This window comes from Amblyraja radiata, chromosome 1, assembly GCF_010909765.2.
Source record: "Amblyraja radiata isolate CabotCenter1 chromosome 1, sAmbRad1.1.pri, whole genome shotgun sequence".
Taxonomy (NCBI): domain Eukaryota; kingdom Metazoa; phylum Chordata; class Chondrichthyes; order Rajiformes; family Rajidae; genus Amblyraja; species Amblyraja radiata.
The window spans coordinates 179,716,739-179,788,827 of NC_045956.1; the positions used below are offsets into that span (position 1 = coordinate 179,716,739).

The 72,089-nt window shown below is 47.2% G+C and overlaps 1 protein-coding gene and 1 long non-coding RNA gene across 2 annotated transcripts; both read left to right on the plus strand.

The window, feature by feature from the left end:
* Positions 1-14,679: 14,679 nt before the first annotated feature.
* Positions 14,680-21,621, plus strand: LOC116977418. The gene is made up of 3 exons (XR_004413219.1): positions 14,680-14,854; positions 18,607-18,692; positions 21,517-21,621. It is a non-coding gene; the product is annotated as an uncharacterized LOC116977418 (long non-coding RNA).
* A 1,593-nt stretch (positions 21,622-23,214) lies between these two features.
* On the plus strand, positions 23,215-43,394 carry LOC116986354 (snake venom metalloproteinase fibrolase-like). Its single transcript, XM_033041847.1, has 10 exons — positions 23,215-23,220; positions 24,566-24,642; positions 25,245-25,377; positions 26,277-26,330; positions 26,970-27,041; positions 29,506-29,678; positions 30,787-30,868; positions 39,203-39,339; positions 42,609-42,730; positions 43,390-43,394. Exons 1-10 carry the CDS (start codon positions 23,215-23,217, stop codon positions 43,392-43,394), a joined length of 861 nt encoding a protein of 286 aa, XP_032897738.1.
* Positions 43,395-72,089: the final 28,695 nt, after the last annotated feature.

Sequence of the window (72,089 nt, forward strand, 5' to 3'; positions counted from 1 at the left end):
ACATTATAGCTGCTAACTGCCATCGCAACTTCAAGTGATTTTTCTTAAACAGGATTTTGAAAAGTTTAAAATGTGAATAATGTAAAATATACAATCAAACTGAACGAAACTTGATAAAAAAAACACCACAGGACAATGGTCCAAAAATTGTAGCGCTGTTGTGTACCGTTTTGGCATAGTTACGGGAGCACGTGGGCAGACATGCACACACACACACACTGGGAGGCTGTGGGGGAGGGGTGTGTGTAAGTTATTGGGGCAAATCCTCCAAAATTATAGAAGAACTTGGATAAGGACATGGATATTTTTAAAAGACAGATTTGCTGGCTGCAACGGAAAAAACCCCAATCCACAGAAAGAATCAGTTTCAAGTTTCAAACCCGTCTGGCCTGTGGACTTGGACATCACACAACGGTGTGAACAGGAAAGGCTGAGACGGAGATAACGAGATTCTCTTGGATACACAAAGGAAGGAACCAAGCCTCAGCAGACGGTGGTAAACAGGCCAGCAGAAGCACAATCATCATCGGGGATGATAAAGATCAGGCTGAGGGATCATGACATCAGCAAACCCCTTATCATCGGAAGTCTATTGTTCATGCCAGGTCGAAACTGGGAAACATCAAAAGAACCCCTTTTATCCAGAGGACCACCTGGGGGTTTCAAAGGAATCTCAGGTATAAAACAGGAGTCAAGCCAGAACTCGCTCTCTTCCTGCTCTTCCTGCTCTTTCTGCTCTGCTGGACAGCTCGTGGGCCTGCATCGACAAGCTGTGAGTATCCTGGTGACCTGGTGAAATTCCCGAAATAGGATAGAGGTTGAGGGGGAGTAAAATTGTGTTAAAGTAAGTTTCACGACGTGCCCGATAGTTTTCCGTCCATAGCCTTAGTTTAAAGCATAAGTTTAGCCACGAATTGTGTAGTGTTGGTGAGATTCGATTTCTCATTGTTTAATAAAGCCTGTAAATTTAGACTTGCTTTGAGTCCATCTTGGTTTCTGTTTTCTCTCATCAGCACACTCTGGTCAATTCAACCTTGTTATCATATCCCACCATAATTCTGAGGTCTAGAAACTAGGGGAATCCCTTTTGTTGTATTCTCTCTCTTGGAAACCGCTCGAGTGGAGTGGTGGCCGTTTGACCCTCCGACAAGGGAGAGAATAACTCGGGCAGTTGGGCCCGAAGTGGAGTAAAGGGAAATGCGGAACCCCTACAGAATGGCGACCATGGCAGGACCTCGGTGGTTTGGGATATGTGATTTGCCAGAGGGGGTGAGAGAACGTAGCAAGATGGAGGACAGAATCTCCTCTTATCTGTTTAAAAAGATCAATCTCACCAAACAATGGAGGAGGAGCCATCTTGGTGAACGGCTGCTAGCCAGCAGCCGTCCGTTTTAAATCCGTTTTTTTTATAGTTTTTAGTGAGTCCTGTTTTTTGTTTGTAGGGGATATGGTCTTTTTAATGTGGGGGGTAGGTGTAAACTTAATTTCTAGGTCCCTACCTGGTCGGTGTGGCAGCCTTTTCTCCGGGCTGCCCGTCGACCCATCCTCGTGGCCTACCTGCGGGCTTGGAGCGCCGTTTCCTGGCGGGAACCACCCAGCACCTCGGCCTCGGCGGCGGCACAGCATTGGAGCGCTGGAGCGGAGCGGGCGATCCCTTGCCTGGGTCGCCGCGCTGGAGCGACGCGCTGGAGCTTGGCGAGCTGGACCGCTGAGAGCAACAACTCCGGGCTGCGGGTCTGCGGAGCGGAGAGGCGGCGCCGATTTTGTCATCGGGAGCCTGGGAGCTCCAAACCGGCGCGGCCTTGTCGGCTTCGGCAGCCGCGGGCTCCAACCAGGAAGCGGCCGTTCCAGGTGGCCCAGCCGCCGAAAGGACTCTCCCGACGCCGGGGCAAGACCACCCGGTGAGAACGGCCAGGGACATCGGGCCTCCGTAGAGGCAATTGCGGTGGCCTCAATAGGCCTGACTTTGGGGTGAACATGGGGTGGGGACTTCCTCCACAGTGCCTTCCTCCACAGTGCTACCCACTGTGGGGGGATGATTTTTTTGTCTAATTGTAGTCTTGTAGGTCTGTGTCCAAGATGGCTGCCGTGAAGAGAGAGTGAACGCTGGCGCGCTTTGGCTGCCGCTGCTCCCTCTTCACACTGTGTTTTTGATTTTCTGTTTTTGGATTGAATCCTGTTTTTAATTTGTGTCTCTGTGATGTCTTTATTACTTGTTTTATTCCGATTATATGTTATTCCGATATACTATGTAAGGTGTCCTTGAGATGTTTGAAAGGCGCCCATTAAATAAAATTTATTATTATTATTATTATAGCATTGTTGACAGCACAGCAGCCTGCAGTAGCTGCTGCTCAATGGACGGAAAGCAAAGCGTATAATTAAGGGCAGGAAAAGGCAGTTTGGCTAGCGTGCCTATCACAGCAGGTAGCAAAAATGCACAGACAGGTAGATAGACTGGAAGAGCAGTTGAGAGAAGCTAGGGCCAGCGCTGAAGAAAGCGCTAGAGAAGGGGAAGGGCTATCTGAGGAATGCAGTAAAGCCAGGCAGTGTATCTTGCAGGCGAGGGAGTCCCACAGAAATGCCCAGGAATTCCTCCAATGCCAAGTGGTAGAGGCAAAGGAGAGGGAACGGAACGCCCAGGAACTCCTGGCTCAGAGTACGCAGAAGTGCAGGGAGCTGGAGGGAAAGTTCCAAGATATACAAGCAGCATACAGGGTGGCCCGCAGCGAGCTAGGCGATAGTGATCACGGGCTTTGCCAGGCAAGGATAGCGCAGCTGGAGGAGACTCTGTCCAAGACTAGGGGACAGGTTCACCTGGTAGGACCAGGGGGGTCCCCCGGGGGCAGAGGGCTTCCCTCAGCAGATGATTCCCCAGGGGCAAAGGGGAATAGACCGCCTCCTGAGGCGCCGGGGATAGGTCCGGGTCGGCAGGTGGGGTTCGGGTTGTCCGGGGAGGGACAGGCCCAAGGAGGGGCGGGAGAGCACCCTCAGTTAGCGGCTTCCACGCCATGTGTAGCACACCACGAGGTGGTGGGGTTACCGATCATGGTGGGAAAGCCGGGGGTAAATGGGCAACAGCCCCGGGCAGGGCAGATGTGCCCGGTACGGCAAAGGAAATATGGTCCCCCGGTAGGGCAGGCAGATACGGGGCCCATAGAGAGTGATATCATCATTCCCCATGGGGCACATGTGCTGAGGGGGATGGTGGCTCACTTTCCCAGGTTAACCAGGGCGTGAGACCCGTCATTGCATTTTATGGAGGTGCAGCAGGCAGCCGACATAAACGATTGCGATGAGGTAGAACGGGTAAAGCTGCTACTGATGACCCTAGATTCATACCTATGCAAGGCAGGGAATGACCTCCAGGGAAGGGGAAAGACCTGAAACATGGGTAGCGGCACAGACAGCGGTTCTGGAGGCCATGGGGTTGAATCAGGGTAGTCCTTTCACCAGGGTGGGGGAGACGAAGCAGCAGGTAGCTGAGTACCCGGACATGTTCGCAGACAGGCTGTGGGCAGTGTATGAGGGAGCGTGTGGGATGCCTTTAGATAGGCAGAATTTAGATGAGAGAACAGCTCACTGGCTGAAGACTCTGGTGGCGAATTGCCTCCCGCGAGTTAGGGCAAAGGCCGAGCACTGGTTCGACCCAGCTGACCCAAACCTTAACGAGGCGGAGGTGATCAGGAAGCTCACCCTTGCATACCACAATGGGGAGAGAAGTGAGGAGAAGCCCTTTAAGGGCAAGGTGCACGAAATAGTACCGGCACCCCCCAAAAGGAGGCAGTGGAAACAGGAAGGCAGCCGGACCTCTTCCGAGATGAGGCCGGTGTGCTACGGGTGTGGGAAGCCCGGGCACTACAAGAGGGAGTGCAGAAACCTAAGTAGAGCAGTGGGGGATAGGACCCCGGGAACAGCCGACCCAGCCCCGGAGGTAACAATAGATATAAAAGATCTATTGAACTATTTGCAGTCCAAGGCGGGAGGGTCCGGACAGGTAGCCATGGCAACAGGCCAGGGTGCGCCCGTATCCGCGCCCCCGGCACCTTTATGACTGCCAGCGAAACAGCCCACATTCCTATGCCCGTTAGAGTGTGGCCCATGTGGGAGACCCTGGGTCAAGATGGAGGTCCAGGATGTGGTCGGGAGTTATCTGCTGGACATTGGTGCTTCCAGTAGCATTGTCCACACGGACAACCCCTGTACATCCCCTCTATCTAGTAGGGCGCCCTATAGTCCACGAGGCGAGGGAATTCAGAGGGCGGATTGCTTGGCCAGAGAAGGAGCCAGGAGTGGGAAAGCATGGGACCCCTATGAGGAAGGACAGGTAGCTGCAGCCAGGAAACAGCCTCGAGAAAAGGAGAGTGCGGGAGTGGTTTTGGCCCTGGACCTGACCACGGTCCAGGCACAAGACCCCATTTTAAAGGCTGCCTCAGCAGCCATTTGCAGGCAGGAGAAGATAGAGGGACCGTATGGGGGTAAAGATCAGGAACAGACCCGGGTTGATGTGGAAACCATAGGGGAGCCAGGCGAGTCCACAGGTAGTCAGCCTGAAGTAGCCGGCTGTGTTCCAGGGCGAGGACTGGAAGCAGCGGAGAAGGAAGCTGACTCCAGCCCTCCGCAGGTAGGTACCGTAGACTGCCTAAGAGAGGCAGAACCAGCAGAAGCAGAGGAGATGGAGGTATCACCTCTGGTGTGGGAACCCCCGGTCAGACGTAGGAGTGACAGGGTCACTAAACCCCCAGTAAGGTGGTCCCCATCCCTAATTAAACCTAGGGCTGGGGCCGGCCACAGGAGGGCCGGGAAGGAGAGTGGCCAAAACAGGGCACTACGGAGTGCAGCTGGAGGGAGCCCAGTCTCCACAGGGAACGTAGGGGTAACTCAAAACCCCGTAGTGCAAAGGGAGGTCAGGGGCAGACAGGCCCCTCAACAGGAGGAGTTCTGGCCTGCACGGGGTGGCCCACCAGAGGGGTGGCCCCAGCGTGACGGGGACCAGTTATGAGTTGGCCACCCGGAGACGGGTGGCGTTGTATATAGCATTGGTTTGTGTGTAAGTAGATGTAGTGTTTGGTAATTAGATATAGGGTTTTGTATAGCTACAGGGGAGTACAGGGACAGACAGTACGGGATCGAAGGGATGTGCTGTGGAAAAGTAGACCACAACAGAAAAAATCTAAACCCCAAATGCCATATTAGGCAGATAGCTCTGTGGAGGCAAGGAGGTGTTTTGCTTTGTTTTCCACATTAGCCCCGCCGTATGGATGATGGCAACGATGTGCCTCCGGATGCGCGTGGCGCATCGCGGGGACACAGAGGAGTCCATCGTATTTGTCTGAAGTGCGGTTACCCGCTTGGTGCCCCTGCGAGACGGAATTAAAAAGACATGTTCCAGAAATTCCACAACCTGGATTTCGGGGACATAGACATAGAGGAGATGTACCGCGGGGGAGGGGATTTCACTTTGGGGTCCGGTAGGCAAAGACGAGGGGTGGTTAACGACGGGTTTACAGCATTTTACACGGGGACGTCTATTATTAATAGCATGGACAACGTAGAACTGTCCTTGCAGATCAATCAGTTGAAGGGCCAGTTACGAAAGGTTCTGGGGGAGGAAAATGCGGTGGTAGGATCGGGACTGCACGAAGAGGTGGCAATGACTCTACATCTAAAAGAAATCATAGCACAATTGGAGACACATGCAAAAACGATAAACGCTTTGATTAAAGAGGACCGGAATGCGTCCGATCAGGCTGCACAGAATGAGGTGTGTGGGCTGTATGGTGCGTGGTTGTTGGGGTAGGGGAGGAGCAACCTGGAAGACCTGAGGCAAGGTCGGGTCCCCTCCTAGATAAGCAACCAGCACCTAGCAGCGCTACACCCTTATAACAGCACTTTGAGTCCTTGTCAGCTTCGTGCCGAGGCCTATCCGGTACCGGTGGATTGCGGAAAATCCAATCACACCATAATGGGAGTGGTCGTAAGAATCCCGGTGATGGGAACCTCGGCACGACCAGCTCCTCTGTACCGAGTGGAGAACGTGGGAGTTGTTCGTGGGGGGGTGCATATTCGCTACGGGAAGGTCCCGCCCTATGTCATAGTGAGGGAGCAAGCTGTGACAGGCATTGACCTTTTGGGTTGTCGGAGCCGGGGAGCACAGGTAATCCTGTGTCCCCAGCACATGGGCGCTGAGGCTAGGCCTCAGTATGGGTTCAGGGCTGTTGGGGCACAGCCTATAAACTGCACCATGGAGGCGATGGCGGCAGACCATGTCCCTCCACAGGTGGCGTATATAGGCAGTGGGACGTACTGTGTCACCACAAGTGCCCAGCGGTATCAGCACGGATCACAGCTGTGGTGCCCGATACTCGCTCTCTTCCTGCTCTTCCTGCTCTTCCTGCTCTTCCTGCTCTTCCTGCTCTTTCTGCTCTTTCTGCTCTGCTGGACAGCTCATGGGCCTGCATCGACTTAAGCTGTGAGTATCCTGGTGACCTGTTAAAATTCCCGAAATAGGATAGAGGTTGAGGGACGACGTGCCCGATAGTTTTCCGTCCATAGTCTTAGTTTAAAGCATAAGTTTAGCCACTAATTATGTAGTGTTGGTGAGATTCGATTTCTCATTGTTTAATAAAGCCTGTAAATTTAGACTTGCTTTGAGTCCATCTTGGTTTCTGTTTTCTCTCATCAGCACACTCTGGTCAATTCAACCTTTTTATCATATCCCACCATAATTCCGAGGTCTAGAACCTAGGGGAATCCCTTTTGCTGTATTCTCTCTCTTGGAAACCGCTCGAGTGGAGTGGTGGCCGTTTGACCCTCCGACAAGGGAGAGAATAACTCGGGCAGTTGGGCCCGAAGTGGAGTAAAGGGAAACGCGGAACCCCTACATGTCGGAGAGGGGGATGGGAGGTGGGGGAGGGGGTATGGGGGGGAGGAGTGGTGTGGGGGAGGGGGTATGGGGGGGAGGAGTGGTGTGGGGGAGGAGGTGGAGTGGGTGGTGTGGGGGGAGGGGGTGGTGTGGGGGGAGGGGGTGGTGTGGGGGGAGGGGGAGGGGGTGGAATAGGCACATGGAAGTTGATGGAATGGAGGGATATGGATCATGTACAGGCAGAGGAAATTAGTTTAACTTGGCATCATGTTCGACACAGACATTGTGGGCCGAAGGCCCCCTTCCTGTGCTGTACTGTTCTATGTTTTATGTTCTATCACTGGTCAAAGCATGGGACTCCACAGAAACAGCAGTGTGGGATAACTTCAGACTTTAGGGCTACAGGGCGGAAACACGACCTTCAGCCCATTTCGGCGCCGACTAGCGACAATTTGCGAGGGACAATTTACAATTTTACCAAGCTAATTAGCTTACGAACCTGTATGTCTTTGGAGTGTGGGAGGAAACCGAAGATCTCGAAAGAAAACCCATGCAGGTAAATTGCCCATAGTGTGTGTAGGATCGTGTTAGTATGCAGGGATCGCTGGTCGGCGGTGACTCGGTGGGCTGAAGGGCCTGTTCCCATACTGTATTTCTAAACTAAACTAAACTGAATGCATGCCGGAAATCTGTTTATGTTCATAAGTGATCGGAGCAGAATTAGGTCATTCGGCCCATCAAGTCTATGCTGCCATTCAATCAGGGCCGATCTACTATCTTTCCCTCTCAACCCCATTCTCCTGCCTTCTCCCCATAACCCCTGACACCCGTACTAATCAAGAATCTGTCAATCACTGCCTTAAAAATATCCATTGACGTCCTCCACAGCCTTCTGTGGTAATGAATTCCACAGATTTCCACAGGTTCACCAACCTGATAATATGATAAAACGAAGTTAAAAAAATTCCGGAAGTAGTTGTAAATTCAAGTGACATCTGTGCTGCTATTCTGAGATTCCTTGCCTCTGTAATTATGTGAACCTTTGATACTGCCCTTGAAGGTTTAGGCTGAAATTCAGCGGAAATCTTTATTGCCAATGATCTATTATTGTCACGTAGTTCGTGGAAAGAAGTGAAAAGATTTTGTTTGCGTGCCATTCAATGAAATCAGATAATATAATCAGATAATTAGATGGCAGATGTGCAGGAGTGGGCGTCGTCTGTGGTATGGCAGCCTGCCCGCAGTCCGTCTCTTCACCTTTTTTTTAATTTTAAGTCCTGTTAAAAAATGTTAGTTAGTTAGTTGGAGGTCTTTTATGTGGGGGGAAGGGGGAAACTTTAATTCTTAGTCCCCTACCTGGTCGGAGAGGCAGCATCCCTCCAAGCTGCTTCTTCACCCCGTCCTCGCGGCCTACCATTGAGAATGGAGCGGCGTTTCCTGTCGGGACCGACCGGCTGGGACTACAGCTTCGGCGGCGGCGGTGCAGCGCTGGGATACCAACAGGGAGCGGGCGATGCCTTCCCGGGTCGCCGTGCGGTAAGCTCCGGAGCGCTGTGGCCGTCGACTCCCAACATCACGGAGCTGTGGCTGCGGGCGTCCGGCCGCGGGGGGCGCTGGATTTGGAGCGCCGCGGAGCCTGGGATCGAGTTCGCCAGGGTCGGAGCTCCAATCGGCGCGGCCTGAGGACTACGAGTGCCCCGGTCTCCGGGGAGGAGGCAGCCGCTCCAGACTTTCCAAGCCGCTTGAGGAATGTTTCACCCAACACCGGATGTTCCATCTTCACGGCAAGAGGGCCCTGAAAATCATCGGACTGGCGGCAAGGCCACAAATGGGCCCCGACCTCGGGTGATTCAGAGGAAGAGGACTTAACTTTCTGGTGCCTTTCCCCACAGTGGAAATTTTTGATTCTGCTATGGTGGGACGTTTGTGTTGAACTCTATAATGTGTCTATTTTCTTTATTTTTTAACCTTTTTCTATGGTTTGTATGGAAACTTATTATCTATTTTATGTAAAGCACTTTGGTGTCAATGCGAGTTGACTTAAAACGTGCTATATAAATAAAACTTCCTTACTTATTTACTTACTTACTTACTTACTAGATAACATAATCGAGAGATCCATGAGTAAAAGGGTTTTAAAACGGTGGAATGATCGTGTTGGGTCACGTAACCTGTCACCTTAGATTACAGGGTTACAGGGTTTCCTTTATTGTCATTCAGACCGAAGTCTGAACGAAATTTCGTGCCTGCAGTCATACATACAATACAATAAAAGACAGCAATAAACACATATTAACATCCACCACAGTGAGTCCACCTAGCACCTCCTCACTGTGATGGAGGCAAAAGTCTTAGGGCTGCAGTCTCTTCCCTCCTCTTCTCTCTCTGCGCTGAGGCGATACCCCACCGGACGATGTAGCAAACAGTCCCGCGGCTCAATCACCGCGGCCCCGGGGTGGTCGAAGCTGCCGTCCACCAGTCCCGCCGACGCAGCCGCTGGCCCGCGGCCGAACCCCGGCCTCAGGTCACCGCCGCCAGAACGCCGTCCCAGCCACCGGAGCATCGTTCCAGCCCCGAGCCGGATCGCCCTCACGTGAGTGCCGTTACCGTTTCAGCCTCGCGCCAGGCCGCCCCGACTGGGCACCGCTTCTCCCTCTGGCTGGGCCGCCCCGACTGGGCGCCGCTCCTCCCTCGGGCTGGGCCGCCCCGACCGGGCGCCGCTCCTCCCTCGGGCTGGGCCGCCCCGACCGGGCGCCGCTCCTCCCTCGGGCTGGGCCGCCCCGACTGGGCGCCGCTCCTCCCTCGGGCTGGGCCGCCCCGACGGGGTGCCGCTCCTCCCTCGGGCTGGGCCGCCCTGACCGGGTGCCGCTCCTCCCTCGGGCTGGGCCGCCCCGACTGGGCGCCGCTCCTCCCTCGGGCTGGGCCGCCCCGACTGGGCGCCGCTCCTCCCTCGGGCTGGGAGCGCCGTACCTCCCCGAGCTCGGCCACTTCGACGGGAGCACCGTTCCTTCCTCGGGCCGGCCGTCCTCACGGGATCGTCACAGCCCCTCACGGAAGCCCTGTTCCAGCCCCGAGCCGGACCGTCGTCACGTCAGCGAGCTCAGGGCGAGTCCTGGCGGGCTCTGCCTCCTGAGCCTCGAGGTCACCAGCTCCGCCATTAGGCCTCAGCGCAGACGGAGGCAGAGAAGGGGAATACGACAAAAAGGTCGCATTCCCCCGCAGGGATAGACAGCAAGCCCCGTTTCAACCCCCCCCCCCCCCAAACACAAACTAAAAAACCAAAAAACTAGACTAACCAAAACGAAAAAAAACAACACAAAAAAGCAAAAACAGACGGACTGCAGGTGAGCCGCTGCTGCCAGGGCAGCGCCGCCACTTCCGGATGATGATGTATTGCAGTAACTATTCTTTCTCAGACCTGCCAGCACTATTATGTTTTTCCAAGAATCAATAAGTGTGTAGATGAAAGATCATATTTCATAATGGGCGGAGTTACTTTCCTTGCTGCCCAGCTATGCCACCTTAAAACACACACATTTAGTCAAGTCAACGTGTAGGAAGAGGTGGCGTTCTTGCAGAATCCCTTCGAGCAAGGAACCCTTTGTGGTCGGACATCAATGGAGTCAATACATCTCCTTCTCAGCTTCAGCTTGCTGGTCAGAGGTAGGGTGTGCATCAATGTCTTCGTTCAAGCTAAGCCTTAATGTGGTAAATAAGTGTAAGAAACTTATGTGGGACTTTTAGAAGCAAGGAACTGCAGATGCTGGTTTACAAAAAGTGTCTGAAGAAAGGTCTCGACCCGAAACGTCAGCCATTCCTGCTCCCCAGAGACGCTTCCTGTCTCGCTGAGTTACTTAAGCTTTTTGTGTCTAAAGACACAGAGTGCTGGAGTAACTCAGCCTGTCAGGCAGCATCTCTGGAGAACGTGGATAGTGGAAGTGTCTCGGACCAGAGTCCATAGCCTCAGAATAAAAGGACGTAGCTTTAGAAAGAAGATGAGGAGGATTTTGTTTAGTCAGAGGGTGGTGATCCAGTGGAATTCATTGCCACAGACGGCTGTGGGGGCCAAGTCAATGGAACTTAAAGCGGAGATTAACAGATTCATGATCAGTAAGGGTGTCAGGGGTTATGGGGAGAAAACAGGAGAAAGGGGGTGAGAGGGAGAGATAGATCAGCCATGATTGAATGGCAGAGTAGACGTGATAGGATGAATGGCCTAATTCTGTTCCTAGAACGTATGGATAGGTGATGTTTCGGGCCGGGACTCTTCTTCAGTCTGATTGAAATGAGAGGATCCCGACTCGAAATGCAACCTTTCAAAGGTTATCCAAAGGTGCTGCCTGACTGGCACAGTGGTGCAGCGGTAGAGTTGCTGTCTAATTGCACCAGGGACCCAGGTTCGATCCTGACCATGGGTGCTTGTCTGAACGGAATTTGTACGTCCCCCCCGTGACCTGTGCGGTTTTTCCCCCCGAGATCTTCTGCTTCCTTGCACACTTCAAAGATGGTTTGTTGGTTAATTAGCTTGGTATAAATGTAAATTGTCCACAGTGTGTGTAGGATAGCGTTAGTGTGCACAGATCGCTTGTCGGAGCGGACCCGGTGAGCCGAAGGGCCTATTTCTGCACTGTATCTCTAAATTAAACTGAACTAAACTAAATTAGACCCGCTGAGTTGCTCCAACATCTTTTTTAAGTGGGAGTTTATTGGAGAGAAGCAAGCAAACTGCAAATGTTCGCAAATCAAAGATACATCAAGGGCGCAGTAACTGCTTATATAACAATGTGTGTAAATTAAAGCTTGTATATGATTAACTTTGTAGTACAGTGCCTGGAAATGTTGATTATAATAAAGGTGAATTGCACAAATTGGGAAAGCATTGATGAGACAGAATGTTTAAAGTTCAGTGATTTTGAATGAAATGTTCCCTGAAGGTATACATGATCTTGTGCGCCATATGAGTGTATATGGCTATTATGTTCAGTGCTCCTGTGACACGCTCTAATAATTAGACAAACAAATCTTATTTCTTTATTCTTTGCAAAACTTTTGCATAATCTTTTGCAAAGCTTGGGCAGCACGGTGGTGCAGCGGTAGAGCTGCTGTCTTGCAGCGCCTGAGACCCAGGTTCAATCCCGACTGCGGGTGCTGTCTGTACGGAGTTTGTACGTTCTCCTCGTGACCTGCGTGGGTTTTCTCTGAGATCTTCAGTTTCCTCCCACAATCCAAAGACATACGGGTTTGTAGGTTAATTGGTGTAAATGTAGAATTGTTCCTTGTGGAATTCTCTGCCTCATAGGGTGGTGGAGGCGTGTTCTCTGGATACTTTTAAGAGAGAGCTAGAGAGGGCTCTTAAAGATAGCGGAGTCAGGGGATATGGGGAGAATGCAGGAACGGGGTACTGATTGGGGATGATCAGCCATGATCACAGTGAATGGCGGTGCTGCCTCAAAGGGATGAATGGCCTAACCCTGCACCTATTGTCTATTGTGTGTATAGGATAGTTTAAGTATGCGGGGATCATTGGTGGTCTTGGACTCGGTGGGCCAAAAGGCCTGATTCCGTGCTGTATCTCTGAACTCATCTTTGTTTCTTTATTGCTTCTGCATATCAAACATATGTGCGGGGAAAGCTTTTTACACAGAAGGTGGTTGCTGCCTTGAACGTATTGCCAGGGCTAGTTTAGTGTAGTTTACTTTAGTTTAGAGATACAGCGCAGAAACAGGCCCTTCGTCCTTACCGAGTCCACGCCGACCAGCGATCCCCACACATTAGCACAAATGACTAGTTTTACCAAATCCAATTAACCTTCAAACCTGCACGTCTTTGGACTGTGGGAGGAAATGGAGCACCCAGGTCAAACCCACGCGGTCACGGGGAGAAAGTCCAAACTCCGTACAGTCAGCACCCGCAGTCAGGATCGGATAAGGGTATCTGGTGCTGTAAGGAAGCTGCACCACCGTGCCATCTTGCAGAAGCCCATCTATCCAAAGCTAAAACATCAGGACCGGACGATACTGTATTTGTCAGGTTTAGGTTGATTATCGTCACATGTACCAGATACAGTAAAAAGCTTTGTTTTGCGTGTTATCCATGCAGACAGAGAGTGCAAAAATATAGTTCCCAGCATTGTAGTGCATCATTTTTATAGACATAGTCCAATGTGCACAATGGGGTTGAGGTGAAATAAACACTTCCTTAGTTTGTGGGAGTGTTCAGAAGCCTGATAACAGAGGGGAGGCAGCTGTTCCTGAGTCGGGTGGTTCGCGCTTTCAAGCTTCTGTACCTCTGCCGGGCGGGAGCAGGGGGATCAAGGAATGACTAGGCAGAGAAAGGTCTTTGATTATATTAAAACATAGAACACACATAGAAGAGTAATGGATGAAATAATGAATGAATACTTTATTGTCACATGTGACAGGACATGGTGAAAATCTTTACTTACATACACAAGGTATGCAAAGAGTTGCCACATTCCACCGGGTGGCACCATCAGCGATGGCAGCCTCGCAATGGTCTGTCTGTCTTTTTGTCTTTTTTGTTATTTCTAGTGTGTTTTAAAAGTTTGTGTTAATGTTCTCTGGTTTGTTTTATGTGGAGGGTGTGGGTGAGGGTCGGGGGAAACTTCTTTTCAACCTCTTACCTTGCCGGAAATGCGATTGTTTTCCGGACTGTGTCTCCGGTCGCTCTGTGGCCTAACATCATGGAGCTGGAGGCTAAGCTCGAGACTGACTTTGAGCCCCACCGCGGGGCTGTGGATTTACCATCGGAGCCTGGGATCCCTTGCCTCAGATTGACACCCCAACCATGGTGATGTTTTGGATTGGGACTCTTCGTTCGAAAGCTATAGAGGGATATGGGCCAAACACAGGCAGGTGGGACTAGTGTAGATGCAGCATCTTGGTCAGCGTGGGCAAGTTGGGCCAAAGGGTCTGTTTCCACACTGTATGACTCCATGACTAAAGGAGCCCAGGGTAAGTTGACAAAATGGATCCAGATTTTTCTCAACAACAGGAGATGGAGGGAGATGGAGGGTTGTTTTGCAGTTAGATGCCTTTGTTCGGTAGTGTCATAGAGCTACACAGCACGGAAACAGGCCCAACGTGTCCATGCCAACCAAGGTGCCCTACCTCAGGACATTAGGCGGTGCCTGACCTGCTGAGTTACTCCAGCACTTTTTCCCTCAAACCAGTTTCAGTTTAGTTTCAGTTTAGTTTATTGTCACGTACACCGAGGTACAGTGAAAAGCTTTTTGTTGCGAGCTAACCAGTCAGCAGAAAGACAATACATGATTACAATCAATCCATTTATGGTGTATAGTTACATGACAAGGGAATAACGTTTGGTGCAAGGTAAAGCCAGCAAAGTCCGATCAAAGATAGACCAAGGAACATCAGAGAGGTAGAGAGTAGTTCAGTACTGCTCTCTGGTTGTGGTGGGATGATTCAGTTGCCTGATAGCAGCTGGCAACTGAATCATCCTACCACAACCAGAGAGCAGTGCTGAACCAGCATCTGCAGTTCCTTGTTTACACATCAAATGCAGAAGTTGGGAAGTTATGCTCCAACATTATAAAGCCTTGGTTCTAAAGATCTAAAGATAAAGATAAAGTGGTTGTAGAGGTGTCAGAGGTTATGGGGAGAAGGCAGGAGAATGGGGTTAGGAAGGAGAGGTAGATCAGCCATGATTGAATGGCGGAGGAGACTTGACAGACCGAGTGGCCTAATTCTACTCCTATCCCTTATAACCTTATGACCTTACTGTGTGCATATCTGGTCTTATGTGACCTGTTGAGGGCTTCCAGCATTTTTTGTTATTTTTTTAAATTAGGGTCTTAATCCTGTTTTTGACAGCACAAACTTCTTCCTTGCAGGGGACTGCTTCTTGCAGATACAAAAGAGACGGAATCTGCCCCAGGCAGCCCATGAAATAGTTGCCGTGGAGAAACTAATTGAGCCGTTGAGTTTACTGTCAAAAAGTTCCACCGAGGTGAGATGCGTCTTTTATTTTCCGCCCATGTTTTGTACAGGAATGGAAATGGGAGGATATGCTTGCCTATGAATGGATTGAGTATTCTGAATTTTCTGCTCTTTACTATAGTCATAGAACTACTTAGTATGGAAATAGCCCTTTCGGCTCAATTTGCCCACACCGACCATCTAGTCCCACCAGCTTGCTTTAGGCTTATATCCCTCTAAACCTGTCCTATCCATGCACCTGTATAAATGTATCTTAAACATTGTGATAGTACCTGGCTCAGCTCGTTCCATACACCTACCACCCTTTGTGTAAAAAAGCTGTCCCTCAGGTTCTCATTCAATCTTTCCCCCTTAGGTTAAACCCATATCCTCTGGTTCTCGATTCCCCTACTCTGGGCAAAAAACTTGACCTGATCTATTCCTCTCATGATCTTGCAACACGATCACCCCTCATCCTCCTGTGCTACAAAGAATAAAGTCGTAGCCTGCTCAACATCTCCCTATAGCTCAGGCCCTCGAGTCCTGGCAAAATCCTTGTAATTCTTTTCTGCACCCTTTCCAGGTTAACAACATATTTCTTATTACATTATGACCAAAATTGAACACAATCCTCTCAGTGTGGCTTCACCAATGTCTTGTACAACTGTAATATTACCTCCCAACTTCTATACTCTATAGAAGATAGATACAAAAAGCTGGAGTAACTCAGCGGGTCAGGCAGCATCTCTGGGGAAAAGAAACAGGTGACATTTCGGGTGGAGAACGTGCAAACTCCACACCGGCAGTACTTGTGGTCAGAATCGATCTACATCATTGAAAAAGGTATAGAGGAAATAGATCAGGAACCTTGGATCACCTAGCCAGGAGCAGCATGGTGGTGCAGCGGTACAGTTGCTGCCTTACAGCACCAGAAACCCGGTATCGATCCTGACTACAGGTGCTGTCTGTATGGAGTTTGTACGTTCGGTAAATTATTCCTAATCTGTCGGATAATACTAGTGTACGGGGATCGCTATTTGGTGTGGACTCAATTGTGATAACGTGAAATATAACATCAATGTGAACGAAGCTTGATACAAACAACCACAGGACAATGGTGAGTAAGATGATGCAAAAATAATTGCTGGGACCCCAGCTATTTACAATATATATTAATGATTTGGACGAGGGAATTGAATGCAACATCTCCAGGTTTGCGGATGACACGAAGCTGGGGGGCAGTGTTAGCTGTGAGGAGGATGCTAGGAGGCTGCAAGTTGATTTGGATAGGCTGGGTGAGTGGGCAAATGCATGGCAGATGCAGTATAATGTGGATAAATGTGAGGTTATCCACTTTGATGGCAAAAACAGGAAAGTAGACTATTATCTGAATGGTGGCCAATTAGGAAAGGGGGAGATGCAATGAGACCTGGGTGTCATGGTACACCAGTCATTGAAAGTAGGCATGCAGGTACAGCAGGCAGTGAAGAAAGCGAATGGTATGTTAGCATTCATAGCAAAAGGATCTGAGTATAGGAGCAGGGAGGTTCTACTGCAGTTGTACAGCGTCTTGGTGAGACCACACCTGGAGTATTGCGTACAGTTTTGGTCTCCTAATCTGAGGAAAGACATTCTTGCCATAGAGGGTGTACAGAGAAGGCTCACCATACTGATTACTGGGATGTCAGGACTTTCATATGAAGAAAGACTGGATAGACTCGGCTTGCACTCGCTAGAATTTAGAAGTTTGAGGGGGGATCTTATACAAACTTACAAAATTCTTAAGAGGTTGGACAGGCTAGGAAGATTGTTCCCGATGTTGGGGAAGTCCAGAACAAGGGGTCACAGTTTAAGGATAAGGGGGAAATCTTTTAGGACCGAGATGAGGAAAACTTTTTTCACACAGAGAGTGGTGAATCTCTGGAATTCTCTCCCGCAGAAGGTAGTTGAGGCCAGTTCATTGGCTATATTTAAGAGGGAGTTAGATGTGGCCCTTGTGGCTAAAGGGATCAGGGGGTATGGGGAGAAGGCAGGTACGGGATACTGAGTTGGATGATCAGCCATGATCATATTGAATGGCGGTGCAGGCTCGAAGGGCCGAATGGCCTACTCCTGCACCTATTTTCTATGTTTCTATGTTTCTAGGTTTTCGCGTTGTATCTCCAAACGAAACGATACTAAACTAAACTAAACTCCCCAATAAAGTATTGACATACTGAAGCACAAGGTCCGATTAGCAATGTCTGCAGATAGAGTCCACTGAGACGGCATGCAAGAGACGCCAGGATTTGGTGCCATTTTCAATGTCCCGGTCCACTCTCTAGGTGTTATGAGCAGTGCCCGATCTAGGCGAACCCCAGGCTGCTGCGGGGCCTCCAGCAGTCACCTTCCCTTGCACGTGTGGATCAACCAGTGAACCCACGTCCCTCTCCTCACACGTCCACCTTTGTTCACACTGCCCACCGAGTCTGCACCGAACAGCGATCCCCGCACATTAACACCATTGTACACACACAAGGGACACTTTACACTTATACCAAGCCAATTAACCTACAAACCTGTACGTCTTTGGAGTGTGGGAGGAAACTGAAGATCTTGGAGAAAATTCACGCAGGTCACGGGGAGAACGTACAAACTCTGTACAGACCCCGGGTCTTCGGCGCTGCAAACGCTATAAGGCAGCAACTCTACCGCTGCGCCACAGTGGCCGCACCGTTTAGTTTAGAGGTACAGCATGGAAACAGGCCCTTCGGCCCACTGATTCCACAGATATTACATTAAATAGGCACCGAGTCCAAGCTGACAAGCAATCCCCGTACACTAGCACTATCCTACACACACTAGGGACAATATTACAATCTTTACCCGAAGCCAATGAACCTACAAACCTGCACGTCTTTGGAATGTGGGAGGAAACCGGAGCACCTGAGGAATCCCACGCAGGTCACATGGAGAAGGAACAAACTCCGTACAGACAGCCCCCGTAGTCAGTTTCAAACCCGGGTCTCTGTCGCTGTAAGGCAGCAACTCTGCCACTGCACCACCGTGTTGCTGATTTAAAACACACGGCGCTGGAGTAACTCAGTGACCACTTAACCCTGGTTCACGTGACAATAAACTAAACTAAACTAAACTAAAATTATAGTCATATAGTGAGGGAACAGGCCTTTCGGTCCAACTTTCCCTCACTGGCCAACATGTCCTAGCTACACTAATCCCACCTGCCTGTGTTTGGCCCATATCGCTCCAAACCTGTCCTATCCATGTACCATGTATCTTAAACATTTCGATAGTACCTGCCTCAACTACCTCCTCTGGCAACAGATACAAAATGCAGGAGTAACTCAGCGGGACAGGCAACATCTCCGGAGAGAAGAACCAGCATCCACTGATCCATTCAACACACCTCCTCTGCCAGCTTGTTCCATACACCCATCACTCTTTGCGTGAAAAAGTTACACCACAGATTCCTATTATATCATTCCCGCCTCACCTTAAACCTATGTCCTCCGGTTCTCGATTCCTCTACTCTGGGCAAGAGACTCCATGCGTCTATCTCATCTGTTTGGGTAAAATATGATTTTCCTCACCTCTAGAAGATCACCTGTCATCCTCCTGTGCTCCAAGGAATAGTCCTAGCCTGCTCAACCTCTGTCTGTAGCTCAGGCCCTCGAATCCTGGCAACATCCCTGGGAATCGTCTCTGCACCCTATCCAGCTTGACAACATCGACATCTGGTCCAGCACTTTGATGGGTGTCTCTCTTACTTTTGTTCCATAACAGGGGCTGCACGATGACCAGGACAGTAGAGTGCGTTACAAGCTGCACATTGAAGGCCAGCCTCACTTGTTGCAACTGATGAAGACACGGTAAGCTTGCATCTCACTGTGAAGGAAGTTAACTTGTTGACTTCAGCACAGTCTCATACGAACATCATCCCTCTATCTAAGATAGACACACAGCGCTGGAGTAACTCAGCGGGTCAAGCAGCATCTCTGGAGAAAAACAGTGGGTGACATTTCGGGTTGGGTCCCTTCTGCAGACTGACAGTAGGGAGTGGGTAGGGGGAGGTGGAGACGAGAAAATACTAATTATCAACCAGGGCCAGTCTAGTTTTTTCTCACTTCCGCTCTTCACCTCGCCCCCCCACCGCACCCCCCCCCCACCCCACCCCCCCCCCCACCCCCACCCCCCACCCCCACCCCCACCCCCACCCCACCCCCTACTCCTTACTCTCAGTCTGAGGAAGGGTCCCGAAACATCAGCCTTGTTTTTCTCCAGAGATGCTGCCTGACCCGCTGAGTTACTCCATTTTGTGGCCTGTTGATCTGCTGCTGCCTATATAACTGTGTAGGTGTCTACACAATTGTGGTGTCTACTGTTGTGTGGTGTCTTTTTAAATTGCTGTCTCTTCTTTTTTTTTTTCTCCCACAAATATGTAATTCCATTCTGTTTTGTAGTCTTTTTGCGCAATCCGCAAACATTGCCACTTTTCATTTCACTAACTACACATCTGTGTATGCGTATGTGACGAATAAACTTGACTTGACTATGTGCTCACAGACAGCAGTTCTGAACAATATTCAAAGAAAGAGTAAGTGCAAAGAAGTCAGGACAACAGACAAACTCCACCAGAGGTCATCAAAATAACTAAGTACTTAATAGGAATAGAAATAGGAATACTTTATTGTCACATGTGACTAGACACAGTATGGCCTCTGTTGTATCCTCTGTACAGCTTTATTAATAACCATATAACCATATAACCATATAACAATTACAGCACGGAAACAGGCCATCTCGACCCCTCTAGTCCGTGCCGAACACATAATCTCCCCTAGTCCCATATACCTGCGCTCAGACCATAACCCTCCATTCCTTTCCCATCCATATAACTATCCAATTTATTTTTAAATGATAAAAACGAACCTGCCTCCACCACCTTCACTGGAAGCTCATTCCACACAGCTACCACTCTCTGAGTAAAGAAGTTCCCCCTCATGTTACCCCTAAACTTCAGTCCCTTAATTCTCAAGTCATGTCCCCTTGTTTGAATCTTCCCTACTCTCAGTGGGAAAAGCTTTTCCACGTCAACTCTGTCTATCCCTCTCATCATTTTAAAAACCTCTATCAAGTCCCCCCTTAACCTTCTGCGCTCCAAAGAATAAAGCCCTAACTTGTTCAACCTTTCTCTGTAACTTAGTTGCTGAAACCCAGGCAACATTCTAGTAAATCTCCTCTGTACTCTCTCTATTTTGTTGACATCCTTCCTATAATTAGGCGACCAAAATTGTACACCATACTCCAGAATTGGCCTCACCAATGCCTTGTACAATTTTAACATTACATCCCAACTTCTATACTCAATGCTCTGATTTATAAAGGCCAGCACACCAAAAGCTTTCTTTACCACCCTATCTACATGAGATTCCACTTTCATGGAACTGTGCACAGTTATTCCCAGATCCCTCTGTTCACCTACATTCTTCAATTCCCTACCATTTACCATGTACGTCCTATTTTGATTTGTCCTGCCAAGATGTAGCACCTCACACTTATCAGCATTAAACTCCATCTGCCATCTTTCAGCCCACTCTTCCAACTGGCATAAATCTGTCTGTAGACTTTGAAACTCTACTTCATTACCCGCAACCCCACCTATCTTAGTATCATCTGCATACTTACTAATCCAATTTACCACACCATCGTCCAGATCATTGATGTACATGACAAACAACAGTGGACCCAACACAGATCCCTGTGGCACCCCACTCGTCACTGGCCTCCAACCTGACAAACAACCATCCACCATTACTCTCTGGCATCTCCCATTCAGCCACTGTTGAATCCATCTTGCTACTCCACCATTAATACCCAACCATTGAACCTTCTTAACCAACCTTCCATGAGGAACCTTGTCAAAGGCCTTACTGAAGTCCATATACACAACATCCACTGCTTTACCCTCATCAATTTCCCGAGTAACATCTTCAAAAAATTCAAGAAGATTAGTTAAACATGACCTTCCAGGCACAAATCCATGTTGACTGTTCCTAATCAGACCCTGTTTATCCAGATGCTTATATATATTATCTCTAAGTATTCTTTCCATTAATTTGCCCACCACTGACGTCAAACTAACAGGTCTATAATTGCTAGGTTTACTCTTAGACCCCTTTTTAAACAATGGAACAACATGCGCAGTACGCCAATCCTCCGGCACTATTCCCGTTTCTAATGACATTTGAAATATTTCTGCCATAGCCCCTGCTATTTCAACACTAACTTCCCTCAATGTCCTAGGGAATATCCTGTCCGGACCTGGAGACTTATCCACTTTTATATTTCTCAAAAGTGTCAGCACTTCCTCTTCTTTGATCCTCATAGTTTCCATAGCTACTCTACTTGTTTCCCTTACCTCACATAATTCAATATCCTTCTCCTTGGTGAATACCGAAGAAAAGAAACTGTTCAATATCTCCCCCATCTCTTTTGGCTCTGCAGATAGCTGTCCACTTTGACTCTCTAATGGACCAATTTTATCCCTCGTTATCCTTTTGCTATTAATATAGCGGTAGAAACCCTTCGGATTTACTTTTACCTTACTTGCCAAAGCAACCTCATATCTTCAATCATTTTGAATAATATTTTTCACATATCACAGTGCCGATTTACTTTGTGACCTTTCTCCAGAGACCTACTGGCTGAGACCTACAGTGAATCGCACTACTTAGCCAATGGATCCATCGTAACAAAGACTCGTCACCACCTAGTAAGTGTGGAAACGTCACATCAACATGATGGCTCGGGAACAGCACATTCAGCCCATCCGAGCTATGCTACAATCCCTGATTCACACAGTCTTCCTCTCAGCGCATTTATTCAGTTTGATGGGCCATCTTCACAAATTTAGTTTAGTTTTTTAGTTTAGAGTTTCAGCACGGAAACAGGCCCATCGGCCCACCGAGTCAATACACAATAGGTGCAGGAGTGGGCCATTTGGCCCTTTTAGCCAGCACTGCCATTCAATGCGATCATGGCTGATCATCTCCAATCAGTAACCCGTTCGACACGGACCAGCGATGCCCCAACATTAACACTACCCTACACACTCTAGGGCCAATTTGACATTTACACCAAGCTATTAACCTACAAACTGTACGTCTTTGGAGTGTGAGAGGAAACCAAAGATCTTGGAGAAAACCCACGGGAGAGAACGTACAAACTCCATACAGACCGCATCCGCAGTCAGGATCGAACCCGGGTCTCTGGCTATTGCTGCGCCACTGTGCCACCCTTCAGAAGCATAGAATCACGGAGTCAGACAGCGTGGAACCGGGCCCTTCAGCCCAACTTGCTCACGCCAACCAATGTCCCAGCTACGCTAGTCCCACCCGCCAGCGTTTGGCCCATATCTCTCCAAACCTGTCCTATCCATGTACCTCTCTAATTGTTTCTTAAACGTTGCAATAGTCCCAGCCTGAACTACCTCCTCTGGCACCTTGTTCCACACACCCACCACCTTTTGTATGAAAAAGTTACCCCACAGATTCCTATTAAATCTTCTTTGTACCCTTATAAAACAAAGGAACTCAACAGCACAGATCCTATCTAATTCTACCACCTTACCTAGCAGCCTGTTCCAGGCAGTTACCGGACTCTATGCAGGGTGGCATGGCAGCACAGTGGTAGAGTTGCTGTCTTCTGGCTCCAGAGACCCAGGTTCGATCCTGACTGGGTTGCTGTCTGTATGGAGTTTGTACGCTAACCCCGTGACCTGCGTGGGTTTTCTCCGGGTGCTCCGGTTTCCTCCCACACTCCAAAGACGTACAGGTTTGTAGGTTAATTGGCTTGTTATAATTGTGAATTTTCCCTAGTGTGTGTTGGATAGTGTAAGTGTGCGGGGATCACAGCTAACGCTGCCCTCCCTTCACCACCTCCAGTTTAAATTCCATTTGGAATATTTTGGAGGACCAAGAAACCAAGAAACCAAGAATCGCTGGTCGGCGAGGTCTCAGTGCACACTTGGTAACTCGATAGCTAAATATAGAACATCGAGTCGAGAACGAGAGGACATACTGTAGGTTTAAAGTGAGGGGGGAAGAATTTAATAGGAACCTCAGGGGTAATCGTTTTACAGAAAGAGTGGTGGGTGTGTGGAACGAACTGCCGGAGGAGGTAGTTGAGATAGGTACCCTCAAAGCGTTTTAGAAACAGTTAGACAGGTGGGACTAGTGTTGATGGGGCATGTTGGTCTGCATGGGCAAGTTGGGACAAAGTGCCTGTTTCTACATTGTATTACTATGACTACAACACTCTAAAGATGGTCTAACCAAAGTTTTAGAAAGCTGCAAAACTATTTGCTGACTCTTATACTCAACGCCCAGAATGATGACGGCAAATTTACCATAGGTATTCTTTACCACTCCATCCACTTCAGGGAACAGTGTAGCTGCTTGCAGTATAGCTGCTGCTGCTTGCAATGTAGCTGCTGCTGGCACCGCCGATGGCTCCCACGATGTACTGCTCCTTGTTGTTTTGTATGTGTTTGTTCATTTGTGTCGTCTGTGCCTCCTTTTGTTCTGGTATTTTATTTAATTCACATGTTTAATCGATAATGTCTAATGTTTTATGTGTCATTCCTAACTGACCTGTATGTCATGTTGTCACTTGCGGGCAGAGCATCAAGGCAAATTCCTTGTATGTGAATACTTGGCCAATAAACTTGTTAATTCATTCATTCATCACTTGTGTTGCTATTTTCACAAGTCTATGGATCATAAGATCCTTCTGTATTTCAATGCTGTTAAGGGTCTGACTTTTACAATTACCATCTGTGGTGGGTGTATGGAACGAGCTGCCGGAAGAAGTAGTTGAGGCTTGGACTATCGCAACGTTTAAGAAACAGTTAGACAGGTACATGGATAGCATAGGTGTAGAGGGATATGGGCCAAGTGCAGGCAGGTGGGACTAGTGTAGATGGGACGTTGGTTGGAGTGGGCAAGTTGGGCCAAAGGGCCTGTTTCCACGCTGTATCATTCAGCACGGTGTATCATATCAATATATATCAATGATTTGGACGAGGGAATTGAATGCAACATCTCCAAGTTTGCGGATGACATGAAGCTGGGGGGCAGTGTTAGCTGTGACGAGGATGCTAGGAGGCTGCAAGGTGACTTGGATAGGTTAGGTGAGTGGGCAAATGCATGGCAGATGCAGTATAATGTGGATAAATGTGAGGTTATCCACTTTGGATTGAGGGGGGATCTTATAGAAACTTACAAAATTCTTAAGGGGTTGGACAGGCTAGATGCAGGAAGATTGTTCCCGATATTGGGGAAGTCCAGAACAAGGGGTCACAGTTTAAGAATAAGGGGGAAATCTTTTAGGACCGAGATGAGAAAAACATTTTTCACACAGAGAATGGTGAATCTCTGGAATTCTCTGCCACAGAAGGTAGTTGAGGCCAGTTCATTGGCTATATTTAAGAGGGAGTTAGATGTGGCCCTTGTGGCTGAAGGGATCAGGGGGTATGGAAAGAAGGCAGGTACAGGATACTGAGTTGGATGATCAGGCATGATCATATTGAATGGCAGTGCAGGCTCGAAGGGCCGAATGGCCTACTCCTGCACCTATTTTCTATGTTTCTATTCTCAGATCACAGTTACACAGTGCATGGGAAGGAACAAGGTTCTGTGTTGATCGGGATTATTAAATGAGACATTTGTCATTTCTCCTCCAGGATCACTGCTGCTATACTGGGTTTGTGGTGGGAGTTGCAGACTCTTCAGTGTCTCTTTGTAGCTGCCAAGGTCTCAGGTGGGTGCAGTACACTCTCTGTGGAGTCAGGGTGAGGGTGAGGGATCACGCTAATTAAAATGGTGATGGTGCATCAGTGCTACCCGTACTATTTTAATTAATTATAACTTCAGGAGGCATCCAGCCCCACCCGCCAGTTCCCAATTATTCCCTACCCCCCCACCATCCTTATCTCCCTGTAGTCTTGTAATTTATAGTCTCTCTCTTTCCCTCACCCCCTGTCTCGCTTTCTCTCTCCCCCTCCCTTCTCCTCTCTCCCACTTGGCAGCGCAGCGGTAGATTTGCTCAAGGTAATCATGTATTGTCCTTCCGCTGACTGGTTAGCGGGCAAAAAAAGCTTTTCACTGTACCTCGGTCCACGTGATAATAAACTAAACTAAACTAAATTCAACTAAACTAAACTAATCCCGTCTGCCTGGATTTGCATGTTCGCCCTGTGACCACATGGGTTTCATCCGGGTGTTTTGGTTTCCTACCGCTTTCCAAAGACGTGCATGTTTTTAGGTTAATTGACATCTGTAAGTTGCCCACATAAACTAACAAGTTCTTTCATTGGTGATGTCCTTGTTGCTTTATGATGCTATGAATGTCTCCCTATGCAGTGGGTACATAACAGTAGGAGACCAGGACTACACCATCGACCCAGTGAATGCCGGCAGTAAGAAACACAGAGTGAGCCGCTCACAACACATCCGGACAAAGAGGCAGCTCCTGCCCTCCTCCTCCAACCTTGTGGTGAGAAACTGTTGCCACTATGGTGTCATAGTTACAGAGACATCACGTCGGTCATAAGTTATAGGAGCAAAATTAGGCTATTCGGCCCATCAAGTCTACTCCACCATTAAATCTTGGCTGATCTCTCTGTACCTCTCAACCCCATTCTCCTGCCTTCTCCCCATATCCCCCGACACCCATACAGCATACAGCATCAAAATAGACCCTTTGGCCATATGGAGTGATACAGCGTGGAAACGGGCCCTTCAGCCCAACTTTCCCACACTGACCAACATGTCCCATCTACACTAGTCCCACCTGTCTGCATTTAGCCCATCACCCACTAAATCATGTACATGTCTAAATGTTTCTTAAATGTTGTGATAGTACCTGTCTCAACTACCTCCTCCAGCAGCTCGTTGCATGCATCCACCCTTTGTGTAAATAATGTTGCCCCTCTGGTTTCTATTAAATCAGGCTCCTCTCACCTTAAACCTATGCCCTCTGGTTCTCGATTCTCCTACTCTGGGCAAGTGACTCTGTGCATATACCTAATCTATTCCTCTCATGATTTTATAAACCTCCACAAGATCACCCCTCATTCTCGTGCACACCAAGGAATAGAGTCCCAGTTGGAGAAAATCCATGCGGTCAAAAACTCCATACAGACAGCACCCGTAGTCAGGATTGAACCCTGGACCCTGGCGTAGTAAGGCAGCAACTCTACCGCTGTGCCACCGTGACGCCCTCATAGGTATTTGGAAGTACACCAGAAAATTGTTATAGGTACACAAAAATGCTGGAGAAACTCAGCGGGTGCAGCAGCATCTATGGAGGGAAGAAATAGGTAACGTTTCGGGCCGAAACCCTTCTTCAGACTGTTATGTTGGGTCTGATTTTTCTTCATCTTTCTTTACTAGACTCACAACAGCAACTTCAGCATTGAACTCTACCTGGTGGCGGACATAGAGGAGGTAAGGCCGTTCAGTAGCACCTAGGAGGCCATTCGGCCCTTTAACTGTCTTCTACCATTTAATCCAGTCATGGAATGTCGGTTAACATTTGATGAGCGTTTGCAGGCATTCGGCCTGTACTCGCAGGAGCTTAGAAGGATGAGGGGGACCTCATTGAAACTTACCAAATAGTGAAAGGCCTGGATAGAGTGGATGTGGAGAGGATGTTTCCACTAGTGGGAGAGTCTAGGACTAGAGGCCATAGCCTCAGAATAAAAGGACGTACCTTAAGGAAGGGGAAGGAAAGGAATTTCTTTAGTCAGAAGGTGGTGGATCTGTGGAATTCTTTGCCACAGACAGCAGTGGAGACCAGGTCAAAGGATATTCTTAAGACAGTTTAGATAGATTCTTGATTAGTGCGGGTGTCGGGGGTTATGGGGAGAAGGCAGGATAATGGGGTTGAGAGGGAAAGATCGATCAGACATAATTGAATGGTGGAGTAGACTTGATGGGCTGAATGGCCTAATTCTGCTCCTATCACTTATGAACAGGTGAGGGAGGGGGAAGGAGAAATCTAAAATTGCTCAGTTTACAATTGTGTGCCGCTGTTATTTTCTTTGTGAACACGACTGTGATACGTGTTACTATTCATTTTCCCAGTTCATGCAAAATGATGGGGACCTGAAAAAGACCCAGGATCATTTAATTACTCTCGCACATCACGTCAATCAGGTATTGGAAATGCAACATGTGTAATTTTTCAATGTTGGGGTGGCACAGAGGCGCAGTGGTAGAGTCGCTGCCTCAAATTAAAGTGAAATTAAAGGTTCATCTTGCCTGACTCAAAATCCCTCGTGTAAAGGCTGCCTTTTAAATCACATATACTGCATAAATCACATAAATCATAAATCCCTGATATTCTTTATCACATATATCACTTTGATTGTATCCAGAAACAGTTAAGGCAGCAAGGTGGTGCAGCGGTAGAGTTGCTGCCTCACAGCGCCAGAGACCCGGGTTCCATCCTGACTACGGGTGCTGTCTATACGGAGTTTGTAAGTTCTCCCCGTGACCTGCGTGGATTTTCTCCAGGTGTTCCGCTTTCCTCCCACACTCCAAAGACGTACAGGTTTGCAGGATAATTGGCTTTGGCAGGAGTTGTAAATTGTCCCTTGTGTGTAGGATAGTGAGAGTGTGTGGGGATCGCTGGTCGGCGCAGACTCAATGGGCTGAAGGGTCTGTTTCCGAGCTCTATCTCTAAACTAAACTAAACTAAATGGGAATGTCAACTAAAGGGTCATACATCAGCACCATACTGTTTAAACCATAGGGCAGAAGACAATGTAACAAATAAAACACATACTGCCGGAAGAACTCAAGTACGTCAAGCAGCACCTGTGGAGGCTAATAGATTGCGGGCAAATTGGGTTGGCTTAAACAGGGGCACCTTGGTCAGCATGGATGGGTTGGGCCAAAGTGCCTGTTTCTGCCCTGTATGACTGTGACTATCACAACCCTGAATCAGCATCATCAATCAGGACTTGCGTCAGAGCTTGCATCTGCATCCTTGCATCAAGACCTTGCATGAGATCCCTGCATCTCTGCATGGAATCCCTGCACCAGATCTCCACATCAAATCCCTGCATCAAATCCCTGTATCAGATCCATGCATTAGATCCTGAATCAGGACCTGCATTGTTTCCTAAATTAGATCCTCGATCAGGACCTGCATTAGATTCCTGCAGATCCATGCATCAGACTCTGCATGACCCTGCATCAGATGGACTTCATTGCCACAGAAGGCTGTGGAGGCCAAGTCAATGGATATTTTTAAGGCTGAGGTTGACAGATTCTTGTTTAGTATGGGGCAAATTGTCAATATGCACATGAACTTCGGATAATAATTGAAAGTGCTGGAATAAATTGTTGAAAGGCACACAGTGTTTTATATGCCCGTTTACAAAAAATACACAATATACTGGAGTAACTTATCACCTCTGGTTAATGGGCTCTGAGAAGATGTTTGTAATGGGCACTAATGCACTTTCCGTACCTGGCTACAACCTGGCAACAAGACTGCTGTGCCTTTGGTCTTGTAGTTACCAAGCCCCACCACAGGAGGTCACTAGCTACTTAGGTTCAAGGGAGTGAGATAGAGAGAGATAGAGTGAGAGAGTGTGTTTACTTGTCAAGTGTTTTAGTTTAGTTTAGTTTAGTTTAGAGATACAGCGCGGAAACAGGCTCTTCATCCCACTGAGTCCGGACAGACCAGCAATCCCCGCACGTTAACTCTATCCTACACACCGAAACCGCGCCTGACCGGCAATTCCCGCACATTAACACTATCCTACACACACTAGGGACAATTTACATTTATACCAAGCCAGCTAACCTACAAACCTGCACGTCTTTGGAGTGTGGGAGGAAACCAGAGCTCCTGGAGAAAACCCACGCAGGTCATGGGGAGAACGTACACACTCCATAAAGACAGCATCCGTGGCTAATAAAGTATGATTAAAGAAGTGCTGTAAGGCAGCAACTCTACCGCTGCGCCACCGTGCCGACCCAAATATACTGAATATGAACTGGCCCAATTAAATTATTACTGCAGCTTTACAGGGCACAATGGATGCAACAAGAAATAAATATTGAATTATCAGGTATTCTAAGTAACTAAACCATTATCGTGCAATTGGCTTGGGTAAAATTGTAAGTTGTCGCTAGGGTGGTGCTTGTGTACGGGGTGATCGCTGGTTGGGATTAAAGGGCCTGTTTCCGCGCTGCTTCTCTACGCTAAACTGAACTATAAAACTAAAAATGTGCAGGCAGATAAGTGATGGACTTAGCATCACGTTCAGTTTGGACATTGTGGGCCGAAAGCCTGTGCTGTTTCATGTTCACCCAGAGAGTTGTGAATCTGTGGAATTCTCTGCCACAGAAGGCAGTGGAGGCCGATTCACTGGATGTTTTCAAGAGAGAATTAGATTTAACTCTTTGGGCTAACGGAATCAAGGTATATGGGGAGAAAGCAGAAACGGGGTGCAAATTTTTGGATGATCAGCCATGATCATATTGAATAGGGTTCAAAGGGCCGAATGGCCTATTCCTGCACCCATTTTTCTCTGTTTCTATTATTTTCTACATTCTGTGTTCTGTGTGTGTTTGAAATGCAATATTTGGGATCAATGTTTTTCAGATTTACCAGAAACAGTTAAATATCCAGATCTTTCTGGTCGGCATTGAAGTCTGGACAATCGCAAACAAGGTTTATTCCAGCGAGGATACAGCAGAGGCCTTGGAAAACTTCATGCAATGGAGAACGAAGGAACTTGTGCCCAGGAAGCACCATGACAATGCCCAGCTTGTCAGGTAGGCATGGAATAAAGTATCATTGAACTAGACCTGTCTCATTTGGGGCCCATCACAGTGAGTGGTACCATGGCCATGAAATGGATGCAAATGCTCAAAATAGATTCAGAAACCATGTGTAGTTTAGTTTGTTGCCTTCCCTCACACTGGGAAACGTTGATTCCGCTGTGGGGGATGTTTATGTTAAATTTTATAGTGTTTTTTTTATTTTTATTCATGTCATGGTAACTCTAATTTCACTGCACCAATTGGTGTATGTGACAATAAATGTAACTTGAACTTGAACTTTAAATCGAAGAGAGACCCAAAATGTTGAAGTGTTTTTTTAATTAACATTATTACATTTTTTTTGTAATCTTAAAAATGTTAAAATCTAGCTTTCAACTTTTTAGAAGGACAGTCATAGAATCATACGGTGTGGATACAGGCCCTTCAGCCCAACTTTCCCACTCCGACCAACATGCCCCCATCTACAGTACATTCGTCCCACCTGCCCGTGCTTGACCCATATCTCTCTAAACCTGTACAATCCATGTTCCTGTCTAACTGTTTCTTAAACGTTGCGATAGTACCTGCCTCAACTACCTCCTCCGGCAGCTCGTTCCACACACCCGCCATGCTTTGTGTAAAAAAATCACCCCTCAGGTTTCTATTAAATCTTCGCCCAACTCTCAATGATTCCCCAACTCTGGGCATTTAGCCGACCTATTCCTCAAGATATTGTAAGAGTAGACACAGAGTCTCTTGCCTAGAGTAGGAGAATCGAGAACCACAGGACATAGGTTTAAGGTGGGGGGGGGGGGGAAGATTTAATAGGGATCTGAGGGGTAACGTTTTCCACACAAAGGGTGGTGGGCATATGGAACAAGGTGCCATGTTGGTCAGTTTCACTTTAGTTGATTGTCACGTGAACCGAGGTACATTTAAATAGCATTTGTTGCGTGCCATCCAGTCAGTGGAAAGACAGCTTGGGCAAGTTGGGCCGAGGGCCGAGGGGCCTGTTGCCAACATGTATGACTTCTATGACACAATGTGGTTTGAGATCAAACTTTGTTTGCCTTGCACTGAATAACTTTGCTCCCTCTCTCTCTCCCTCCCTCCCCTCCAGTGGTGTGCCCTTTCAGAGGTCTCTGGGACAAGCCTACATCAGCGAGATGTGTTCAAAGGAGAGAAGTGGAGGAGTTGTCAAGGTATGACCCAAATCAAGGCAAATCAAATTCCTCGTATGTTGCAAAACATACTTGGCAAATAAAGTATGATTTTGATTATGATTATTATTATGAGTTTAGTTTATTATTGTCCTGTGTACCGAGGTACAGTGAAAAGCTTTTTGTTGTGTGCTAACTATCCAGTCAGCAGAAAGACTATACATGATTACAATCAAGCTGTCCACAGTCTACAGATACAGGATGAAGGGAATAACATTTATTGCAAGATAAAGTCCAGAAAAGTCTGATTAAAGATAGTCCGGGGGTCTCCAACGAGGTAGATGGTAGCTCAAGACTGTTTTCTAGTTGGTGATAGGATGGTTCAGTTACATGATAACAGCTGGGAAGAAACTGTCCCTGAATGTGGAGGTGTGCGTTTTCACACTTCTCTACCTCTTGGGGCACATGGTATTGGGCGTAGAGTGCTGACATGGATAGAGAAGTGGTTGGCAGACAGGAAACGAAGAGTAGGGATTAACGGGTCCGTTTCAGAATGGCAGTAGTCTAGTGGGGTACCGCAAGGCTCGGTGCTGGGACCGCAGCTATTTACAATAATCTAGATGAAAGGATTTGAAGTATTATTAGCAAATTTGCAGATGACACAAAACTGGGTAGCTGATTGAACTGTGAAGAAGATTCTATGAGGATGCAGGGTGACTTGAACAGGTTGGGCGAGTGGGCAGATGCATGACAGATGCAGTAAATGTGGATAAATGTGAGGTTATAGAAACATAGAAAATAGGTGCAGGAGTAGGCCATTCGGCCCTTCGAGCCAGCACCGCCATTCAATATGATCATGGCTGATCATCCAACTCACCTGGACTGGTGTGGACACATGAAAATGCAAATGCTGGATTCTTGAGCAAAGTACACAGAGTGGCGGACTAACTCAGCCGGTCGGGCAGCATCTGTGGAGAACGTGCATTGGCGGCACGGTGGCGCAGCTGCAGAGTTGCTGCCTTACAACGCCAGAGACCTGGGTTCGATCTTGTCCACGGGTGCTTATCTATACGTTCTCCCCGTGATCGCATGGGCTTTCTCTGTGTGCTCAGGTTTTCTCCCACACTCCTAAGATGTACAGGCTTGTAGGTGAATTGGTAGATAAAAATGTAAATTGGCTCCAGGATAGTTTTAGTGTAGAGGGATCACAGGGTGGTGCAGACCCGGTGGGCCGAAGGCCCTGTTTCCATTCTGTATCTCTAAACTACGGTGCTGCCTGACCTGCTGAGTTATCCCAGAAAGTAGAAAGGGTGGTGTTTAGAAAGTTTAGAAAGGGTGGTGCAGCAGTAGAGCTGCTGTTTTACAGCGCCAGAGACCCGGGTTCGATCCTGACTGCGGACACTATATGAATGGAGTTGTACGTTCTCCGTATGACTGCACGGTTTTTCTATGCTTGCTCCGGTTTCCTCCCACATTCAAAAGGCGTGCAGGTTTGTAGGTTTGATTAGCAACTTTTACCAGCAATTAACCTACAAACCTGTACAACGTTGGAATTTAGTTAAGTTTAGTTTTGAGATACAGCGGGTTAACAGGCCCTTCGGCCCACCGAGTCCGCAGTGACCAGCGATCCCCACACATTAACACTATCCTACACACACAAGTGACAATTTAGACACACACAAAGCCAAGTAACCTACACACCTGTACGTCTTTGGAGTGTGGGAGAAAACCGAAGATCTCAGAGAAAACCCACGCAGTCACGGGAAGAACGTACTAACTCCGTACAAACAGCACCCGTAGTCGGGATCGGACTGGGTCTCCGGCTGCAACCGCTGTAAGGCAGCAACTCTACCGCTGCGCCACCGTGGGAGGAAACCTGACCACTGGGTGAAAACCCAGGCGATCACGGGGGGAACGAGGGGAACGTACAAACTCCATATAGTCAGCACCTGTAGTCTGGATCGAACCCGGGTCTCTGTCGCACCTCCAGATTCAGGGACAGTTTCTTCCCAGCTGTTATCAGGCAATTTAATCATCCTATCACAACCAGAGAGCGGGGCTGATCTACTATCTACCTTACTGGAGATTCTTGGTCTATCTTTGATCGGACTTTACTGGCTTTACCTTGCACTAAACTGTATTCCCTTTATCCTGTATCATCTATACACTGTAAATGGCTCGATTGTAATCATGTATTGTCCTTCCGCTGACTAGTTAGCACACAACAAAAGCTTTTCACTGTACCTAAACTAAAATAAATGTGACAATAAATTAAACTAAACTAAATGAAAGAGGTAGATGACTGGAGGTGATTTTTGTGACGTGGCCTTTTCTGTGATCTGCATTAGAGAGTTACAACTTAAAAAATCTTGCATTTATATACTGCAGTTAATTGCAACTAAAAAATCCCAAAGGTTCCGAACAAGAAACTCTACAGCATTTGCTCCTTTGATTTTAGTGTGAAGTAAGTTGATTAGGACGGGTGTCAGAGGTTATGGGGCGAAGGCAGGAGCATGGGGTTGAGAGAGGGAGAGATAGATCAGCCACGATTGAATGTCGGAGTAGAATCGATGGGCTGAATGGCCTATTCCTGCTTCAATGTCTTCTGGTGATTCAGCCTAAAGCACCAAAGTATAGAAACAAAGTTATGGGAGTAGCATCTCTCTCTCTTTCTCCCTCTCTCTTTCACAGACACAGCTCTCTCATTCACAAAGACACACCATCTCTCTATCACACCAACAAACTCCATCTATCTATAATTAACTGACACACTCCATCTTTCTCACTGCCATAAGGTCATATGTGAGAGGAGTAAAATTAGGCCATTCGGCCCACCTAGTCTACTCCGCCATTCAATCATGGCTGATCTCTGCCTCCTAATCCCTGTGGCTGTCGCCTCCCCCCCCCCTTTTTTTAGCAATGTTTCCCCCGGGAGTTAGCGGCCAGCCCAGCGGATGTACTTTAGTGACCAACACAGACGGTTCAGTGTCTGCAGGAAGCACCAACGTCACCCGTAACACACCGGGAGGGAAGGGGGGTTCAGCAACTCACTACAGTAGGGGCTGGCGTGGAGAGTGGAGGCTTCCCACATTCACACACGGAGCCGTGGGGAAGTGAGCGACGGGAGGAGGGGCCCGGGGTTTGAGGGCACGAGGTCAAGGGGTCGGACTAATGGTGAACGCTGCTGAACAATCCAACCTTCTTGCTCCTATTTATGGAGGAATCAGGGATAAAAAAACAAGAGCTGCCATGTCGAACACTGACTAACCCCAGATAGATTCCAGTGTCAGCTCTGGTCTCACACCTGGAAGGATGTCAAGGGTTCGTAGGGAAGCCACAATGGGGGAGCAATGAAAGGTCTCAGTCATGTGTAGACTCTCGGGCTATTTACGTTGCAGGGGAGGGGAGTAGGAGACTGAGAGTATGTTCACAATCCTGTGGTGGAACAACAAGGGGAAGTTGTTCGAAGAGACGTACAACATGGACTTCGGGTGATCACACCTGAGGCAACGGCAGAGAGTGGAGGGACAATGCTTCAGGGGGTCACAAAGAGGGCTGGGCCTAGCACTGAAGGGGAAACGTTGTAAAAGTCAGGGAGGAAGGGCAAGGCAATAGGGGAGATAGACACAAAATGCTGGAGCAACTCAGTGAGGCAGCATCACTCGAGAAAATGAATGGGTGATGCATTATTTCTGTTCAAATATATAATAATCACCTGCTCCTATCTCTCATGTAGGCCCTACATTATCTTAAAAATACTTCAAACAAAAAACATTGAATTCATACTTCTACAATGCACTAAAACATGATTTTAATACATCAAATTTCAAAAAGTCCGTGCCCCCCTCCCACACCCCCTCGTCGCTCAGTCGCTTTGCACGCTCGCTGGGTTCTCCGAGGCCGGTGACCAGTGATCACTCAGCCCCCCCCCCCCCCCCCCCCCACTTTCAAAAACGCTCCGCGGCCCCTGGTCTTACACTGTGGCCCTTGGCTCTGGATTCCCCCAACATTGGGAACATTTTCCCTGCAACTAGCTTGTCCAGTCCTTTTATAATTTTATGTGTTTCTATAAGATCCCCTCTCACCCTTCTAAATTCCAGTGAATACAAGCCCAGTCTTTCCAATCTTTCCTCATATGGCAATCCCGCTATCCCGGGGATTAACTTGGTGAACCTACACTGCACTGCCTCAATGGCAAATTAGGAGACCAAAACTACACACAATACTCCAGATGTGGTCTCACCAGGTCCCTGTACAACTGCAGAAGGACTGCTTTACTCCTACACTCAAATCCTCTTGTTATGAAGGCCAAAATGCCATTAGCTTTCTTCACTGCCTGCTGTACCTGCATGCTTACTTAGAGCAACCTATACCCAGCCACTGACACTCTCCTCCGCTTAGCGGAGTTGGTCCTCACCCTCAACAACTTTACATTTGAGTCCTCCCATTTCCTCCAAACCCAAGGCGTAGTTGTGGGCACACGCATGGGCCCCAGCTACGCCTGCCTCTTTGTCGGGTACGTTGAACAATCCTTGTTCGAGACGTACCAGGGCCCCATCCCCGACCTCTACCTCCGTTACATTGATGACTGCTTTGGGGCCACCTCCTGCACCTACACACAACTGACTGACTTCATCCATAGATTAAGGGGCACTAAGGGGCAGAACCTAACACTCCAACACTAAGGGGCAGAAAACGCTGGTGGGTGTTGTGTACAGGCCACCTAACAGTAGTAGTGAAGTTGGAGATGGTATCAAACAGGAAATTAGAAATGCGTGCGACAAAGGCAAAACCGTTATAATGGGTGACTTCAATCTACATATAGATTGGGTGAATCAAATTGGCAGGGGTGCTGAGGAAGAGGATTTTTTGGAATGTATGCGGGATAGTTATCTAAATCAACATGTAGAGGAACCAACGAGAGAGCAGGCTATTTTAGACTGGGTATTGAGTAATGAGGAAGGGTTAGTTAGCAGTCTTGTTGTACGTGCCCCCTTGGGCAAGAGTGACCATAATATGGTTGAGTTCTTCATTAGGATGGAGAGTGACATTGTTAATTCAGAAACAATGGTTTCTGAACTTAAAGAAAGGTAACTTTGAGGGTATGAGACGTGAATTGGCCAAGATTGACTGGCAATTAATTCTAAAAGGGTTGACGGTGGATATGCAATGGAAGACATTTAAAGACTGCATGGATGAACTACAAAAATGTTCATCCCAGTTTGGCAAAAGAATAAATCAGGGACGGTAGTGCATCCATGGATAACAAGGGAAATCAGGGATAGTATCAAAGCGAAGGATGATGCGTACAAATTAGCCAGAAAAAGCAGCATACCGGAGGACTGGGAGAAATTCACAGACCAGCAGAGGAGGACAAAGGGCTTAATTAGGAAAGGAAAAATAGATTATGAAAGAAAACTGGCAGGGAACATAAAAACTGACTGCAAAAGTTTTTATAGATATGTGAAAAGAAAGAGATTAGTTAAAACAAATGTAGGTCCTTTGCAGTCAGAAACGGGTGAGTTGATCATGGGGAACAAGGATATGGCGGACCAATTGAATAACTACTTTGGTTCCATCTTCACTAAGGAAGACATAAATAATCTGCCGGAAATAGCAGGGGACCGCGGGTCAAAGGAGTTGGAGGAATTGAGTGAAATCCAGGTTAGCCGGGAAGTGGTGTTGGGTAAATTAAATGGAATTAAAGGCCGATAAATCCCCAGGGCCAGATAGGCTGCATCCCAGAGTACTTAAGGAAGTAGCTCCAGAAATAGTGGATGCATTAGTAATAATCTTTCAAAACTCTTTAGATTCTGGTGTAGTTCCTGAGGATTGGCGGGTAGCAAACGTAACCCCACTTTTTAAGAAGGGAGGGAGAGAGAAAATGGGGAATTACAGACCAGTTAGTCTAACATCGGTAGTGGGGAAACTGCTAGAGTCAGTTATTAAAGATGGGATAGCAGCACATTTGGAAAGTGGTGAAATCATTGGACAAAGTCAGCATGGATTTACAAAAGGTAAATCATGTCTGACGAATCTTATAGAATTTTTCGAGGATGTAACTAGTAGCGTGGATAGGGGAGAACCAGTGGATGTGGTGTATCTGGACTTCCAGAAGGCTTTCGACAAGGTCCCACATAAGAGATTAGTTTACAAACTTAAAGCACACGGCATTGGGGGTTCAGTATTGATGTGGATAGAGAACTGGCTGGCAAACAGGAAGCAAAGAGTAGGAGTAAACGGGTCCTTTTCACAATGGCTGGCAGTGACTAGTGGGATACCACAAGGCTCAGTGCTGGGACCCCAGCTATTTACAATATATATTAATGATCTGGATGAGGGAATTGAAGGCAATATCTCCAAGTTTGCGGATGACACTAAGCTGGGGGGGCAGTTGTTAGCTGTGAGGAGGATGCTAGGAGACTGCAAGGTGACTTGGATAGGCTGGGTTGAGTGGGCAAATGTTTGGCAGATGCAGTATAATGTGGATAAATGTGAGGTTATCCATTTTGGTGGCAAAAACAGGAAAGCAGACTATTATCTAAATGGTGGCCGACTAGGAAAAGGGGAGATGCAGCGAGACCTGGGTGTCATGGTACACCAGTCATTGAAAGTGGGCATGCAGGTGCAGCAGGCAGTGAAGAAAGCGAATGGTATGATAGCTTCATAGCAAAAGGATTTGAGTATAGGAGCAGGGAGGTTCTACTGCAGTTGTACAGGGTCTTGGTGAGACCACACCTGGAGTATTGCGTACAGTTTTGGTCTCCAAATCTGAGGAAGGACATTATTGCCATAGAGGGAGTGCAGAGAAGGTTCACCAGACTGATTCCTGGGATGTCAGGACTGTCTTATGAAGAAAGACTGGATAGACTTGGTTTATACTCTCTAGAATTTAGGAGATTGAGAGGGGATCTTATAGAAACTTACAAAATTCTTAAGGGGTTGGACAGGCTAGATGCAGGAAGATTGCTCCCGATGTTGGGGAAGTCCAGGACAAGGGGTCACAGCTTAAGGATAAGGGGGAAATCCTTAAAACCGAGATGAGAAGAACTTTTTTCACACAGAGAGTGGTGAATCTCTGGAACTCCCTGCCACAGAGGGTAGTCGAGGCCAGTTCATTGGCTATATTTAAGAGGGAGTTAGATGTGGCCCTTGTGGCTAAGGGGATCAGAGGGTATGGAGAGAAGGCAGGTACAGGATACTGAGTTGGATGATCAGCCATGATCATATTGAATGGCGGTGCAGGCTCGAAGGGCCGAATGGCCTACTCCTGCACCTAATTTCTATGTTTCTATGTTTCTATACCCGTAACACTGCTCTCTCTCCCCATCCCCGCACTCGCAACAAGGGCAGAGTCCCTCTGTTCCTCACCTTTCCCCCACCAGCCGGCAAATACAACACATAATCCTCCGCCATTTCCGCCACCTCCAACGTGACCCCACCACTCGCCACATCTTCCCATCTCCCCCCATGTCTGCCTTCCGCAAAGACCGCTCCCTCCGCAACTCCATCGTCAATTCTTCCCTTCCCTCCCGCACCACCCCCCCCCCGGGCACTTCCGCTGCAACCGCAAGAAATGCAACATCTGTCCCTTCACCTCCCCCCTCGACTCCATTCAAGGACCCAAGCAGTCGTTCCAGCTGCGACAAAGGTTCACCTGTATCTGCTCCAACCTCATCTACTGCATCCGCTGCTCTAGATGTCAGCTGATTTACATCGGGGAGACTAAGCGTAGGTTGGGCAATCGTTTCGCCGAACACCTCCGCTCAGTCCGCAATAACCTACCTGAACTCCCGGTGGCTCAGCACTTCAACTCCCCCTCCCACCTTTTCCTTCCTTCTCCCCCCCCCCACCCCCCATCAGTCTGAAGAAGGGTTTCGGCCCGAAACGTTGCCTATTTCCTTCGCTCCATAGATGCTGCTGCACCCGCTGAGTTTCCCCAGCAATTTTGTGTACCTGCTTACTTACAGTGATTGGTGCACAAGGACACCCAGGTCTTGTTGCAATTCCCCCTTTTCCTAATCTGACACCATTGAGATAATAATCTGCCTCCTTATTCTTGCTCACATTTATCTACGTTATACTGCATTAGAGATCACACTGCAGCGTCAATCTTTGAATGTAAACCAGCATCTGCAGTTCCTTCCTACTCTATTCTACACACTTGGATCAATTTACAGTTTATAAAGGGTGGTGGGTGTATGGAACAAGAGAAGGTAGAGAAGGTAGTTGTGGCTGGGACTATCCCACGGTTTAAGAAACAGTTGGACAGGTACATGGACTCTGGCACTGTGAGGCAGCGGTTCTACTGGCTACAGGTGTGCAGGTGATCATGAGGTATCATGCTAATGGATCTATTAATTTATGTATTTGCAGGATAACCAGGACGGTACCAGAGAGGTAGCTAACTACATCGCACACGAGTTGGGACACAATCTGGGAATGCATCATGATAAACCTAATTGCCACTGCCCTGTCTCTTCTGGGAGCTGCTTGCTGGCGACAATAGTCACGTAAGGACAATTAACATTCATCTCCTTCCATTTAATGATCTTTTATAGTCAGAGAGTGATACAGTGTGGAAACAGGCCCTTCGGCCCAACTCGCCCACACCAGCCAACAATGTCCCATCTACACTTATCACACTTGACTGCGCTTTATCCATAACCCTCCAAACCTGCCCTATCCATGTAACTGTCTAACTGTTTCTTACTGATCTGGTCCTCGATTCCCCTACTTTGGGCAAAAGACTCTGTGCATCTACCCGATCTATTCCTCTCATGATTTCATACACCTCTATAAGATCTCCCCTCATCCTCCTAAGCTCCATGGAATAGAGACCCAGCCTACTTAACCTCTCCCTATAACTCACACCCTCTAGTCCTAGCAACATTCTTGTAAATCTTTTCTGAACCCTTTTGAGCTTGATAATATCTTTCCTATCACATGGTGCCCAGAACTGAACACGATATTCTAAATGTGGTCTCACCAACGTCTTATACAACTGCAACATGACCTCCCAATACCACAATACCTTGAATGATGAAGGCCAAAGTGCCAAAAGCCTTTTTGACCACCTTATCTACCCTGTGACTCGACGTTCAAGGAACCATGCACCTGTACTCCTAGATCCCTCTGCTCCACAACACTACCCAGAGGCCTACCATTTACTGTGTAGGTCCTGCCCTTGTTCTACGGCCCAAAATGCAACACCTCACACTTCTCTGTATTAAATTCCATCAACCATTCCTCCGTCCACCTGGCCAATCAATCCAGATCCTGCTGCAATCGTACACAACCATCTTCACTACCTGCAAAACCACCAACTTTTGTATCATCAGCAAACTTGCTAATTTTGCCCTGTATGTTCTCATCCAAATCATTGATGTAGATGACAAGCAGTAACGGGCCCAGCACCAAACCCTGAGACACACCACAAGTCACAGGCGTCCAGTCTGGGAAGCAACCTTCCACCATTACTCTCTGCTTCCTTCCATGGAGCCAATTTGCTATCCATTCAGCTATCTCTCCTTGAATCCCATGTGATCTAACCTTCCAGAGCAGCCTACCATGTGGAACCTTGTCGAATGCCTTACTGAAGTCCATGTACACAACATCTACAGCTCTGCTCTCATCAATCTTTTTGGTCACGTCTTCAAAAAAATCAATCAGATTTGTGAGATACAACCTCCCACGTACAAAACCATGCTGACAGTCCCTAATCAGCCCTTGTCCATCCAAATGCCTGAATATACTATCCCTTAGAATACTCTCTAATAACTTACCAATTCCAGATGTAAAACTCACCGGCCTATAGTTCCCAGCATTTGCCCTTTAGCCCTTCTTGAAAGTAGGAACAACATTTACCACCCTTCAGTCTTCCGGCACCTCCCCTGTATTTAAGGACGACTCGTAAATTTCAACCAGGGTACCGGCAATTTCCTCTCTAGTTTCCCACAATGTCCTCAGATATATCAGATCAGACCCTGGACATTTGTTTACCTTCAAACACGACAGTACCTTCAGTACTTCTTCATCAGTAACCCTTATTGCCCTCAAGACACTTCCAGTGACCTCTCCTCGGTAAATACAGAGGAGAGATACTCATTAAAGACCTTGTCCATCTCCTGTGGCTCCACACAGAGGTGACCGCTTTGATTCCTGAGAGGTCCCACTCTCTCTCTAGTTTCCCTTTTCCCCCTTATAGTAATTGGCCCAGTGCATTATAGTAATGAAAGAGTCACAGTTAGATGCACAGAGTCTCTTGCCCAGAGTAGGTGAATCGACGACCAGAGGACATAGGTTTAAGATACAAAACGATACGATGGAACTTTATCCCAGGAGGGAAATTGATCAAAGGTGAAGGGGTAAAGATTTAATAGGAATCTGAGGTAGACAAAAATGCTGGAGATACTCAGTGGGTGAGGCAGCATCTATGGAGCGAAGGAATAGGTGACATTTTGGGTCAAGACCCTTCTTCAGACTGATGTGATGTTGGGGGGGGGGGGGGTGGGAAGAAGAAAGGAAGAGCAGAGACAGTGGGCTGAGGGAGAGCTGGGAAGGGGAGGGGAAAGGTGAGGCAGAGGTTCACCTGCACCTCCTCCAACCTCATCTATTCCATCCGCCGCTCTAAGTGTCAGCTGCTCTACATCGGTGAGACCAAGTGTAGGCTTGGCGATCGCTTCGCCCAACACCTCCGCTCAGTTCGCAAAAACCAACCTGATCTCCCGGTGGCTCAGCACTTCAACACCCCTTCACATTCCAAATCTGACCTTTCTGTCCTGGGCCTCCTCCATGGCCAGAGTGAGTCCCACCGTAAATTGGAAGAGCAGCACCTCATATTTTGCTTGGGTAGTTTACACCCCAGCAATATGAACATTGACCTCCAATTTCAGGTAGTCCTTGCTTTCTCCCTCTTTCCCCTCCCCTTCCCAGCTCTCCCTCAGCCCACTGTCTCCGCCTCTTACAAGATACAAGATTCAAGATACATTTATTTGTCACATGTGCCAGATGGCACAGTGAAATGAAATTCCCATACAGCCATACAATAAAAAATAAAGGACACAACACACTATAGAGTTTGACATAAAACATCCCCACACAGCAGAATCAGAGTTTCCCACTGTGTGGGAAGGCACCAAAGTCAGTCTCTTCCTCTATTGTTCCCCGTGGTCAGGGCCTCCCCGTGCCCTCCGCAGTTGCCGCTACGGGCGGCCCGATGTTCAGGACCGCTCGCCGGGGTGTTGTAAGTCCGACGTCGGGGCTGCGGGATGTCCTCAGCGGCGTGGACAAAAGAGTCGGCCCCCTCCTACCGGAGTCGGCGGCTTCCAAAGTCCGCAGGCCGCGCCGGGCGAAGACTGCTACTGGCGGCCCTTGGCACAGGGCCCCAGGACTCCACGGTGTTGTTCAGCGCCACCCGCGTTGGAAGCTCTCCCAAACCGCAGCTCCACGATGTTGGAGCAGCGGCCCAACACTCCGGAGCTCCAAGCGGCGACCCTGGTAGGCATCGCCCGCTCCGCGGTGACTCCAGCGCTGCGCCGCCGCTGTAGCAGCCCTGGTCCGGTACTCGGTCCCCGGCAGGAAAGGCCGCTCCGATCCAGCTGGTAGACCGCGAGGTGGGGGACGAGGACGTGACTCGGAGAAATAGTCGCGTCCCCGCCAGGAAGAGACTGGGAAACGGTTGCCCCCTTACCCTGCCCCCCTCCCCCACATAGAAAAGTTAAAGTTTCCCCCAACACAAAACTTTAGACTAACTTTTCTTCCCCCCCCCCCTTCCTCAAAGGTCGACAATGAATCCAATATTCAGCGATTGTAGTAAAGAATATCTGAATCACTTCTTGAAACAATTCGACGTCAGCTGTCTGAAGGACCGGCCGGACACATCCATGGTGAGTGAGGATACGTGTAGGAAAGAACTGCAAATGCTGGTATAATCCAAAGATAGACCCAAATGCTGAAGTAACTCAGCAGGACAGGCTGGATCTTTGGAGAGAAGGAATGGGTGACGTTTCGGGTCGAGACCGTTCTTCAGACTGATGCGGATATTGGTGAATCTGTGGAATTCTTTGCCACAGAAGGCCATGGAGGTCAAGTCAATGGATAGTTCTAAGCAGAGATAGATAGACTCTTGATTAGAACGGGTGTCGGGGGTTAGGGGGAGAAGGCAGCAGAATGGGGTTAGGAAGGAGAAATAGATTAGCCATGATTGAATGGCAGAGCAGACTTGATGGGCCGAATGGCCTAATTCTACTCCTATCACTTATGATCTTATGAAAACTGTTACTTCAAGAGAAAGATCAATGCTGTTCCACTAACCAGCTCCACGGTACTTTGCAAGTCAACAGTGCGGTATTTTGTCCAGCACGGTGGCGCCGTGATAGAGTTGCTGCCTCACAGCATCAGGGACCCGGGTTCAATCCTGACCACAGGTGCTTGTCTGTATGGAGTTTGTTCGTTCACCCCGTGACCGCGTGGGTTTTTCTGGGTGCTCCGCTTTCCTCCCACACTCCAAAGACGTGGAGGTTTGTTGGTTAATTCTGTAAAATATTGTAAATTGTCCCCAGTGTGAAGGATGGTGCTGCTGTATAGGGTGATTGCTGGCTGGCGTGGGCCTGTTTCCCCATTGTATCTCTTAAATCTAACGTCTAAAGTCATAGAACATAGAACAGTACAGGACAGGAACAGGCCCTTCAGCCCACATTGTCTTGGCCAAACATAAAGTCATAATACCGCGTGGAAACAGGCCTTTCGGCCAAAATTACCTACACACCGGCCAATATGTCCCAGATACACTAGTCCCACCTGCCTGCATGTGGTCCATATCCTTCCAAACCTATCCTATCCATGTACCTGTCAAACTGTTTTGATAGTCTCTGATAGTCTCTGCCTCAACTACCTCCTCTGGCAGCTTGTTCCAGTCACCCACTATGTGTGAAAAAAGTAGCTCCCAGATTCCTATTAAATCTTTTCCCCTTCTCCTTAAACCTATGTCCTCTGGTCCTCGATTCCCCTCCTCTGGGCAAGAGACTCTGTGCATCTACCCGATCTGTCCCTCTAATGATTTTATACACCCCTATAAGATAATAATAATAATAATAATAATATGGATGGGATTTATATAGCGCCTTTCTAATACTCAAGGCGCTTTAAATCGCATTATTCATTCACTCCTCAGCCACACTCGGTGGTGGTAAGCTACTTCTGTAGCCACAGCTGCCCTGGGGCAGACTGACGGAAGCGTGGCTGCCATTCTGCGCCTACGGCCCCTCCGACCACCACCAATCACTCACACACATTCACACACAGGCAAAGGTGGGTGAAGTGTCTTTCCCAAGGACACAACGTCAGTATGCACTCCAAGCGGGATTCGAACCGGCTACATTCCGGTTGCCAGCCGAACACTTAGCCCATTGTGCCATCTGTCGTCCCAAGATCACCCCTCATCCACCTGCTCTCCAAGGAATAGAGTCCCAGCCTACTCAACCTCTCCCTGTATCTCAGGCCCTCGACTCCTGGCAACATCCTTGTGAAGACAACATCCTCGAACATGATGTTTGCCTGGATGCGTGCAAACAAAGTTATTCACTGCATTTCGGTACACGTGACTATAATAGTAATACAGACAACTGCAAAGTAATCACATCCTTTACTGTGCTGAGGCTATTAAATATCGGTGTTGTTATGCACATGAAGTATTCACCCGTTACTCTCGATCGCTGTGGATGGAGTTATCCTGGGACCAGCAGTAATTGGTTTCGTTTTTTTAACTCTCCAGAATATCACAGTTGCAATAGTAAAGGACAGCACGTCAATGAATTGTAAAACTGGTGAGTACAATCTTGAGTATCTCAAGGACATAAGTCCAAGGACCTATTCCTGGGACGGGAAAGGTTTAGGGTTAGTTCCCGGGATGGCAGGACTGACATATATGAAAGAATGGGGCGACTGGGCTTGTATTCACTGGAATTTAGAAGGATGAAAGGGACGGGTGGATCTTATAGACACATATAAAATTCTTAAGGGATTGGACTGGCTTGATGCAGGAAAAATGTTCCCGATTTTGGGGGATTTCAGAACCAGGGGCCACAGTTTAACAATATCGGGGAGGCCATTTAGGACTGAGATGAGGAAAAGGTTTTTCACCCAGATTTTGAATCCATGGAATTCTCTGCCACAGAAGGCAGTGGAGGACAATTCACTGGATGTATTCAAGAGAGAGTAAAAATAGCTCTTAAGGCTAACGGAATCAAGGGATGTGGGGAAAAAGCAGGAACGGGATACTGATCAGCCATGCTCATATTGAATGGCGATGCTGGCTCTTAGGGCCGAATGGCCAACCCCTGCACCTGTTTCTAATAGGAACCTGAGGCAACGTTTTCACACAGAGGGTGGTTAGTGTATGGAACGAGCTGCCAGAGGAGGTAGTTGAGGCAGGGTACTATAACAATACTTAATAGACATTTGGACAGGTACATGGATAGGAAAGGTTTAGTGGGATATGGGGCAAATGCAGGCAGGCAGGACTAGTGGAGATGGGGCATCTTGGTCGGCATGGACAAGTTGGGCCAAAGTGACTTTCTGTGATGTGTGACTCTATGAATCTGTGACTCAGAATAGAAAGACCAACCTTTAGAAAGGAGATGAGGATGAATTTCATTAGCCAGAGGGTGATGAATCTGTGGAACTCATTGCTACAGACGGCTGTGGAGACCAAGTCATTGTATAGTTTTAAAGCGGAGATCGACAGGGGTTCTTGATTAGGAAGGGAGTCAAGGGTTGCAGGGAGAAGGCAAGAGAATGGGGTTGAAAGGGAAAGATAGATCAGCCATGATTCAATGGTCCTATATCTTATGATATTATGATCTGAGCTTATTGTCCTCTGGTCACATCACAAGAGGTTAGAGAGAATCTTGGGAGCCTTCACAAGACTGACCTTAGTGGGGATGAAGAAAACTGGCAGAAAAGGAGGTTTGGTGTTTAGGGAAAAGAATAGATTTATTGGTATAGTCATGGCGCATGGAATCACAGAGTCATACAATGTGGAATCAGGCCCTTCGGCCCAACTTGTCCACGTCGACCAACATGCCCCATCTACACTAGTTCTACCTGCCAGTTTCTGCCCAATTTCCCTCTAAACCTGTCCAATCCATGGACCAGCCCAAATACTTTTTTAAACGTTGTGATAGTCCAAGCCTCAACTACTTCCTTTCACAGCCCGCTCCGTACACCTACCATCCTTTGTGTACAAAGGTTACCCCTCAGGTTCCTATCAAATCTTTCCCCCCTCACCTTAAACCTATGTTCTCTGGTTCTCGATTCCCCAACTCTGGACAAGAGACTGTGCATTTACCCTGTCTATTCCTCTCATGATCTTATGCACCTCTATAAGATCAAACCTCATCTTCCTGCGCTCCAAGGAATAGAGTCCCAGCCTACACAACCTCTCCCTATAGCTCAGGCCCTTGAGTCCGGGCAACATCAACATCAGAATTTTTTCTGATGTATCCGAGGACATTGCAGGAAACTAGAGAGGAATTTGCCAGAGCCCTGGTTGAAATTCATGAGTCGTCCTTAAATACAGGAGAGGTGCCGGAAGACTGGAGGGTGGCAAATGTTGTGCCTCTTTTCAAGAAGGGCTGCAGGGAAAATGCAGGGATCTATAGGCCGGTGAGCTTAACATCTGTAGTTGCTAAGTTACTGGAGTGTACTCTGAGGGACAGGATATACAGGCATTTGGATGGGCAAGGGCTGATTAGGGACTGTCAGCATGGTTTTGTACATGGGAAGTCGTGTCAAACAAATCTGATTTTTTTCAAGACGTTACCAAAAAGGTTGATGAGGGGAGAGCTGTAGATGTTATGTACATGGACTTCAGTAAGGAGTTCAACAAGGTTCCGCATGGTAGGCTGCTCTGGAAGGTTAGATCACATGGGATCCAAGGAGGGATAGCTGAATGGATAGCAAATTGGCTCCATGGAAGGAAGCAGAGGGTGATGGTGGAAGGTTGCTTCTCAGACTGGATGCCTGTGACTAGTGGTGTGTCTCAATGATTTGGATGAGAACATACAGGGCAAGATTAGCAAGTTTGCTGACAATTACAGCAGTATCTGGATCGACTGGCAAGGTTGGCGGAAGAATGGATGATTGAATTTAATACAGAGACGTGTGAGATGTTGCGTTTTGGGAGGTCAAACAAGGGCGGAACCTACACGGTAATGGTAGGTCTCTGGGTAGTGGTGTAGAGCAGAGGGATCTAGGAGTACAGGTCCATAGTTCCTTGAAGATTGTGTCGCTGGTAGATAAGGAGGTCAAAAAAGCTTTTGGCACTTTGGCCTTCATCAGTCAGAGTATTGAGTAAAGAAGTTGAGAGGTCATGTTGCAGTTGTATAAGACGTTGGTGAGACCACATTTAGAATATTGTGTTCAGTTCTGGGCACCACGTTATAGGAAAGACATTGTCAATCTTGAAAGGGTTCAGAAAAGATTTACAAGGATGTTGCCAGGACTAGTGTGAGCTATAGGGAGAGGTTGAGTAGACTGGGTCTCTATTCCATGAGCGTAGGAGGATGAGGGGAGATCTTATAGAGGAGTATAAAATCATGAGAGGAATAGATTGGGTAGATGCACAGAGTCTTTTGCCCAGAGTAGGGGAATCGAGGACCAGAGGACATAGGTTCAAAGTGAAGGGGGAAAGATTTAATAGGAATCCAATGGGTAACTTTTTCGCACAAAGGGTGGTGGGTGTATGGATCAAGCTGCCGGAGTAGTTAGTTGAAGCTGGGACTATCCCATCGTATAAGAAACAGACAGGTACATGGATAGGACAGGTTTGGAGGGAAATGGACTTGTGTAGCTAGGACATTGTTGGCCAGTATGGGCGACTTGGGCCGAAGGGCCTGTTTACACACTATATCACTCTATGACTATGACTCCATTGCAGATTAATCAGTATCTGAATCAGATATCCGTAATCGATATCAGAAATATCCATCCTTTCTCATCAGGAAAAACATTTTGTGCCATTAATTATGGGTGGCACAATGGCGTAACATTGGACATACTGCCTTACAGCGCCAGAGACCCTGGTTCGATCCTGACTACGGGTACTGTCTGAATGGATTTTGTACATTCTCCCCATGACCTGTGTGGGTTTTCTCAGAGATCTTCCATTTCCTCCCACACTCCATCTTCGAACATGTTTGTAGGTTAACTGGCTTGGTGTAAATGTAAAGATTGTCCCCCGTTTGTGGAGGATAGTGTTAATGTGCGTGGATTGCTGGTCCGTGCGGGCTCGATGGGCCAAAGGACCTGTTTCCGCGTTGTATCTCTAAACTAAATATTTATTTTGTCCATTGACAGGTGTCATTGCCTCTGCTGCCTTGTTTATTCTCATTGTTGGAGGGCTTGTGTTGTTTGGCTTCCCGGGTCGTAAAAGAGAAGAAAATAAAACCGTCCGCACGGATCACATTTCCATTAATCTCCTTCCTCCAAACATCGTCTGATCAAAAGGACTTGAAGTGAGATGAAGAGAACATTGCCAAACGTCGTTCCAAGGAATTAAGGGCGGCACGGTGGCGCAGCGGTAGAGTTGCTGCCTTACAGCGCCAGAGACCCGGGTTCGATCCTGACTGCGGTTCTGTCTATACGGAATTCGTACGCTCTCCACGTTACTGCGTGGGTTATTGCCAGAATCTCTGGTTTCCTCCCACATTCTAAAGACGTACAGGTTTGTAGGTTAATTGACTTGGTGTAATTGTAAAAGTAATTGTAAATGTGTGTGCGGGAAAGCGTAAGTGTGCGAGGATCACTGGTCGGTGTGGATTGGGTGGGCCGAAGGGCCTGTTTCCATGCTGTATCTCTAAACTAAAGAGGCTCATCAGCGCCTCTACTTCCTGAGAAGATTACAGAGAGTAGGATTGTCAAGGAAGACTCTCTCTAACTTCTACAGGTGCACAGTCGAGAGCATACTGACCGGTTGCATCATGGCTTGGTTCGGCAATTTGAGCGCCCTGGAGAGGAAAAGACTACAAAAAGTAGTAGACACTGCCCAGTCCATCATCGGCTCTGACCTTCCTTCCATCAAGGGGATTTATCGTAGTCGCTGCCTCAAAAAGGCTGGCAGTATCATCAAAGACCCACACCATCCTGGCCACACACTCATCTCCCTGCTACCTTCAGGTAGAAGGTACAGGAGCCTGAAGACTGCAACAACCAGGTTCAGGAATAGCAGCTTCCCCACAGCCATCAGGCTATTAAACCTGGCTCGGACAAAACTCTGATTATTAATAACCACTTTCTGTTATTTGCACTTTACCAGTTTATTTATTCATGTGTGTATATATTTATATCATGGTATATGGACACATTTATCTGTTTTGTAGTAAATGCCTACTATTTTCTGTGTGCTTAAGCAAAGCAAGAATTTCATTGTCCTATACAGGGACACATGACAATAAACTCACTTGAACTTGAACTTGAACTAAACTAAACTAAACTAAATAACTAACGGAGCCACAACCTTCCATCAAGCTCCTCGTGAGATGATGTGCCAGAGAGAGAGGATTAGACTCCTTCACTCAGATCAATGTCAGAGACTGGCGAGATCAGACAAATATTTCAGCCATCTTGTGGGCAACATTACAGGTTTGGAGGGATATGGACCAAACACAGGCAGGTGGGACGAGTGTAGCTGGGACATGTTGGCTGGTGTGGGCAAGTTGGGTTGAAGGGCTTGTTTCCACGCTGTATCACTCTATGATTCTGTGACCTATTAATGGAAAGATATATTATCAGGATGTATCAACAGGATTTATGATCTTCCATTGGTAACCATTAATATTAGTCCATGTCCAAGGAAGGGTGAAATATTTTGACTTATGGGCTGCACAGTGGCGCAGCGGTAGAATTGCTGCCTTGCATCACCGAAGACCCAGGTTCGATCCCGACTCTGGGTGCTGGCTGTATGAAGTTTGTACGTTTTCCCTGTGACTGCATGGGTTTTCTCTGATATCTTCGGTTTCGGTGCGTAGGAGAGTGTTAATGTGCAGGGATCGTTGGTCGGTCTGGACTCAGTGGGCCCGAGGGCCCTTTTCCATGCAATATCTCTAAACTAAACTAAACCAAACCTGATGTTGCCAGGACTTGAGGGCCTGAGGTATAGGGAGAGGTTGAGCAGGTTAGGACTTTATTCCTTGAAGCGCAGGAGGCTGAGGGGTGATCTAATAGAGATGTATAAAATCACAAGGGGAATTGATAGGACGAATGCAAAGAGCCGTTTACCCAGAGTAGGGGAATCACGAACCAGAGGGCATAGGTTTAAGGTGAGTGGGGCGAGATTTAATTGGAACTTGAGGGGCAACTTTTTCCCACAGATGGCGGTAGGTATACAATACGAGCTTCAGAGGAGGTAGTTGAGGCAGGTACAATAAAAGCTTTTTTTAAAGACAATTTGGGCGGGTACAGGGATAGGAAAGGTTTAGATATGGGACAAATGTGGGCAGGTGCAACTGGCTTAAATGGGGCATCTTGGTCGGAATGGACAAGTTGGGCCTAAGGGTCTGTTTCCATGACTATAACTCCATCTGTATGTACGATGCTTGCATTATACATGATATTTAACAACAATAATAGTGCCAAATAGGTTTAATCTAATGCACATCATAGGGATGTGGTTATGTTTGAACATTTATGATACTTATTTTTGAGAAAGCAGGGTGGAGTTTCACTCTGGGTGTAAATTGTTGTCCAACAAAGGCAGGACTGTGCTCAAGTTTTAAAGAATGAGGTTATGATTAAGATGTTTCAGAAAGAACTGCAGATGCCGGAAAAATCAAAGGTAGACAAAAATGCTGGAGAAACTCAGCGGATGAGGCAACATCTATGGAGCAAAGGAATAGGTGATGTATTAGGTCGAGACCCTTCTTCAGACTTCTTCAGACTGAAGACGCGTCTCGACCCAAAACGTCACCTAATCCTTTGCTCCATAGATGCTGCCTCACCCGCTGAGTTTCTCCAGCATTTTTGCCCACCTTATGATTAAGATGAGAATGTGGTGATTTCAATCAGTCATTGAAGCAAAGGGTCACATTAGGGTAAGAAGTTTAGTTTAGTTTAGTTTATTAATTTAATTAAATTATTTTTTGTAGTTTAGTTTAGTTTAGTTCAGTTTAGTTTAATTTAATTGAATTTAGTTTAGTTTCATTGAGTTTTGTTCAGTACAGTTTAGTTTAGTTTTGTTCAGCACAGTTTAGTTTAATTAAATAAAGTTTAATTGTTATGCCCAGATAAAGCTGGGCATAACAATGTAATTAAAATACATTCAACCATTTGAACAATGTCATTTATTTATTTCATGCCAAATACATGTTCTAAGATCATGAATCTGAGTAGCAATTGTTCAATCTAATACTAGTTGGTGCTTCTCTCCAAGTGTTTTGTCCTGCACAATGTGAAATGTTGTCAAAGTGTTTTTGAAATAAAAGATTTGATCTTGACAAAAGCCGAGTTATTCTTGCAGTTTCCATCCAAGATGCTGCTAGGTATTGGTTTATTATTGTTACCTGTACCGAGATACATGTGAACAACTTTGCTTGCCTGCTATCCAGTCGAATCTGTGGCGCAGCGGTAGAGTTACTGCCTTACAGTGGCAGATACCCAGGTTTGATCCTGACTACGGGTGCTGCCTGCACAGAGTTAGTACGTTCTCCCCGTGACCTGCGTGGGTTTTCTCCGGGTGCTCCGGTTTCCACCCACACTCCAAAGACGCGCAGGTTTGTAGGTTAATTGGCTTTGCCCAAGCAAAATATGAGGTGCTGTTCTCCAATTTGTGTTGGGCCTCACTCTGAGTTAAAGTGTTTGGCAAATAATAGCTTATTTGAAGATAAGGAAGTGTTCTGGTGTGAATCCATGGGTTGGAAACATGAGACTGCAGGAAGCAGTTCAAAAATAATCAAAGCCCAGCATGAGATGAACTTGGACAGACTTGAAAACACTTCTCACTAAGCCTTGCTACAGAATTACAGCAGTATCTGGATCGACTGGCAAGGTTGGCGGAAGAATGGATGATTGAATTTAATACAGAGATGTGTGAGATGTTGCGTTTTGGGAGGTCAAACAAGGGCGGAACCTACACGGTAATGGTAGGTCTCTGGGTAGTGGTGTAGAGCAGAGGGATCTAGGAGTACAGGTCCATAGTTCCTTGAAGATTATGTCACTGGTAGATAAGGAGGTCAAAAAAGCTTTTGGCACTTTGGCCTTCATCAGTCAGAGTACTGAGTATAGAAGTTGGGAGGTCATGTTGTATGTTGTATAAAACGTTGGTGAGACCACATTTAGAATATTGTGTTCAGTTCTGGGCACCACGTTATAGGAAAGATATTGTCAACCTTGAAAGGGTTCAGAAAAGATTTACAAGGATGTTGCCAGGACTAGTGTGAGCTATAGGGAGAGGTTGAGTAGACTGGGTCTCTATTCCATGAGCGTACGAGGATGAGGGGAGATCTTATAGAGGAGTATAAAATCATGAGAGGAATAGATTGGGTAGATGCACAGAGTCTTTTGCCCAGAGTAGGGGAATCGAGGACCAGAGGACATAGGTTCAAAGTGAAGGGGGAAAGATTTAACAGGAATCCAATGGGTAACTTTTTCGCACAAAGGGTGGTGGGTGTATGGATCAAGCTGCCGGAGTAGTTAGTTGAAGCTGGGACTATTCCATCGTATAAGAAACAGACAGGTACATGGATAGGACAGGTTTGGAGGGAAATGGACCAAGCGCGGGCAAGTGGGACTAGTGTAGCTAGGACATTGTTGGCCAGTATGGGCGACTTGGGCCGAAGGGCCTGTTTACACACTATATCACTCTATGACTATGACTCCATTGCAGATTAATCAGTATCTGAATCAGATATCCGTAATCGATATCAGAAATATCCATCCTTTCTCATCAGGAAAAACATTTTGTGCCATTAATTATGGGTGGCACAATGGCGTAACATTGGACATACTGCCTTACAGCGCCAGAGACCCTGGTTCGATCCTGACTACGGGTACTGTCTGAACGGATTTTGTACATTCTCCCCATGGCCTGTGTGGGTTTTCTCAGAGATCTTCCATTTCCTCCCACACTCCAAAGACGTACATGTTTGTAGGTTAACTGGCTTGGTGTAAATGTAAAGATTGTCCCCCGTTTGTGGAGGATAGTGTTAATGTGCATGGATTGCTGGTCCGTGCGGGCTCGATGGGCCAAAGGACCTGTTTCCGCGTTGTATCTCTAAACTAAATATTTATTTTGTCCATTGACAGGTGTCATTGCCTCTGCTGCCTTGTTTATTCTCATTGTTGGAGGGCTTGTGTTGTTTGTCTTCCTGGGTCGTAAAAGAGAAGAAAATAAAACCGTCCGCACGGATCACACTTCCATTAATCTCCTTCCTCCAAACATCGTCTGATCATAAGGACTTGAAGTGAGATGAAGAGAACATTGCCAAACGTCGTTCCAAGGAATTAAGGGCGGCACGGTGGCGCAGCGGTAGAGTTGGTGCCTTACAGCGCCAGAGACCCGGGTTCGATCCTGACTGCGGTTCTGTCTGTACGGAATTCGTACGCTCTCCACGTTACTGCGCGGGTTATTGCCAGAATCTCTGGTTTCCTCCCACATTCTAAAGACGTACAGGTTTGTAGGTTAATTGACTTGGTGTAATTGTAAAAGTAATTGTAAATGTGTGTGCGGGATAGCGTAAGTGTGCGAGGATCACTGGTCGGTGTGGATTGGGTGGGCCGAAGGGCCTGTTTCCATGCTGTATCTCTAAACTAAAGAGGCTCATCAGCGCCTCTACTTCCTGAGAAGATTACGGAGAGTAGGATTGTCAAGGAAGACTCTCTCTAACTTCTACAGGTGCACAGTCGAGAGCATACTGACCGGTTGCATCGTGGCTTGGTTCGGCAATTTGAGCGCCCTGGAGAGGAAAAGACTACAAAAAGTAGTAAACACTGCCCAGTCCATCATCGGCTCTGACCTTCCTTCCATCGAGGGGATTTATCGTAGTCGCTGCCTCAAAAAGGCTGGCAGTATCATCAAAGACCCACACCATCCTGGCCACACACTCATCTCCCTGCTACCTTCAGGTAGAAGGTACAGGAGCCTGAAGACTGCAACAACCAGGTTCAGGAATAGCTGCTTCCCCACAGCCATCAGGCTATTAAACCTGGCTCGGACAAAACTCTGATTATTAATAACCACTTTCTGTTATTTGCACTTTACCAGTTTATTTATTCATGTGTGTATATATTTATATCATGGTATATGGACACATTTATCTGTTTTGTAGTAAATGCCTACTATTTTCTGTGTGCTTAAGCAAAGCAAGAATTTCATTGTCCTATACAGGGACACATGACAATAAACTCACTTGAACTTGAACTTGAACTAAACTAAACTAAACTAAATAACTAACGGAGCCACAACCTTCCATCAAGCTCCTCGTGAGATGATGTGCCAGAGAGAGAGGATTAGACTCCTTCACTCAGATCAATGTCAGAGACTGGCGAGATCAGACAAATATTTCAGCCATCTTGTGGGCAACATTACAGGTTTGGAGGGATATGGACCAAACACAGGCAAGTGGGACGAGTGTAGCTGGGACATGTTGGCTGGTGTGGGCAAGTTGGGTTGAAGGGCTTGTTTCCACGCTGTATCACTCTATGATTCTGTGACCTATTAATGGAAAGATATATTATCAGGATGTATCAACAGGATTTATGATCTTCCATTGGTAACCATTAATATTAGTCCATGTCCAAGGAAGGGTGAAATATTTTGACTTATGGGCTGCACAGTGGCGCAGCGGTAGAATTGCTGCCTTGCATCACCGAAGACCCAGGTTCGATCCCGACTCTGGGTGCTGGCTGTATGAAGTTTGTACGTTTTCCCTGTGACTGCATGGGTTTTCTCCGATATCTTCGGTTTCGGTGCGTAGGATAGTGTTAATGTGCAGGGATCGTTGGTCGGTCTGGACTCAGTGGGCCCGAGGGCCCTTTTCCATGCAATATCTCTAAACTAAACTAAACCAAACCTGATGTTGCCAGGACTTGAGGGCCTGAGGTATAGGGAGAGGTTGAGCAGGTTAGGACTTTATTCCTTGAAGCGCAGGAGGCTGAGGGGTGATCTAATAGAGATGTATAAAATCACAAGGGGAATTGATAGGACGAATGCAAAGAGCCGTTTACCCAGAGTAGGGGAATCACGAACCAGAGGGCATAGGTTTAAGGTGAGTGGGGCGAGATTTAATTGGAACCTAAGGGGCAACTTTTTCCCACAGATGGCGGTAGGTATACAATACGAGCTTCCGAGGAGGTAGTTGAGGCAGGTACAATAAAAGCATTTTTTAAAGACAATTTGGGCGGGTACAAGGATAGGAAAGGTTTAGATATGGGACAAATGTGGGCATGTGCAACTGGCTTAAATGGGGCATCTTGGTCGGAATGGACAAGTTGGGCCTAAGGGTCTGTTTCCATGACTACAACTCCATCTGTATGTACGATGCTTGCATTATACATAATATTTAACAACAATAATAGTGCCAAATAGGTTTAATCTAATGCACATCATAGGGATGTGGTTATAAGTTTGAACATTTATGATACTTATTTTTGAGAAAGCAGGGTGGAGTTTCACTCTGGGTGTAAATTGTTGTCCAACAAAGGCAGGACTGTGCTCAAGTTTAGAAGAATGAGGTTATGATTAAGATGTTTCAGAAAGAACTGCAGATGCCGGAAAAATCAAAGGTAGACATAAATGCTGGAGAAACTCAGCGGATGAGGCAACATCTATGGAGCAAAGGAATAGGTGATGTATCAGGTCGAGACCCTTCTTCAGACTTCTTCAGACTGAAGACGCGTCTCGACCCAAAACGTCACCTAATCCTATGCTCCATAGATGCTGCCTCACCCGCTGAGTTTCTCCAGCATTTTTGTCCACCTTATGATTAAGATGAGAATGTGGTGATTTCAATCAGACATTGAAGCAAAGGGTCACATTAGGTTAAGAAGTTTAGTTTAGTTTAGTTTATTAATTTAATTAAATTATTTTTTGTAGTTTAGTTTAGTTCAGTTTAGTTTAATTTAATTTAATTTAGTTTAGTTTCATTAAGTTTTGTTCAGTACAGTTTAATTTAATTTTGTTCAGCACAGTTTAGTTTAATTAAATAAAGTTTAATTGTTATGCCCAGATAAAGCTGGGCATAACAATGTAATTAAAGTACATTCAACCATTTGAACAATGTCATTTATTTATTTCATGCCAAATACGTGTTCTAAGATCATGAATCTGAATAGCAATTGTTCAATCTAATACTAGTTGGTGCTTCTCTCCAAGTGTTTTGTCCTGCACAATGTGAAATGTTGTCAAAGTGTTTTTGAAATAAAAGATTTGATCTTGACAAAAGCCGAGTTATTCTTGCAGTTTCCATCCAAGATGCTGCTAGGTATTGGTTTATTATTGTTACGTTTACCGAGATACATGTGAACAACTTTGCTTGCCTGCTATCCAGTCGAATCTGTGGCGCAGCGGTAGAGTTACTGCCTTACAGTGGCAGATACCCAGGTTTGATCCTGACTACGGGTGCTGCCTGCACAGAGTTAGTACGTTCTCCCCGTGACCTGCGTGGGTTTTCTCCGGGTGCTCCGGTTTCCACCCACACTCCAAAGACGCGCAGGTTTGTAGGTTAATTGGCTTTGCCCAAGCAAAATATGAGGTGCTGTTCTCCAATTTGTGTTGGGCCTCACTCTGAGTTAAAGTGTTTGGCAAATAATAGCTTATTTGAAGATAAGGAAGTGTTCTGGTGTGAATCCATGGGTTGGAAATCAAAGCCCAGCATGAGATGAACTTGGACAGACTTGAAAACACTTCTCACTAAGCCTTGCTACAGAAAGGGCCAGAATATCAGGCTGGCCAATAGAGAAGGCAGCATGAGATGTTTAGTTCAGTTCAGTTTAGAGATACAGCACGGAAACAGGCATTTTGGCCCACCGAGTCCACACTGACCAACGATCCCCACACAATAACACTGTCCTACACGCATTAGGGACAATTTACAATTATACCGAGACAATGAACCTACAAACCTGTACGTCTTCGGAGTGTGGGAGGCAGCAACTCTACCAGACGCACCACCATTCCGCCACTTGTGCTTGTATAAAACAGAGCGGCACAGAGGCACAGCGGTAGAGTTGCTGCCTTACAGCACTAGAGCACCGGTTCAATCCTGACTACGGCTGCTGTCTGTACGGAGTTTTACGTTCTCCCTCTGACCACGTGGGTTTTCTATGTGAGCTCCGGTTTCCTCCCACACTCCAAAGACGTGCAGATTTGTAGGTTAATTGGCTTCTGTAAATTGTTCCTAGTGTTTAATTAATTAATTAATTATACCTTTAATAATCCTTTACAGGAAATTACAGTGCCACGACAGCTTCAAGACAGACATAACACCACACATTTCCTCAAATAGCTTCCATACTTAACAAGTTAAAATACAAGTTAAAATACAAGTTAAAATACAAGTTAAAATACAATGAATGAAAAAACAAGTGGAGTTATTTATGCGCATTATATAACCTTATAGCAGCTGGTATACAAGACTTCCTATGTCTCTCAGTTTTGCACATTGGTGCAATCAGTCTCTGACTGAAGATGCTGCTCTTGATCACCTTCAGGGCATGGAGTGGGTGAGTGGGGTTGGTCATTATTGAACCCAGTTTGTTCAGAGTTCTGGCCTCTGCCACCTGCTGGACCGTTCGTTGCTCAGCCCCGACCACTGAGCCGGCCTTCCTGATCAGCTTGTCCAGTCTGTTTTTGTCCGCTATGCGGGCGCCATCTCCCCAACAGGCCACAGCAAAAAACAGAGCACTGGCCACCACTGAATGGTAGACACTGCACAGCAGGGGTTGGCAGATGTTAAATGACCTCAGCCTCCTTAAAAAATAGTCGACTTTGTCCCTTCCTGTACACCACCTCCATATGACTCTTCCAGTCCAGCTCACTGTCAAGCTGCACCCCAAGGTACCTGTGGTTGGCGACCACCTCCACCTCAGTGCCCTTAATGGTGATTGGTGTTGGTTGAGTCCTCCTCCTCCCCCTCCTGAAGTCCACAACTATATCCTTGGTTTTTGTGGTGTTAAGATGGAGGTTATTGTGTGCACTCCACTCCACAAAGTTGCTTATTATGTCTCTATATTCCTCCTCATTGCCCCCTTTAATGAGGCCGACAACAGCTGTGTCATCCGAAAATTTCTGCAAAAAGCAGCTGTTGGTGTTATATTGGAGATCCGCTGTGTAGATGGTAAACAGGAATGGAGCCAGCACAGTTCCTTGTGGAGCCCCTGTGCTGCTCAAGATGGTGCTTGAGACATTGTTCTGTAGGCGCACGTACTGTGGTCTGAGGAAAAGGTAATCCAAACACCACAGTACCAGTGATGGATCCACTTTCATCTTCTCCATCTTCTCCCCTAGCAGTCGGGGCTGAATTGTGTTAAAGGCGCTTGAGAAGTCAAAAAATGTAATCCTTACAGATGCATCAGTAGTGTCCAAATGTGTGTACACCCTCTGCAGCATGTAAATGAGGGCATCATCGACACTGATGTTAGGCTGATATGCAAACTGTAAAGGATCCATTTGAGTTGACACACTAGTCCTGATGTTGGAGAGGACAAGTCTCTCAAATGTCTTCATGATATGTGAGGTGAGCGCTACTGGTCTGTAGTCATTGTGGTGAGTGGGATGGGTCTTCTTTGGGACAGGTACCAGGCAAGATGTTTTCCACAGCCTTGGAACCTTCTGTAGACGCAAGCTCAGGTTGAACAGGTGTGTTAGGATACCACACAGCTCTGAAGAGCAGGTCTTCAGTAGCCTTGGGCTGGTGTCATCGGGCCCCACTGCTTTCCCTGGCTTCAGTCTGTCCAGACTTGACCTGAGCAGTATAAAGAGTCATAGGTGGGGCTGCTGGTGGAGTGGGAGGTGGAAAGAGGGGACTCAGTACAGGTGACATCTCAGGAGTGTTGGAGAGAGGGAGGGGAGGTGGAGAGGAAGCAGCAATGGTCAGCAGACCAGGTGGGGGAGGCTGGGGTGGTGTGGGGCAGTCAAATCTGTTGACAAATCTGTTCAGATCATCAGCCAGACTCTGTTCACCATCAGGCAGTGTACCACCATTCTGCTTCATGCCCGTGATCTTTCACATTCCAGCCCATACCTGCTTCACTCCATCTTGCTGCAGCTGTCATTCTAATTTGAGCCTATAGGCTTCTTTCCCCTCCTTAATCCTCACCTTCAGTTCCTTTTGAAGTTCTTTGATTTTATTCCTGTCGCCCTCCCTGAAAGCCTTTTTCTTCTCATTTAGTAAGGCCTTCAGGCTGCTGGTAATCCATGGTTTGTTATTAGGGTAGCAACGAATTACCCTGGATGGCATGATGTCATCATAACAGAAATTGATGTAATGGGTAATGCATTCTGTTAGTCCGTCAATGTCTTCCCCATACTCCTCACAGAACACATCCCAATCTGTTGTCTCAAAACAGCACCTCAGGGCTTCATCAGCCTCAGGATACCAGTCTCTTGATGTTCTAGTGGTGACAGGCAGCCTCTTGGCAGCTGGGGTGTAGGAGGGAGAGAGATGTAGCATGTCGTGGTCTGATCGACCAAGAGGGGGCAGTGCAGTACATTTGTATGCATTTTTCACATTTGCATACAAGAGATCCAGCGTGTTATCACCTCTAGTTGTACAGTCAATATACTGTTTAAAGGTGGGCAAAGTCTTAGAGAGACAGACATGGTTGTAGTCTCCAGACACAACAATGAACTATACCCTGGCATCTGGGAAAGGGAGAGGAGGGGGCGTCTGCCTCATGGTCAACTCTGCGTGGTGTTCAGACGTGACAGTCCTGTCCAACTCCTGCTCTCCACACCTCGAACATCTGGCGATGAAGTGCCGTCCCTTCTACCTCCCGAGAGAATTCACCTCCGTTATCCTGACCGCGGTCTACATCCCACCCCAGGCAGACGTCCGTCTGGCACTGGAGGGGCTGCAGGCCGTGGTCAACAAACACCAGACGTCTTACCCCGAGGCATTTACCACCATTGCTGGGGACTTCAATAAGGCGAACCTCAAGAAATCACTCCCCAACTTCCACCAACATGTCTCCTGCTGCACCAGAGGACCTAACACCCTCGACCACTGCTACACCACCATCAAGAATGCCTATCGTTCTATCCCTCGCCCTCACTTCGGTAAGTCCGACCATACCGCGGTGCTGCTTCTTCCTGCCTACAGGCAGCAATTGAAGAGCGCACCCCCAGAAGTGAGGACAGCACAGAGCTGGTCGGGGGGGGCAGAAGAACAACTCCAGGACTGTTTGGAGTCTGTAGACTGGGCAATGTTCAAGGACTCGGCAACGGACTTGAACGAATATGCCACAGTCGTTACAGACTTCATAAAGAAATGTGTGGAGGACTGCATCCCTACAAAAACCTTCCGAGTGTTTCCCAATCAGAAACCTTGGATGAACTTTGAGATCCGCACTCTCCTGAAGTCCAGACACAGGGCATTCACCTCCAATGATACAGTGGCCTACATGAAGACCAGATACGACCTTGGTAAGGCCATCAAAAAGGCCAAAAGGGACTTCTGCTCCAAACTGGAGGACGAGACAGATGTTCGGCAGCTGTGGCAGGGTCTGAATGCAATCACCTCCTACAAGGCAAAACCAGGAGGCAGCTCGAATGCCGGTGTAACATCACTCCCTGATGAGCTCAATACGTTTTACGCACGCTTTGACAAGGAGAATACTGATGTGCCTTCCCGATCCCCCATTCGCTGTGATGGCATTTCAGTCTCAGTCACAGAGGCCGATGTCAGGAAATCCTTCAGAGGGGTGAACCCCCGAAAAGCACCTGGTCCTGATGGTATACCCGGTCGTGTTCTAAAATCCTGTGCGGACCAACTGGCGGGAGTTTTTACGGACATTTTCAACCTCTCACTGCTGAGGTCTGAGGTCCCCACCTGCTTTAAAAGGGCATCAATTATACCGGTGCCCAAGAAGAGTAAGGTGACGTGCCTCAATGACTATCGACCAGTGGCACTAACGCCAGTGGTGATGAAGTGCTTTGAGAGGTTGATCATGGAGCAAATCAACTCCTACCTCGACAAAAACCTGGACCCACTGCAGTTCGCTTACCGCCACAACAGATCAACGGTGGATGCGATCTCGCTGGCCCTTCACTCTGCACTGGACCACTTGGACAACAAAAACTCATATGTCAGGCTGTTATTCATTGATTACAGCTCGGCATTTAACACAATCATCCCCTCCAAACTGGTTACCAAACTCGCAGAACTGGGTCTCTGCGCATCCCTCTGCAACTGGATCCTCGACTTCCTCGTCCACAGACCACAGTCTGTTCTTATTGGTGGAAATGTGTCAGCCTCGATAACAATCAGCACGGGAGCACCTCAAGGCTGCGTGCTCAGCCCCCTGCTGTACTCACTCTATACCCATGACTGCGTAGCGAACCACAGTGCGAACTCCATCATCAAGTTCGCTCACGACACCACTATTGTGGGGCGTATCACTGATGGGGATGAGTCAGAGTACAGAAGAGAGATCGAGCAACTGTCCATATGGTGCCAGCGCAATAACCTGGCCCTCAACACCAGCAAAACCAAGGAACTGATTGTGGACTTTGGAAGGAGTAGGAGGGGGACCCCCAGCCCCATTTATATCAACGGGTCGATGGTTGAAAGGGTCAAGAACTTCAAATTCCTGGGCGTGCACATCTCTGAAGATCTTTCCTGGTCCGAGAACACTAACGCAATTATCAAAAAAGCTCATCAGCGCCTCAACTTCCTGAGAAAATTACGGAGAGTCGGATTGTCAAGGAAGACTCTCTCTAACGTCTACAGGTGCACAGTCGAGAGCATGCTGACCGGTTGCATCGTGGCTTGGTTCGGCAATTTGAGCGCCCTGGAGAGGAAAAGACTACAAAAAGTAGTAAACACTGCCCAGTCCATCATCGGCTCTGACCTTCCTTCCATCGAGGGGATTTATCGCAGTCGCTGCCTCAAAAAGGCTGGCAGTATCATCAAAGACCCACACCATCCTGGCCATACACTCATCCCCCTGCTACCTTCAGGTAGAAGGTACAGGAGCCTGAAGACTGCAACAACCAGGTTCAGGAATAGCTACTTCCCCTCAGCCATCAGGCTATTAAACCTGGCTCGGACAAAACTCTGATTATTAGCAACCACTTTCTGTTATTTGCACTACCAGTTTATTTATTCATGTGTGTATATATTTATATCATGGTATATGGACACATTTATCTGTTTTGCAGTAAATGCCTACTATTTTTCTGTGTGCTTAAGCAAAGCAAGAATTTCATTGTCCTATACAGGGACACATGACAATAAACTCACTTGAACTTGAACTTGAATATTGAGCCATGTACCAGGCTTAGCAGTTCCTGACGGGTGTATACCACGGCAGTTTGCTCCGTCCGTCTGGCCGATATCAGGCACATATTTCCACTCCACTCCCGTTCCCCCAGATAGTATGGTTAAGTCTTGATTAAGAACTCAACAACACGCAATAGTTGTAGCTATAACACTTATACGTAGTCTAGTAAAATACTAAATAAACATACACACTAATAATCCTAAATAATACTAAATAACCATACACACTACACACTAATGTCATAAGGTCAGAGAGAACTAATGTCATAAGGTCATAAGTGATAGGAGCAGAATTAGGCCATTTGGCCCATCAGGTCTACTCCGCCATTCTATTATGACTGATGCATCTCTCCCTCCTAACCCCATTCTCCCCATAAGCACTGACACACGTACTAACCAAGTGTATGGGTGATCGCTGGTCGGCATGGACTCGATGGGCCGAAGGGTCTGACTCTATGCTGCACCTCTAAAAGTAAAAATTAAACTGGTCATTCAGATTAGTTTATTGCCAGTTGTACCGAGGTATAGTGAAAAACTTTTGTTGCGTGCTATCTAGTCAGCAGAAAGACAATGCATGATTACATGATTACATGAACTAAAACTAAAACCAATTCTAAAACAGCTGAAATACTGATGCATTTCCATTGGTCCTGAGTTTGTAAATTTATGCTTGATAACGGCTCACAAAGATAATATCTTTTAAATCCTAGTTTTATTAAACGCCTGCAACTATTTACATTGGGGATCTGTGCAATGGAACAGGTCCACTGGTGAATTTGCCCCTTTCAGTTGTTGCTGCGAATAATCTGGTGACCTGGACTCACTCTCTCCTCCCCGCTGTGTTGTCATAGCTACGGACTCAAAATCCCCACAATTTTAATAATTTGTCACAAGGTTAATCTCTGTCTAGGCCAGGAGAATCATTGGGAGAAACAAGGAACTGCAGGTACAAAAGAAGATGCAAAGTGTTGGAGTAAGCCATAGGTTCAACAGTTCATAAGCCATAGGGGCAGAAGGGGGCCTTTCAATCCATCGAGTCTACTCCACCATTCAATCATGGCTGATCTATCTTTCCATCACAGCCCCATTCTGCCTTCTCCTCGTAACCCCTGACACCTGTAATAATCAAGTGAGCGCCCTCCATCCCTTTTCGACGTCTGCCCTCATGGTCTGCCTGTTAGTTTAGTTCGGCTGCTGCGTTTGTTGGCCTGCTTGTTTTCCTGCCTCTGGTTCTGGGAGGGTCCTGTGGCAGCAGCCAGTGGTGGGGCCACTAGCTACACGAACTCTCAGCAGTCGGGGGTAGGGTCATGTGACTGGGCAATGACAGGGTGGAGTTGTCATGGGGTACAGGGGTGGGTCCTGGGACATATAACAAACCCTGGTACAACCTTCTTCTCTCTCTCTCACTTCGAGCTGACCAGCTCTCTTCTCTCTAGGGGTGAGTGTCCTTCCACCTCAGCAGGGCCTCAGCTCGAGCCCACGAGGCACCAGCCTCGCAGCAGTAACAGCAACTTTATGTTAGAGGACCAACGTGCATGTATAACAAACCTTTTATGCCTGAATAAAGTAACCTATTTGTTCACCACGTTTGGTGCCTCTACACCTTTAGTTTATGTTTTATGTGGGGGAGAGGGGGGTGGGTTTGGGGGTAACTTTTTTATCTCTTCCCTCGACGGAGATGCGACTTTTCCGTATCGTATCTCCGTCCGCACAGCGGCTTTAACATCGTGGAGCTAGCAGACCCTTTGTTAGGGATCGACTGCGGGAGCTCTAACCGCAGAAGCTTCAACTGCCCCGATCGTGGGAAATTCGATCGCATGGGTGTGGGTTATACGTCCTCTCCGATCGCAAGGCTTTGCTCGCCCCGACTGCTGCGGCTTCGATAGCCCCGACTGCGGATGTTTCGATTGCCCTGACTGCGGGAGCTTCGATCGCTCTGACTGCGGGAGAAAAGGAGGAAGAAGGTATAAGGTATTTGCCTTCCATCACAGTGGGGAATGTGAGGTCGCTGAAAAACACGACGGACCTGCTGCCTGCGCTTGTGAGGACTCGGAGGGGGTGCCGTGAGTTCAGTGATCTTGGTGTTTGTGTGGACATGGCTCCATGGGGACATCCCGGAGTCTAGTGTGAGTGTGGACAGCTTTCTGACTGTCCGGGCAGACGGGGGCTGCAGAGAGAGTGACAGCGGTCGGTACAACTCCGGTCACATCACGGTGAAGGAGTGTGTGTGTGGCCCAGATATTGAACAGATGGCTGTGGGTCTCTGCTTATGCTGTGTGCCCCTGTAATTCTCACACGCCACTGTGGTGGTTGTTCAAGTCTATGTTTAATCTTTATGTAGTTATGTATGACTGTATGGCATTGCAAGTTTCACTGTACCTCGGTACACGTGACAATAAAGGACCATTGAACCGTTGGAAGAAATTGTAGAGAATTGTGGACGCCGCCAGACCATCACATGAACCAGCCTCCCTTCCATTGATTCCATTCACACCTCACGCTGCCTCGGCAAGGCCAGCAGCATAACCAAGGACAAATCGCCACCTGGCCACATGTCATCCAAAATCAGTACTTCACTCCACTCAACTCTGGACTATTTGGACAACAAAAACTCATATGTCAGGCTGTTATTCATTGACTACAATCCTCAGGACATTTTAAAGGGGCACAGTGTGGTCTGTACTCACATACTGCATGAACACCTGGTACTCCAACAGCAACTGCTCAGACAGGAAGGCTCTGCAGAGGGTAGTGAGGGGAGCAGAGAGGATCATTGGCGTCTCCCTACCCTCGGTACAAGAACTGTTCCAGAGCCGCTGTCTAAAAAAAGCACTGAGAATAGCTAAGGACAGACTGCACCCCCTCCACACACATCTGGATCTCCTGCCGTCAGGCAAGAGATACCGTAGCATCAAAGCCCGGACTACCAGACTGCTAAACAGCTTCCTGCCACAAGCTGTGAGGCTGCTAAACAGTCACTCCACCTGATTCTGCTGCTTTGCACTAACATTTTAATAACTCTGGCACTGGCCACAAAAATCAGATGCCCTGGACATTTTATGAATGTTTTTACTGTATTTTAATGTTGCTGTTTTACCTGCTTTTAAACTATTTGTACTGTTTCATCAGGGAATGGATTGATTTATTGTTTTATTATGTGTGAAATGTTTAAGTTTTATGTGCGATGCACCGGTATTCCCTGGGAAACGTCTTCTTTTTTTTTTTTTTTTTTGGATTCAATTTATTGTCATCGCACTTTTCAGTGCAACGAAATGGTTTAGCCTGCAGTCATAACATAGAATAAATAACAAACACTCAACACAGTTTAAAGTCCCAAAGTCATTGTCTCTTCCCTCCTTGCTCTCCCTCTGCGCTGAGGCAATCCAAGCCTCCGATGTTGTGTTCTCATTTTGCACTGTACAATTATTGCTTTGCAAGATGCCAATAAAGGTTGATTGATTGATTACAACTCAGCATTTAATACAATCATCCCCTCCAAGCTGGTTACCAAACTCGCAGAACTGGGTCTCTGCGCATCCCTCTGCAATTGGATCCTCGACTTCCTCATTCACAGGCCACAGATTGTACGAATTGGCAGAAAGGTGTCAGCCTCGATAACAATCAGCACGGGAGCACTTCAAGACTGCGTGCTGAGCCCCCTGCTGTACTCACTCTATACTCATGATTGCGTAGCCGGACATAGTGTGAAATCCATCATCAAGTTCGCTCTCGACACCACTGTTGTGGGACATATCACTGATGGGAACGAGTCAGAGTATAGAAGAGAGATTGACCGACTGACCAAATGGTGCCAGCACAATAATCTGGCCCTCAACACCAGCAAAACCAAGGAACTGATTGTGGACTTTGGAAGAGGAAGGATGGGAACCCACAACAGGTCGATGGTGGAAAGGGTCAAGAGCTTCAAATTCCTGGGCGTGCACATCTCTGAAGATCCTGGGTCTCTGGCGCTGTGAGGCAGCAACTCTACCGCTGAGCCACCGTGTCTGTATCCTGGGTTTCCTTCCACGACAGCCCTCTGGAAGTATTTCATCATCTGGACAACAGCAACCCCTGAAGTCAGCTCACCACCATCTTGGGCTGGGAGATTGCAACCATAGAAACATAGATAGAAACATAGAAAATAGGTCTCTGTGGCAGGGAATTCCATAAATTCACAACTCTCTGGGTGAATAAGCTTTTTCTCACCTCAGTCTTAAATGACCTCCCCTTTATTCTAAGACTGTGGCCCCTGGTTCTGGACTCGCCCAACATTGGGAACATTTTTCCTGCATCTAGCTTGTCTAGTCCTTTTATAATTTTAAACTCCATTTTAAAATCCTTCTAAACTCCAGTGAATACAAGCCTAATACAACCTAATACAACGTGAATACAACCTTCACGTGGTCCGCCCTGTTTCGACGAATGGAATCAACCCAGCGTGCACAATCAAATATGATCTAATAGAACAAGTTGTCCTACAACTTTAGGCTGTGCACGCCATTCGCACGCAAGAAGAAGTAGCAGAAGACCACCATCTTCTCAAAGATAATTCAAGGTGGACATTAAATGCTCCCCAGCCACAGCAGCTACATCCCAAGCATATTAATTAGACAAAATCATTTGGATTGATTAATCGAAGAGGAAAGTCTCTTTAGTCATTTTCCAATCGTAGAGCTGAATTAATCACCGTGCTAGTGCCAGATGTGCAATTTTGCATCTGATCATTTGAGACTGGTCTTACATTCATTTGATGATCAGACTTAAGGTCAAGATTTAATTAACATTTAATCAGCTCAAACACTTAAGTTTAAAGTGCTTGGGGACTTAGGGTATAGGTTTAGGGATTATATCTCAGGGTGGCACAGCGGTAGAATTGCTGCCTCACAGCACCAGAGACGTACGTACGATCCTGACTACAAGCGCTGTATGCATGGTGTTTGTACATTCTCCATGCCAACGCGTGGGTTTTCTCTGGGTGCTCCGGTTTCCTCCCACTTTCCAAATTCGTACAGATTTGTCGGTTTATTGACTTTGGTAAAAATTGTAAATTGTCCCTGGTGCGTGTAGGATAGAACTTGTGTACAGGTGATCGTTGGTCGGCACGGACTTGGTGGGGTCAAAGGGCCTGATTCCATGTTGCATCTCAAAACTAAACTAAGAATTAGGTTTATTATTGTCACATGTACCAAGGTACAATGAAAAGCTTTGTTTTTATCATGCTATCCAATCCAATCCAATCAGATTATATGATCCATAAATACAATCAAGCCAAACTCAAGTACAATAGGTAGAGAAAAGGGAAAAATACAGAGTGCAGAATATAGTTCTCAGCATTGTAACATTACAGTTCCAGAGACAAAGTCCAATATTCGCAATGAGGTAGAGGTAAGTGGGATTGTATGTGTTTGTGGAAGGAACGTTCAGAAGCCCGACAACAGAGGGGAAGAAGCTGTTCCTGAGTCTGGTGGTGCGAGCTTTCAAGTCATAGAGTGATACAGTGTGAAAACAGGCCTTTCAGCCCAACTTGCCCACACTGGCCAACATGTCCCAGCTACACTAGTCCAACCTGCCCGCGTTTGGCCCATATCCCTTCAAACCTGTCCTATCCGTGTAGCTGTCTAACTGTTTCTTAAATATTGGGATAGCCCCAGCCTCAACTACCTTCTTGGTTCCATACACACGCCACCCTTTGTGTGAAAAAGTTACCCCTTAGAATCCTATTAAATCTTTTCCCCCCTCACATTAAACCTATGTCCTCTGGTGCTCGATTCCCCTACGTATGTGTATCTGCCCGATCTATTCCTCTCGCGATTTTATTCACCTCTATAAGATCACCGCTCATCCTCCTGCCCTCCAAGGAATAGAGTTCCAGCCTACTCAACGTTTCCCTGTAGCTCAGGCCCTCAAGTCCTGGCAACATCCTCGTAAATCTTCTCTACATCCTTTCCAGCTTGACGACATCTTTCCTATAACACAGTGCCCAGAACTGAACACAATACTCTAAAAGTGGCCTCATCAACGTCTTATACAACTGCAGCATGACCTCCCAACTTCTGTACTCAATACTCAATATTCTGTATCTTCTGCCCGATGGGAGCAGGGAGAAGGAGGAATGACCGGGATGGGAAAGGTCTTTGATGGAACCATTTTTCCCAGGATGGAAAAGTCCAATACTAGAGGGTGTATCTTTAAGGTGAGTGAAAGTTTAAAAGAGATGTGCAGGGCAGGTTTTTTTCACAGAGGGTGGTGAGTGCCTGGAACGTGCTGCCGGGGGAAGTGGTGGAAGCAGATACGATACTGCCATTTAAGTGATTTTTCAATGGGCACATGGATATCCAGGGATATGGATTATGTGCAGGAAGGCAAGTGTTAGTCTTGATATCATGATCAACACAGACATTCTTGGCCAAAGGGCCCATCCCTGTGCTGTTCCCATAAGGTTGCAGTTGTACAGGGTCTTGCTGAGACCTGGAGTATTGCGTACAGTTTTGGTCTCCTAATCTGAGAAAAGACCTTCTTGCCATAGAGGGAGTACAGAGAAGGAGTAGGCCATTCGGCCCTTCGAGCCTGCACCGCCATTCAATATGATCATGGCTGATCATCCAACTCAGTATCCTGTACCTGCCTTCTCTCCATACCCCCTGATCCCTTTAGCCACAAGGGCCACATCCAACTCCCTCTTAAATATAGCCAATGAACTGGCCTCAACCACCTTCTGCGGCAGAGAATTCCAGAGATTCACCACTCTCTGTGTGAAAAATGTTTTTCTCATCTCGGTCCTAAAAGATTTCCCCTTTATCCTTAAACTGTGACCCCTTGTTCTGGACTTCCCCAACATCGGGAACAATCTTCCTGTATCTAGCCTGTCCAACCCCTTAAGAATTTTGTAAGTTTCTATAAGATCCCCCCTCAATCTTCTAAATTCTAGCGAGTACAAGCCGAGTCTATCCAATCTTTCTTCATATGAAAGTCCTGACATCCCAGGAATCAGTCTGCCTGGGTGTGTCAGGAGTGTTGGAAGCAGCAAGGAACACTTTCAAAATGGATCAAACCCGTTTGACTTGTAGAAATCCGGGTGTTAACTGAGTTACGCAGGATGTCGGATTAGAAAATGTAGAAACCAAAGCCACAGACTGCTGTAGAGGCCAAGTCAGTGGATATTTTTAAAGCAGAGATAGATAGATTCTTCATTAATATGGGTATTATCAAAAACTATTTATTCATGTGTGTATATATTTATATTATGGTATATGGACACACTGATCTGTTTTGTAGTAAATGCCTACTATGTTCTGTGTGCTGAAGCAAAGCAAGAATTTCATTGTCTTATCTGGGACACATGACAATAAATTCACTTAAACTTGTGTCAGGTGTTTTGGGGAGAAGGCAGGAGAATGGGGTTGAGAGGGAAAGATAGATCAGGCACGATTGAATGGCGGAGTAGTCTTGATGGGCCAAATGGCCTAGTTCTGGTCCTAGAACTTCTGAACTTCTGTCTGGTCTGAAGAAGGGTCTCGACTCGAAACATCACCTATTCCTTTTCCCCAGGGATGCTGCCTGACCCCGCTGAGTTACTCCAGCCTAATGTGTAAGGAGTGGATGAGAAAGGAGGACAAGAATTTCCTATTGTATCTCAAAACAAAACTGGACATTGTTGTCTAGAGCGGCCAGATTTGGGGGTCCTGTTGATTGCTTCTTCAATACACCACTCCAGTTACAGCTGAGTTGCAGTTCAATCCTTGAGAAAATCAAAAACTCTTACACAATATAACAGAGGTTTTAGTTTTAACGAGTAAAATTAATTAGATTGAGGATATGTTTCCTGAATGACAGCAGTTGCATTGACTCACATTATCCGTAATTCAGGCAGTTCAAACACATTTGGGAGATCATCGGTCTTTAATCAAAGTCTATGAGTTCATTAGTGACCAACTCCTAATTAAATAGTGAGAACGCCATTAATCGCCATTAATCTTACAAGAGGCATTGCTCAAATCACATATCTGAGGAAGGATGTGCTGGCGCTGGAGAGGGTTCAGAGGAGGTTTACAAGAACGATCCTGTGGATGATTGGGTTAACATTTGCTAAATACCTTAGTCTCACACAGGTTGAAGCACAAACATCTTTATTGTCTAGTTCATCAATATATAAGCAGTACATGGCACGTTCAGTCTACTGCAGCTACTGGAGACAGTAGGTGAGTTCTTACACAATAAAGCATGCATTTAGGCATAATTTAGTAATTATACTAAGCATTCTGATTGGCTAACATGCAATGGTCAAAAGAGCCCAACAGCGTCTCCACCCTCTCCGGAGACTACGGAAAGCAGGTCTCCCCACTGCCCATCTAAGAACCTTCTATAGGGGCACAATTGAAAGCATAATAACCTACGGCAACACTTCCTGGTTTGGGAGCTGCAAGGCTTACGAACAATATCAACTAAACAGGATAGTGAAGACCGCCAGCAGGATTATCGGTGCTCCACTCCCTTTCCTGCTGGAGATATACAAGAAGAGGAGCATCAGTAGAGCCATCTCCATCATCCAGGACCCCTACCACCCATCACATCACATCTTTTCCATTCTGCCATCTGGGAAGAGGTACAGGAGCATCAGCTGCAAAACCAGCAGGATGCTCCTCAGCTTCTTCCCACAGGCAATAAGACTGATTAACGGACTTTGTCCCCTCCCAAAATATTACTCATCCACACATCCAACCGCGCCCATACTTTGACAGTTAGGCACCTGTCAAAGTAAAGCCACTGTGAAGCCGCTGTCGATCAGAATGACTGTTTTTATTATATTGTTAATTTTTAGGCCTACTTTCTTTTTAAAAATGGTAATTTTAATTTGTTTTTAAATCTCTATGTATTATTCTTTTTGTTTTTATTTTTACACTGAATGGAAACCGATTGAGCAACATTTTTTTGTTTCCTCTGTGTATGCGAGTACTCAGGGAATGATATTAAAGAAATACTGAATACTGAATACTGAATAGCCAATCTACATCTCTTATTGTAGAAATGAAAAAGCAACTAAGGCATTTTAAACAATAAGCCAAGTGAGTAATAATGGGGTTAAACAAAGTCGCCATATCTAATGGGTGGCCTACTAATCCACCTGCTCCTCGTGCGGTAGGGGGCTGCCTCATCAACCTTTTCCTCCGAAAAGATGAGGGCTTGGGTTGGTCTGTGTGGAGAGACTGCCGCGGGGGAGCCGTGGGTGGACCGACGCGGGGACCCCGGGGGAGCTGGTTACAACCGGGGACGCAGGGGCAGACCGACACGGGGAGTGGGTCGCGGCAGGCGGTGGAACGGCTGCAACAGGCGTCGGTCTGTAGCCTAGACCCTGGGACGCCGGACGACGTTCCTTCATAGGAAGGAGATGTTGACGGTTGCATCTGTAGAGGACACCATCGACTTCGACCAGGCGTGGTTCCTTAGAGGGGCCATGAATGTGTCTCAAATTTAGTATGTCCTTTATCTGTTTGCAGGCACACCACTTGTCCTTGTATAAGTGGTTTGAGTGGCTTGCTGGTCTTGTCATAGAAACGCTTCTGCATGTCTCGTTTAAACACGTTTTTGTACTGTGGCGGGGGAGCGGAGTTTTTGCTGTAGCTGTTGCTGGGTGGCAGGCAGTGATGGACGCGTCTGGCGAGACATCAGCCGCTGGGCTGGGGAGCCGAGAACGTTGTCCCTTGCAATGTTTCGCAGGTTTAGCAGGTCCAGGTAGACCTCAGATTTAGCTAAATATGAGCGCTCAATGA

Excerpts from the sequence above, each read along its gene's own strand:
- LOC116986354 (XM_033041847.1), top strand. Across the intron at positions 30,869-39,202 it reads GAAGTGGAGGAGTTGTCAAG|GATAACCAGGACGGTACCAG; the intron begins GTATGACCCAAA and ends ATGTATTTGCAG. Across the intron at positions 39,340-42,608 it reads TTGCTGGCGACAATAGTCAC|GTCGACAATGAATCCAATAT; the intron begins GTAAGGACAATT and ends CCTTCCTCAAAG.